This window comes from Argopecten irradians, chromosome 1 (assembly GCF_041381155.1).
Source record: "Argopecten irradians isolate NY chromosome 1, Ai_NY, whole genome shotgun sequence".
Taxonomy (NCBI): domain Eukaryota; kingdom Metazoa; phylum Mollusca; class Bivalvia; order Pectinida; family Pectinidae; genus Argopecten; species Argopecten irradians.
The window spans coordinates 1,206,370-1,278,458 of NC_091134.1; the positions used below are offsets into that span (position 1 = coordinate 1,206,370).

Sequence of the window (72,089 nt, forward strand, 5' to 3'; positions counted from 1 at the left end):
CAGGATCGGACAAAAAACATAATACCAGGTATACTGTGTTCTCCATAATCATCACTCCAGATAATTTTAACATGTGTATTACAACTTTATTATTCTGATAATGGAATGTAAAATCTAAAACAAATAATAATAATCTTATCTATGATTTATCTCCCTTGATTAAAATATTATGACAAGTCGTTTACATTTGCCATGATATGAAGTTTTTTTTCTCCTTTTAATTAAAAATTGAATGTAAATTAAATAAATTGATTAAAGATGCTCCACCGCTGACAAATGGTATTTTTTCACTATCAAAAACATGAGCAAACGATTTAGTATTTTTCTTCAGTTACAAAAGTTACTTACTTTACACCATTACCACCATTGAAAAGTTTGAGCTTCTAATTTTACTTTATGTTGAAAATATAAAGAAATAATTAATTGCATCCCGAAAAAATTCCATGTCACTATACCCTATATGGAATGAAGTGACTGATTGCGCATGCACCAAAGGCAAAATGAATTATTTTATTATAGTTTTTGTGTTAATTAGACATACATATATACAATTGAACACCAATTATTGTTCAAATGATGAATGTCATTTATGCTCTGTCGGCGGTGGAGCATCTTTAAAGATATGGATGTGTTTAATTTCAAAATATGATTGTTTGCTAAATATTTGACATCAATATAAATTCCAAATATTCATGATTGAAATATTTTATCATTGTTATGTTGTTGCTTTTGTATTTGCTGTAAGGTGAGAAAATCGCCTTAAATTTACTCAGCATGACAAGGGTTAAACAGGCACACATATTACTGTACATGAGAATGTTGGGAGCCCTGTTTTATCCTTGTGGCTGTATAAGGTAGACAACTACACACAATGGATACTGGATACAAATCTACAAGTACATAATTGTGTTGTAAATATACCTAATTCTCACAGAATATTGAAAAGTTATTAAATACAGAGTTATTTACTCTTGTTAGCAGTTTTCAATACTGAATTTACACCATTAGGCTTCTACCATTTCTTACGATTGTGTAAGAAAATTCAAAAGATATTTTATGGCTTTGCTTCTATTACAATGATTCCAAAAAATCTAAACTAACTACCCGGTATTCTAACTTTTCGACTGATTAAACATGAATTGTCTTTAAAAGATAGGGAATGAGGATATTCTGGAGTAGTACATTTAATTGTCATTTCAAATATAACCATGATCACTTCTAATTAGCCCAGGAAATTCCTTATATAAAGTCCTATAGCTACCAGATATAATTCATACCACAATGTACATGTACCGCCAAACCAAGGGCATAGAGTTTGGAAATCAATATAATCTAAAAACACTTATACTGCATCACAAATACCTTCTCAACATCTACACTTGTAACAATTCATAAATATCACATATTCAGGCCATTTATAACAAACGATATACAGTAATAAAATTATATGTACATTCTAAAAAACAAGTACGTACTACTTTATAACATAAAATGTCCATGGTGTAGAAACCTTCGCTGTTTTCATGGGTGAGTGAAACCACAAATATAACACAACAAAAGCTGTTTTATAGATTATTGGAATCACTGTTTAACGGCCAAATATTTGTAATGACGAAAGTAAGTACCCACGATTATTTAATGTTATACAGTATATAAAAGTATCATCTATTGGACCCTTCAAAAATTATGACAGAACTTAAAAAAATGCCCAAAATTATTAAAGGCCCACTACCTTTCCGAAACGGCTTTTAATTTTTAAAATGGGAATGTAAAACAAGATCTATAATTTTGTAGAGTCGCAAAAGTTATAAACTTACAGTTAAGACTACATTTATCATCACCTTCTGAACGATTTGATTAAAATAAATAAAATGTTTATTTTCATAATGCGGGTCGTATTATGTTTCCCACTGTCGTCCTAAATACCGCGCAGTAGTTGACCATCACTGCGCCAGACGGCAAAACAGCGAATTGTCTCTCCACTGTTTTCATATATATAATATGCAGAAAATCATGCATATGTTTGGTGTCGAAACCTTATTTTACGTCATCGGTATGCATTTTCTGATGATATTAATGTTTTTTAAGAAACCTTTATATTTTGCTCCGGAAAGGTAATGGGCCTTTAACAAAAAAAAATTATCCTCATACCATTTATCATATTTTTGTATCATTAAAGTTTAAAAGCTATAGGTCTATTTGTGCAACAGATTTTATTTCAATATTTGGAGATTCTGGAAAATGATCGTTTTTTTGTGGACGTGGGTTACGCTACATGGGCTTAAATATTGCATGTTATAGGACAGGGTTTACTTTACAATCTGAAACCTGTCTGTGATCGGGGTTAAAAGGGACTGAATTGTCAATGCGAATTCATATATGTACATGATTTTATTTACTGAAAAGATTTATTTGTAGATATTATGGTGAAATATAAATAAACTCTATTTGTTTTTAATTAAATGAATACAAGGATGCCCTAACTAGGTTTGTAAATTTTATGTTGACCGCATACTGTGGACACAATACACTATTGTTTGTTACATTTCTATAAATACTAATGGAATTCGACTGATAAAGGCATAAATTTGGTATTTAGTGCATAGTTATCACATACAGTCTACATTTCTCCTCGGTACCCGGAAATAAACGGCAAGCCAGTGCCAACTCTCTTCTGGTAGTCCAAATAATGTTCTCCAAAAAAGTTGAGCAAATAAATTTCTTCTTCGTAAATCCTTTCCTTAAAGAATTTCCATGACACAATAGTATATCCTATCAGACAGACTGGATTGAATAGGATCAGCTGTAAAAAAAGAAAATGATATTGGTATTATTGTGTTAATAATTACTGTTGACAGAAAGTCAATTGGAAAGTTAAGCTACAATTACGCTTAGGTGTGACAAATAGCGCTCATCGGCTGCACAAATGATAAGCCGCCATATTGTTTATATTTCTATACCAACAAGAGCACTAGCGCCACCTAGTGACGCCAAGAGCAATAACTCCCTGATGCAGATGTGAACATAATAATGTAAGGAAGTACTGACCTGTACTATATTTGACAAATTAACCTGTGAACCTACAATATATGATATATATAGCCACGTACCTATGACAGTGTACCTATGTACCAATAGTTTACCTACATGTATGACATACCTGTGTGCCGATGCTCCAATAGAACCAGCCTACGTAGGATGGATGACGACAATAAGAGTAGATGCCAGATGTAACTAACGTGTGGCCATCTTGTTTGATGTACTGGACGTAATGGTTAAAGTTTGTCTTGGCTGTAAACATACTGGCCTTACGAATTATCTCCCCTAGTACCACTATCAGCAAGCCCACAAAACTGATCATATGGAACTGCTTCAGACCTAAAATCAGGTAAAGTATATAGTTCAATATTTTGAAATTGATTGGAATGAAAATAATAACGTTCATAAGCAAAATAAAAAACAAAAAATAAAAACCATTTGCATTAGGTATTATCTTTAGTATCTTATTTTTATAAATATATTTAACTTAGTATTTTTCTTATAAAAAAAAAACACCAAAAACTACCAAATCTTATTTAATCATCGTACATGAATGTACATATATTATTGACATCTTTGAAACTATTTCTGCCTTTAGAGTAAATACAAAGTGATACATAAACTTACCTGGTGCTATGTACCATTCAATACTAAACTCTAACCAGCTCGCCATAGCAGCCAGTTTATATTCTCGACTGTGATCAAGTAGGAATGAATCTAAAGTCAGTGATCGTGGATTGGTTACAGCTGTAGTGTAATATTCCGAAAAATGGAAAAAGCTCAGTGCAATTATGTACCAGCCAAAATAGGTCCATGTTGTTCCAGACCAACTTATAAGTAATCCAAGTCCAAATACTGTTCCCAATAATGCTGCTCGTACTGCCACCTAAAGAAAACAAATCCATCTATTTAACATTTTGAAATAATCTTTTTTTTTAACTTAAAGGGACAATTCAGTCTAAGAGAACATTTAAATTTGTACATATATCGGAAAAACCAGTTTTTATAGAAATTAGATCAGTCGGTTTTACTGTGATATGTCTGAAAAGCCTGTGGCTGTGACATGTGTGTAGATGTTCAACCTCGCTCACTGTCAACCATTACACATTGTGGTCGAACTTCTTGTATGCCAAACCCTGTCCCTTGCTCGTAGAGTAATGCAACCTTTTTCTAGAACTGCTCAAATCGCTCAAACAATAGTGTGTTTACCTTATTAGGTGAATTGTCTTGCCTAAAAATCATTTTATCATCTTCTCAGTGGTTATGTAGTTTATTTGTTTAACGTGCGTGACTTTGGCTCGGGTATGGGTACAGCGTCCACATTGTACCTGCTTAATCGTATTGATCAACGATTTGATATTTCAACGATATTAATTAAAATACTAAACAATGACATGGAATTTGTCAATATTTTATGTTATATGTTTCATAAGAAATGTAGAACAATACATTTATGCCATATTTTGCTTCTTGGTTATGTAGAAGAATTAGCCTGAGCGAATTGTCCCTTTGGTACATACTAACTTTACTTTATATACAAAACATGACAATTTCTGAAATATAAAATTTTAAAATTAATTATTTAATAAAATTCAATTTAGATTTTTGGCTTGTTTTGGTTTATCACTGTCCAGTACTATTTAAAAGCAATTATATACTTAGATTCCATATGAAAATCAAACATACGCATCAATGTATATCGTACGACGCTCTATTTTCACGCTGATCAATAATTGCACACTTTGATTTCCAGGTGACGTCATTTGCACATAAAGCCATGACGTCACATACCTGGCTATTTTTTTTATAGTGTGGTTGCTATTTATTCCTTCTCATTGCAAAATTATGATGAGAATTCGAAACGATCTACTAATCTATATTAAGCCCACTTAAAATGTTTATATTTGGAGATAATTTTGTAATGCTATTTCGTAATGGAATGGTTTTCAGTCTTAAACTATTTACAAGACGTTACGGGCATCTTTATAACTGCAGAAATATCATCGGGAATGCTTGGGGTCACATAAGTGTTAAATGGACGATTGTATCGATTATAACAATTTTTATGGACACCACAATGTACGATGTTTCTTAATTTTAATGAAATAATTCTTGTCATTTTATATTTCATTGAAATAACTCAAAATTAATATTTTTCAACATATATCATTAAATTGCCCTATTAAGGTAGTAAAACGATTAAAAACCAATGTTAATACATTTTCCACATCCCCATTTAATTTCCTTTCTTTCTTGTACTAGAATTAATCTATTTATTTTCATGGTTAATAACGACAGAATAAAGCAAAATATCTTTATTAATATTTATACGACATAAATTATTTGTTAATCATCGTAGAATGTTGTTTGGCGAGGTGGGTGAAACATGATGACGTCGGCAACCGGAAGGTATTTATTATACATTGTTTACGTCTTAAGCTAGATATATGAATATAGGACAAGGAGAGAGCTTAAAACCCCTTAAATTTATAATCAGCAGTAGATTAATGTATGTGCATTATGATTAGTTTGACTTTCTTTTATTTCTATTAATACCTACTTTTTAAGTGGGCGAAAAACGATATCTCTATGATAAGCCTAGTCAAACCATGTTTACTTGAAGTTGCCTTACACTCGATAAACCTATAATGTTACCCACAGCTTGCCCTGTGGAGCCCACTAACGTGTTACTGGTATACGTACTTTGGCCAATATTGTATTTTAGACTTAAAAAAAAACATTTGTTTTATAACATCAGTTACAGTACTGTTTTTGTTATTATGTTTGAATGATTTTTACCAATAAAGCAACAACAAGAATCTCTGTTCAAATAAACAGTTCGGCAGTATCTTAACAACGTGTCAGATCTCTGTAACAACCTTGTAAATGTCTTTCTCATTCCTCTGGACATTGTATATGACAAACAGGACTCCATTGTAACAGGCGATGTAAGCCAGGAGTAATACGATCCAAAAGTCGTCCCATATATTCTGGAAGCTTCTGCCAAAAACACCGATACATGGCAGCAGGGAAACACACGCAGCCAAACAAAAAGTCTGGAGACTCACTCTGCCTTTTCTAATCGCCGCCATTGCCAGGCGGATCTAAAATTCGATACGAAATTAAAAAAAAACTCCGCAACAAAACTTAAAATGGTACAGCGATATTTTAGTAATTAACGGATAAATTATTTCATGTATGTTTAATATTATTATAAAACTTTATATATCAATATTATGTATAATTAGATAATCAACAGATAGAAAATAAAATGTCCGGAAATTAATGACGATAATTCGGTTTTTAATTTAGTCACTCACGGAAATGGCCGACCATGGAGGATTGGCAAGAGTGCTCTCAAAGCAGGATTTTAATCCTGAAAATTGTGAGAAATATTTATTTTTATTCTTTGTAATTTTGTATGTGAATACTTTGAAATATTCCCTTTTGTTTATTACTATCCAGTATGGATAAGACTTCTCATTAGCTGCAGGTTGTTAATGTAAACAAGAGTTCAAGGTGGGCGGGGACCATTTTGCAGCTGTTTTGCATGTCATTTGTAAAAGCTGGCAATGCAATAGACATAACGTGTACCATGTCAATTCCAACTGCCATTGGTGATTGAGCTGAGATTTGTAACCATTATCAATAGGTGAATCATCCAAAAAGCAACTTTACATTACCAATACAGGCAAATAAGGCCAGTTATTTTTTATTATATTTTTTGTAAGTAGATATATGTATTATTTGTTTTCTATTTACAGTTGTCAGCAAATTGGCAGAGGGACCTGGAGGGGAAAGTGATTTATTGGTTATGAAACAGAAAGTCCAGATTTTGTCAGACGAAACAGCACATTCCCTGAAGAAAAATGTCTACAAGAACTATTTTCAGTTTATTGAGACGGCTAAAGAAATATCCAGTATCCTTTAACTGAAGCAGATGCACTTATACATATTCTGAGAAGTGCTATTTCCAATGTAATAAATTTCAATACAAAATAACTTAAAGATTATAGTTATTGTTCTTTTCAAATACTGTAAGATATAGTTTTTATACAAAAGTTATATTAGTGTAGCTGGTTTTAGTTGTAATGTGATACAGTTGCCTTCTAGCTTCATAGTAGGGGAATTTACCTGTATTTAGCTCATGATAGATCTGTACAGAGCAGCAGATCAGTAAGTCCGAGGTCACGGATTCGAGCCCAGGTGGCATACTGTATTAAGCATGATTTATTTAAGTAGACGTCCTTAACCCTTCTCTCAGTCTTGGAGGGTGAGATGTATCAACTTAGCCACACTCTCACTGAACAAAAGAGTCTCATGTCGTCCATGATGGAAATGTCACTGGTCAGTGACAAAGGTTAGTCTCGGTAAAATTGATCATACCAGTCACACTTTTTTAAAGAATAAAACAGACATGTTTTTCACAAGACTTATGTTTTCTTCTTCAAGGTTTTTTTACCCACTTTTGATATTAATGCAGTAGGCTCCAATGATCTCCCAGCTACAAGTATTTGTGTCAGCTAGTAGCTACAATATACCTGGTACTAGAAACGCATTTTAAGTTCTGATGAAGGAAAGTATTTTTTACAATACATCAAGGACGTAAACCATCTCCTTGCAATAGTCCCAAGGGTAATGAGTAATTGATAGTGGTATGTACACGTGTTGCCGAGGATGTCTGCCAGTTATTTATTGATTATTTGTTGCATTGTTGGACGTGCATTATATCTCAGAGCAGGAGCCTTATAAATGCACATTGTTCTCGAAATTAAGGTTCTAGGAAGTAGTTAGCAGTACTTAATGTCTAACAGACATATTTCTATTTAATCTTGAAGTAAAATTAAAAGCTCAAAATTTTCAATGGTAGTAATGGTGTATGTAAGTAACTTTTGTAACTAAAAAAAAAACAATTTGTCTGCTCCTGATTTTGATGGAAGAAAATGTACCATTTGTCAGCAGTTAAGCATTTTTAATCATAAGTAAAGGGGAGATAATGCTAGTTCTGATCTGTTGAATTTAGTATAAATTAATGAATGTTTAGATAAAGTGAGTTGATATAATATCCTGTGCAATTAATAAATATATAAAATATCCTGCCGAAACGTTAACACAATACATGTACATTTATATAAATAATGGTACTAACAGCTTCATGAAGAGAGCTATAAAGCTTTGTTAGTCAAGGGGAGATAATGCTCTATAGTAATTATATATTTACAGCAATAGTTGAAGAACCAAGAGAACAACAAGAGCAAGAAAACCCAGAAGAAGAAACAAGGAAAAATCTGGCTTTTCTCCTTGAGAAAGTCGAAGGCTGTTCGGTAAGTTAACAGAAGCATGCTGCTGCATCCTGTCTACTCAATGTATTCAGATAAAGTATATTTGACATAGAAAATTGACTGTGGTGCATGCCTTTCCATGAAACATAACATTGTGTCCTGATAGGCACCATTGTCATTCACACATATGTACATGTATGTAGTTAGGCGGCATTAGACTTGTAAAGTTATTGGATCAGATTCCCTGCCAGACTACATGGTCACACATTTTTCCAATTTATTCGATTATCCTCCCAAACTTCCAACCAAGCCAATAGGTACATATAAAAACAGAAATATTAAAACTTTAAGATCTGATGTCAGAAGAACAAAAACATAATCATCCAGTTTATCTGAGATTTTCTTCGTTATGTCTTCTTACCTCTTTAATTGTACAGAACTGTGTAATCTGGAGTCAACATTTTCCATACAGGTACATTTCAGTATCAAAAAAGTCTGGAATGGATTATAAATTTTAGATCTCCCAAAGTTGTCTGTGTCATGATTTTACAATGGATTCTTTTCAACTTTATATCTTACACTTTATGGTTATTGTATAATTATGTGATAATAGATGTATTGGATATTACACAGGGGCCTGGCACTAAGATTTTAACCAACACTATATATATATATAATACTATAATATATATATATATATATATAATATATATGTGTACTGTTGGTTAAAATTTTTGTGCCAGGTTCCTGTGGGATATTAAATATGTGACTGAATTAAGCTATGTGATATAGGGATATGATGTACTGTTTTCTATATATAACAGAGTGTAACAGAGGTCCCTGTGGGATATTAGATATGTGATATAGGGATATGATGTACTGTTTTCTATATAACAGAGTGTAACAGAGGTCCCTGTGGGATATTAGATATGTGATATGATATGATGTACTGTTTTCTATAACAGAGTGTAACAGAGGTCCCTGTGGATATTAGATATGTGATATTATGATGTACTGTTTTCTATATAACAGAGTGTAACAGAGGTCCCTGTGGGATATTAGATATGTGATATAGGGATATGATGTACTGTTTTCTATATAACAGAGTGTAACAGAGGTCCCTGTGGGATATTAGATATGTGATATAGGTGATATGATGTACTGTTTTCTATATATAACAGAGTGTAACAGAGGTCCCTGTGGGATATTAGATATGTGATATAGGGATATGATGTACTGTTTTCTATATATAACAGAGTGTAACAGAGGTCCCTGTGGGATATTAGATATGTGATATAGGGATATGATGTACTGTTTTCTATATAACAGAGTGTAACAGAGGTCCCTGTGGGATATTAGATATGTGATATAGGGATATGATGTACTGTTTTCTATATAACAGAGTGTAACAGAGGTCCCTGTGGGATATTAGATATGTGATATAGGGATATGATGTACTGTTTTCTATATAACAGAGTGTAACAGAGGTCCCTGTGGGATATTAGATATGTGATATAGTGATATGATGTACTGTTTTCTATATAACAGAGTGTAACAGAGGTCCCTGTGGGATATTAGATATGTGATATAGGGATATGATGTACTGTTTTCTATATAACAGAGTGTAACAGAGGTCCCTGTGGGATATTAGATATGTGATATAGGGATATGATGTACTGTTTTCTATATAACAGAGTGTAACAGAGGTCCCTGTGGGATATTAGATATGTGATATAGGGATATGATGTACTGTTTTCTATATAACAGAGTGTAACAGAGGTCCCTGTGGGATATTAGATATGTGATATAGGGATATGATGTACTGTTTTCTATATAACAGAGTGTAACAGAGGTCCCTGTGGGATATTAGATATGTGATATAGGGATATGATGTACTGTTTTCTATATATAACAGAGTGTAACAGAGGTCCCTGTGGGATATTAGATATGTGATATAGTGATATGATGTACTGTTTTCTATATATAACAGAGTGTAACAGAGGTCCCTGTGGGATATTAGATATGTGATATAGGGATATGATGTACTGTTTTCTATATATAACAGAGTGTAACAGAGGTCCCTGTGGGATATTAGATATGTGATATATGGGATATGATGATGTACTGTTTTCTATATAACAGAGTGTAACAGAGGTCCCTGTGGGATATTAGATATGTGATATAGTGATATGATGTACTGTTTTTCTATATAACAGAGTGTAACAGAGGTCCCTGTGGGATATTAGATATGTGATATATGATGTACTTTCTATATAACAGTCCCTGTGATATGATGTAATAGGGATATGATGTACTGTTTTCTATATAACAGAGTGTAACAGAGGTCCCTGTGGGATATTAGATATGTGATATAGGGATATGATGTACTGTTTTCTATATAACAGAGTGTAACAGAGGTCCCTGTGGGATATTAGATATGTGATATAGGGATATGATGTACTGTTTTCTATATAAACAGAGTGTAACAGAGGTCCCTGTGGGATATTAGATATGTGATATAGGGATATGATGTACTGTTTTCTATATATAACAGAGTGTAACAGAGGTCCCTGTGGGATATTAGATATGTGATATAGGATATGATGTACTGTTTTCTATATATAACAGAGTGTAACAGAGGTCCCTGTGGGATATTAGATATGTGATATAGGGATATGATGTACTGTTTTCTATATATAACAGAGTGTAACAGAGGTCCCTGTGGGATATTAGATATGTGAATATAGGGATATGATGTACTGTTTTCTATATATAACAGAGTGTAACAGAGGTCCCTGTGGGATATTAGGATATGATAGGGATATGATGTACTGTTTTCTATATATACAGATAACAGAGTAGATATATGAGGTCCCTGTGGGATATTAGATATGTGATATAGTGATATGATGTACTGTTTTCTATATAGTGTAACAACAGAGTACTGTAACGAGTGTAACAGAGGTCCCTGTGGGATATTAGATATGTGATATAGTGATATGATGTACTGTTTTCTATATATAACAGAGTGTAACAGAGGTCCCTGTGGGATATTAGATATGTGATATAGGGATATGATGTACTGTTTTCTATATAACAGAGTGTAACAGAGGTCCCTGTGGGATATTAGATATGTGATATAGGGATATGATGTACTGTTTTCTATATATAACAGAGTGTAACAGAGGTCCCTGTGGGATATTAGATATGTGATATAGGTGATATGATGTACTGTTTTCTATATAACAGAGTGTAACAGAGGTCCCTGTGGGATATTAGATATGTGATATATAGTGATATGATGTACTGTTTTCTATATATAACAGAGTGTAACAGAGGTCCCTGTGGGATATTAGATATGTGATATAGGATATGATGTACTTTTTTCTATATAACAGAGTGTAACAGAGGTCCCTGTGGGATATTAGATATGTGATATAGGGATATGATGTACTGTTTTCTATATATAACAGAGTGTAACAGAGGTCCCTGTGGGATATTAGATATGTGATATAGGGATATGATGTACTGTTTTCTATATACAGATAACATGTTATGAGTTTCTATATAACAGAGTGTAACAGAGGTCCCTGTGGGATATTAGATATGTGATATAGGGATATGATGTACTGTTTTCTATATATAACAGAGTGTAACAGAGGTCCCTGTGGGATATTAGATATGTGATATAGGGATATGATGTACTGTTTTCTATATATAACAGAGTGTAACAGAGGTCCCTGTGGGATATTAGATATGTGATATAGTGATATGATGTACTGTTTTCTATATAACAGAGTGTAACAGAGGTCCCTGTGGGATATTAGATATGTGATATAGTGATATGATGTACTGTTTTCTATATAAAGAGTGTAACAGAGGTCCCTGTGGGATATTAGATATGTGATATAGGGATATGATGTACTGTTTTCTATATAACAGAGTGTAACAGAGGTCCCTGTGGGATATTAGATATGTGATATAGGGATATGATGTACTGTTTTCTATATATAACAGAGTGTAACAGAGGTCCCTGTGGGATATTAGATATGTGATATAGGGATATGATGTACTGTTTTCTATATAACAGAGTGTAACAGAGGTCCCTGTGGGATATTAGATATGTGATATAGGGATATGATGTACTGTTTTCTATATATAACAGAGTGTAACAGAGGTCCCTGTGGGATATTAGATATGTGATATAGTGATATGATGTACTGTTTTCTATATAACAGAGTGTAACAGAGGTCCCTGTGGGATATTAGATATGTGATATAGGGATATGATGTACTGTTTTCTATATAACAGAGTGTAACAGAGGTCCCTGTGGGATATTAGATATGTGATATAGTGATATGATGTACTGTTTTCTATATAACAGAGTGTAACAGAGGTCCCTGTGGGATATTAGATATGTGATATAGGGATATGATGTACTGTTTTCTATATATAACAGAGTGTAACAGAGGTCCCTGTGGGATATTAGATATGTGATATAGGGATATGATGTACTGTTTTCTATATAACAGAGTGTAACAGAGGTTCCTGTGGGATATTAGATATGTGTGATATAGTGATATGATGTACTGTTTTCTATATATAACAGAGTGTAACAGAGGTCCCTGTGGGATATTAGATATGTGATATAGGTGATATGATGTACTGTTTTCTATATAACAGAGTGTAACAGAGGTCCCTGTGGGATATTAGATATGTGATATAGTGATATGATGTACTGTTTTCTATATAACAGAGTGTAACAGAGGTTGGGGTCCCTGTGGGATATTAGATAGGTCCTGTGATATTAGATATGTGATATAGGATATGATGTACTGTTTTCTATATAACAGAGTGTAACAGAGGTCCCTGTGGGATATTAGATATGTGATATAGGGATATGATGTACTGTTTTCTATATAACAGAGTGTAACAGAGGTCCCTGTGGGATATTAGATATGTGATATAGGGATATGATGTACTGTTTTCTATATAACAGAGTGTAACAGAGGTCCTGGGTATTAGTGTGATAAGGATATGTACTGTTTTCTTATAACATGTAACGAGGTCCTGTGGATATTAGATATGGATATAGGATGATGTACTGTTTTCTATATAACAGAGTGTAACAGAGGTCCCTGTGGGATATTAGATATGTGATATAGTGATATGATGTACTGTTTTCTATATAACAGAGTGTAACAGAGGTCCCTGTGGGATATTAGATATGTGATATAGTGATATGATGTACTGTTTTCTATATAACAGAGTGTAACAGAGGTCCCTGTGGGATATTAGATATGTGATATAGGATATGATGTACTGTTTTCTATATATAAACAGAGTGTAACAGAGGTCCCTGTGGGATATTAGATATGTGATATAGTGATATGATGTACTGTTTTCTATATAACAGAGTGTAACAGAGGTCCCTGTGGGATATTAGATATGTGATATAGGGATATGATGTACTGTTTTCTATATAACAGAGTGTAACAGAGGTCCCTGTGGGATATTAGATATGTGATATAGGGATATGATGTACTGTTTTTATATATAACAGAGTGTAACAGAGGTCCCTGTGGGATATTAGATATGTGATATAGTGATATGATGTACTGTTTTCTATATGTAACAGAGGTCCCTGTGGGATATTAGATATGTGATATAGGGATATGATGTACTGTTTTCTATATATAACAGAGTGTAACAGAGGTCCCTGTGGGATATTAGATATGTGATATAGGGATATGATGTACTGTTTTCTATATAACAGAGTGTAACAGAGGTCCCTGTGGGATATTAGATATGTGATATAGGGATATGATGTACTGTTTTTCTATATAACAGAGTGTAACAGAGGTCCCTGTGGGATATTAGATATGTGATATAGGGATATGATGTACTGTTTTCTATATATAACAGAGTGTAACAGAGGCCCTGTGGGATATTAGATATGTGATATAGGGATATGATGTACTGTTTTCTATATAACAGAGTGTAACAGAGGCCAGAATTGATGTACTTTACAATGAAGAGGTCCCTGTGGGATATTAGATATGTGATATAGGGATATGATGTACTGTTTTCTATATAACAGAGTGTAACAGAGGTCCCTGTGGGATATTAGATATGTGATATAGGGATATGATGTACTGTTTTCTATATAACAGAGTGTAACAGAGGTCCCTGTGGGATATTAGATATGTGATATAGGGATATGATGTACTGTTTTCTATATAACAGAGTGTAACAGAGGTCCCTGGACGACACCTTGTACACAACAGTGACCTGGCGGAACTCGACGCAGAGTCTTTCATGCAAATCCAGCGAGTCCACTCCTTCCTTCTTAACGACAGCTTAATGATAGCAACATGGCTCCCTAATAGGTAAGAACAGGGACTAATAATCAGAATTTGCAGATTCATACCAGTTGTATCAATACCAAATTGCTGTATCTCAAATGGAACGCGCCGTACCAGCAGATCTGTACCGGTACAAGTAGTTTGTTTGCAGAAACGTACCACTTGGATCCAAGATGGTGGACTCGAGATTTTTCGTTTGTGATCGAAATTGTTTCTTTGTTGAAAACAAGACAGGGGATATTTATATTCGATAAAATTACATGAATTGTTTATTTTAATGTATGCTGAAGCTATTTAGGTATTACTTTTATATCAATTTTATTGTTAACAACGAAAATACTTGGCTTTTATATTTGAATCCCCAAATGGACCATGCAGTAACACTCCTGGACACTCCTGGAACTTTGCTATAAGTTGTTTCAACTTTACCAATTCAGTTATGTGTCAGTACAATTATGAATTAGCACACATGCCTTAAATTCAAGATAATCACTGAGAGTAATGGCTTCTTTACACTAAAATACATTCTTTTAAAAAAAGATGTACTGTATATGATCTTGTACAGGCTCTTTCTCCTCCAACACTATACTTGTTGCTTCAAAAGTAGGTTGCTGTGATCCAACATTTTAATTTTGACCTATATCAATAAAAAACGGATCACAGTGAATTTTTTAGACAAATAATGTTCTGAATGTATTGTAGGCGAGGGCCAGTAAGGTACAGATTCCAGGGCCTCTATGAGCTGGACAGTCTAGCTGTGGTCAATGTTCGGGATGCTGGACCAGTCAAGAATGCTTTCAAAATCCTCATGTTCCCAGACTCCAAGATGTACCAAGCAGACAGTGCTAAAGCTAAGGTAAAAAATATCAGTTTTATTTTCAGGTGCCTCATAACCACAAAGTAAAATATTGTATAAAACTATTTTTCTGCATCCCTTTATATGAAAAATAATGCAAAAAATATTGACAAATTCTGCTGTATTGTGAACAATTTGAATTCATATCATTGAACTATCAGGTACAATGTTTATGCTATACCCATATGATAGTCAAGCCAGATTCTAGTTAAGTACCAAGTACTCACCTGGCCCTAATAGAAAAAAAATATGACTTTGGCTTGATCCAGTCATACAAACCAGTTTGTCTATTTTCAAATATTACTGTGGTTTGATATATTTGTCTATTTTCAAATATTACTGTGGTTTGATATATTTATAACTTCAAATATTTTTCCTTTTACAGAGACAGTGGCTGGACATTTTAGAAGAAACAAAAAAGAGGAAGGCTAGTAGGGACAAACAGAAGAAAGAGGCCGCGATCTTCTTAGCCGAGCAACAGGCCGTTACCTTGGCAACACCAACAGAGGATAGTAATCGTGAGTATAATGGTCAGATAGTCTTTTATAATTCTGTCATAGAATAGGAAAAAAATATTGTCTATATAAGCAGTCTGTGACGTTAATTTTTTTCGCTGCAAGTCATTTGGACTAGTAAACCACAAAAATTTACAAGTCAGACTATTTAATTACTAGTCAAAGTTAAATCTAAATTAATCTATAGCCGTTTTCCTTCAGCACTTTAAAGTCAGCAATCAGTTTACATTTTTATTTACCAAAATTACAGTCGGATGCATCCGGACTAAAATAATTGCATGAAGAATGCACTCAAAATGTGTTCAAAATGCAATTGACCACCGCTCTTGTAAATGTAGTATTTAACGATTTTAATAGGGAGCTACTAGTCCAATCGGATAAGTTCATTACAGTTGGCATTAGACTGGCTGTAAAATTTCTAGTCGTGGGCATCGGACTAGTGCTTAAATTCGCAGACTGTATAAGGGGTGTGAGTACCTAGTGATAAGGTGCATGACATCAATAACCTTTCACCTCTGAATGATGGATTTAGTTACTGTACATAACTAGGTCGATTAATCAAAACACCACTAATAACTAGGTCAACTGTACATAACTAAGTCAGCTGTTTGTGTACTCCTACCTTCCTTTACCACCAATGTATGACCCATAGTCTACATAAAACACAATCTCTCCAGTATTCACAAAATCTTATCTATTTTCACAGCCTTTGGAGAAGAGGATGACAGTGAGGCTCTTGCTGCCATAGAAACAGATTTTCTTAACTCTGATTGGCTACAAGAACTTCCTGAAGATCTAGACATGTGCATTGCACAAAGAGACTTTGAAGGAGCTGTTGATTTAGTTGAAAGAGGTATGTATATTCACAAAAAGTTTGATAATTTATATCATTATAATATTATAATATTTAAAGTTTAATGTGTTTCAAGTTTTAGTGATGTGTATTATGAACAGTATTACAACTGCATATCATTTGTACTGCATATCATTTGTACTTTACAGTTAATGAATATTTAAAAGACTGTCCAAAAGTTCCTGCCGTGAAAGAATTCAGGTTAGTCATTCAAGCTGTATTGGTGTTAAGATGTACATGTATTATGTATTATTAATTGTAACTATTTTGATTGATTGGGATGTTGTCACGGAATTACAGCTATCTTCTCTCAGTTATCATCTTTGTGGGGAAAAAGAGAAAAGATGAAAATGTAAAATTAAGAAAAAAATGCTCAATAATCTGCATGTAAAATTTAGATACAATGTAATATCTTATTATAGAAAGCTAACTGCTTACCTTTGTCTGATATTGGGGCCGCGGTGGCTGAGTGGTTAAGATGTCTCGACATACTATATACCACAAGTACTCAACCTCTGGGTTGCGAGTTCGAATCCCAGGTGGGGCAGTTGCCAGGTACTGACCACTGGTCAATGGTTTTTCTCTGGGTAGTCCAGCTTTCCTTCACCAACAAACCTAGCACTTCCTTACATGACTCTGGCTGTTAATAGGACATTAAACAAATATAACCAATAAACCTGATATTGTAAAATGATAATTATCTCCCCTTCTTATCATACTATAGTAACTAGCTTCTTTGACATAATTTCAGAGCAAGGATAGATCATCGTGTAAAACAGTTGACTGAGGGACTAATGGGAGAGTTACAGGTATCCCCAGAGAGATCTCTACGTGGCGGGCCTCGGGCAGCAAGACGAGCAGTGATGCAGCTTATCAGACTCGGCAAGTCTGCACAGGTATAGCGTAGTACAGATGTACTTGATAGAAGTTCAATAAGGGGTCAATTTTGATCCAGGTTCCACTTGATATAGTGCTCATTTAGTAATGATTAACTATAAAAAAAAATGTCCATTTAAAAATTTATTATGCCTTAGTCAGGAGCTGAGGGATTACCTATTCTATCTTTGCATATTACAGAGTTAGCTCCCTTGCGAGTCGGTATCGATTGTTGTGTCATTATTTTGTGAGCGCAATTCATTTCGTTTTCTCAGAAACGTATGACGTTACGCTCGCAAACACATGATGTCACAATCAATACCTACCCGCAAGTGCAGATAACTCTGTAATATGCAATTTTGGAATATGTCTTATATACACACTTAGCTTATGATGACCCTTATCCTGATGAAATTTGAGGTGGAGGGTAACTATAGTATCACCCATGGCTGTCACATGCTATCTTGTATTGCCATATTCATCCCATCCAGAATTGTGAAAGGCATTAAACATCTCAGCAGATACTCAGAGATAGAGAGAATGCAGGAGGATAAGATGTAAAATACAACGGAAATACAATACACTGCTTAGAGACATTTTATACCATTCCTGTTTGGTTTTTACAGGCCTGTGACTTGTTCCTGAAGAACAGAAGTTCCATCATTAAATATAATATTCGTCAGCTGAAGTTTGAAGGGGCAACAACTCTGTATATCCGTCGACTGTGTGATGTGTTCATTCCTTGTCTGTCAGAGACTGGCAAGGAGTTTATGAAGGCTTTTCAGGAACATTACGGCTGTATGTCAGGTGAGACTCAAAAACCAGAACAGGAACAAGTGCAATACTTCCGTAACAATATTGAGAACAAAATAACTTCATCTTTCTGCTATTATTAATCAGGATATGCAATTTATCTTGTTCTCTTTGATGAGATTTTATAATACAGTGGAACTCGGTTAATACGAAGTCGAAGGGACCGAGATAAAACTTCGAGTTACCCGAGCTTTTGAATTAAGCAAGTTCTCGTGTCTACTGACGATCTCTCTACTTGGTACTATATAGACTAGTTCCATGTCGTAAAACAATGTGAACAAGAGAGATGTTAAAATCGCCGATGGTAGTTGCAAAATTATGACAATAAAACCGTTCTACGGCAGATTTATGAAAAAGAAATCGGCATTTTCGGCAATCTCATTGTCCAAAAAATCTCATTTCAAGTTATAAGAAGCTTTTATGTATGTTTTTTGTCATTCGGACCTAAAATGTACTTCGTATTATCCGAGTTCTTTGAGTTTTCCAAATTTGAATTATCCGAGTTCTTTAAACAAAGGTAAAGAGGGAATTCGGCCGGGACCAGCAAAGAACTTGGTATTAAGCCGGGTTTTCGAATTATCCAAATTTGTATCAACCAAGTTCCACTGTAGTAAATTTATAGAAAAAAAAAATGAAAATAATAAAGTGAAAAAATGGTAAAGAATTGACTATTTCTTTAGGTTTACCATTCAAGATATATTAACAGTAGGTATTATTCACATGCCACTACTTCATGTGTTTCTCCTCCACATCGATGGCCTGATAACAACAAAAAATATCATCCTTAACATGACATATATCAGAATATTCGGTCCGTGTATATTACAGAGTTAGCTCCCTTGCGGGTAGGTATCATTTGTTACGTCATTATTTTATTAGCGCAATTCACGTCATTTTCTCCGAAAAGTATGACGTTACGCTCGAAAACACATGACGTATACCTACCCGCAAGGGCAGATAACTCTGTAATATGCAAATACGGAATAACTGCCTATACACTGTATCTTTTCGGAAAACATTTAGAAAAGTTATGTTTACCTGGACTGATGACACAGTTTTCATTATCTTTGTTACAGCCTTTGTTGTCTGGGCCAAGAAAGAACTTCAGATGTTTGTATCTTTTCAGAACAACAGATCTAAAATGTTAAGTTTACCTGGACTGATGACACAGTTTTCATTATCTTTGTTACAGCCTTTGTTGTCTGGGCCAAGAAAGAACTTCAGATGTTTGTATCTTTTCAGAACAACAGATCTAAAATGTTAAGTGTACCTGGACTGATGACACAGTTTTCATTATCTTTGTTACAGCCTTTGTTGTCTGGGCCAAGAAAGAACTTCAGATGTTTGTATCTTTTCTGAACAACAGATCTAAAATGTTAAGTTTACCTGGACTGATGACACAGTTTTCATTATCTTTGTTACAGCCTTTGTTGTCTGGGCCAAGAAAGAACTTCAGATGTTTGTATCTTTTCAGAACAACAGATCTAAAATATTATGTTTACCTGGACTGATGACAGAGTTTTCATTATCTTTGTTACAGCCTTTGTTGTCTGGGCCAAGAAAGAACATCAGATGTTTGTATCTTTTCTGAACAACAGATCTAAAATGTTAAGTTTACCTGGGCTGATGACACAGTTTTCATTATCTTTGTTACAGCCTTTGTTGTCTGGGCCAAGAAAGAACTTCAGATGTTTGTATCTTTTCAGAACAACAGATTTAAAATGTTAAGTTTACCTGGGCTGATGACAGAGTTTTCATTTTGTTTGTTACAGCCTTTGTTGTCTGGGCCAAGAAAGAACTTCAGATGTTTGTATCTTTTCAGAACAACAGATTTAAAATATTATGTTTACCTGGGCTGATGACAGAGTTTTCATTATCTTTGTTACAGCCTTTGTTGTCTGGGCCAAGAAAGAACTTCAGATGTTTGTATCTTTTCTGAAAAACAGATTTAAAATGTTAAGTTTACCTGGGCTGATGACAGAGTTTTCATTTTGTTTGTTACAGCCTTTGTTGTCTGGGCAAAGAAAGAATTTCAGATGTTTGTATCTTTTCAGAACAACAGATTTGAAATATTATGTTTACCTGGGCTGATGACAGAGTTTTCATTTTGTTTGTTACAGCCTTTGTTGTCTGGGCCAAGAAAGAACTTCAGATGTTTGTGTCAACTGTAAATAGACAGGTGTTTGGTGGAAAGTCATCATTGTCCGTCATCGCAGAATGTCTTCACAACGCACGAATCCAGTGTGAGGAGGTAGGTAACAGTACTTACATAGCCTACTGTATAACTGTAGCATTTCAGCATTTCAGCTGTATCAAGCTAATTTTTGATGTAAATCTTTACTACGTTTGTGGTAATTTGAGCATTAATGTGTGAAATGATAAACTTTCATCACTTTATTTTCAAATTTAATGGTAATTGCAGCACTTTTATTTTTCACTCTAAGATATTGAAAAATAACAAATGGGACAAAAAAGTAAGCACAGGGACCCTCCATTTTTTCTTACTGATTTAGAAAGAACAATCCTATTCCTATTGATATCCAAAATATTGTCAAAAGTTCAATACCAGAACTTTGTCTGTAAAAGGTTAAAATTGACAGAAAATTGTTCATTTTGTACCTCAAAATTAAGGGGTAGAGGAGGCATTTGTTGTTATTCTGAGAAAAATCTGAGTCTAATTAATCATTACTGGTGTATTTTTAAAGAAGACTTCTGGAAAATAAATACTACAAACATCCATACATATCAAACACCCCATTAGGAAATTATGGCTTTAAATCTCTCATGTATATGGTCAAAACTGCAAAATTCCCATAAAATCCAATATTTTGTCAACTAGGTATCCTTGAGTGACAATAGCTCAAAAATGAGCACATGGAAATATGTTTTTTCTTCAATTTTCTTTTATGGCATGAACTCCTATTTCTGAAAACCTATATGAGAAAAAAAGTTTAATACAAAAAAAAAATGATAGTCTTTTGTCCATTGTCGTGCGTCTGTAAACATTTCTTGGTGAACACGATAACTTGAGTAAATATAAACCGAACTTAATGAAACTTTGTATGTAGACTAACATTAGAAAGATCTCTGATGAGTTAAAAATCAGCTTGATTCGGCGGTAATTAACAGAGTTATTGCCCTTTGCACTAATAATTATTATTAGACCTTGTGAACGCGATAACTTGAGTAAATATAAACCAAATCTTTGTATGTAGACTAACATTGGAAAGATCTCAACAAGTTTGAAAATGAACTTGATTTGACGCTAATCTACGGAGTAATCGCCCTTTGCACTAATAATTATTATTTGACCTTGTGAACGCAATAACTTAAATATGAACCGAGCTTGAGCAAAAATGAACAAAAGAATCTGTTGGCTAGTTAATGACATAAAAAATTGTATGGAATATCAGAAAAAAATTGTATCGAATATCAGGTGACCGTTAACGCCCATGGGCCTCTTGTTACATTTAATGGTAACTTGTCAGAGGAATACATCCTTAACAGCAGAGTTATAACTATTTTGGGAAATAGTCTTAGTAGAAAATTGAGGAATGTTTTGTATTCTTATCAGTTCCCTTCAGATTTGATATTATTAATTCTTTGATAAAAAACATACATGTTGAAGGTATAAGCTACACATGAGGGCATCTCTGTGTGTGCCAAGTCAATATGTAATAAAACTGGAAGCGATCGAGTCTTTTTTAACCAGTATCATTGTATTTAACACCTTGTAACAGGCACAACTTAACAGATTCTCTTACTTTAGAAAATTACTTTGGATAATGATTGCAGTATGTCATTGTCAACTGATTGATGTATATTCTGTTTCAGTTAAGCCAGATTGGTTTGGAGGTGAACTTCATATTTGATTTCTTGATTGCTTCAGACCTAGAAAGAGTGATCAGAGAAAATAAGGATCAGATCATTGATGGAGTCAAATACAGGGCTCAGGTATAATAATAAATACAGGGCTCAGGTATAATGATAAATACAGAGCTCAGGTATAGTGACAAATACAGGGCTCAGGTATAATGACAAATACAGGGCTCAGGTATAATGACAAATACAGGACTCAGGTATAATGACAAATACAGGGCTCAGGTATAATGACAAATACAGGGCTCAGGTATAATGACAAATACAGGGCTCAGGTATAATGACAAATACAGGACTCAGGTATAATGACAAATACAGGGCTCAGGTATAATGACAAATACAGGACTCAGGTATAATGACAAATACAGGACTCAGGTATAATGACAAATACAGGGCTCAGGTATACAAATACAGGGCTCAGGTATAATGACAAATACAGGGCTCAGGTATACAAATACAGGGCTCAGGTATAATGACAAATACAGGGCTCAGGTATAATGACAAATACAGGGCTCAGGTATAATGACAATTACAGGGCTCAGGTATAATGACAAATACAGGGCTCAGGTATAATGACAAATACAGGGCTCAGGTATAATGACAATTACAGGGCTCAGGTATAATGACAAATACAGGGCTCAGGTATAATGACAAATACAGGGCTCAGGTATAATGACAAATACAGGACTCAGGTATAATGACAAATACAGGACTCAGGTATAATGACAAATACAGGGCTCAGGTATACAAATACAGGGCTCAGGTATAATGACAAATACAGGGCTCAGGTATAATGACAAATACAGGGCTCAGGTATAATGACAAATACAGGGCTCAGGTATAATGACAAATACAGGGCTCAGGTATGCAAATCCTGGGCTCAGGTATACAAATACAGGGCTCAGGTATAATGACAAATACAGGGCTCAGGTATAATGACAAATACAGGGATCAGGTGCAATGACAAATACAGGGCTCAGGTATAATGACAAATACAGGGCTCAGGTATAATGACAAATACAGGGCTCAGGTATAATGACAAATACAGGGCTCAGGTATAATGACAAATACAGGGCTCAGGTATAATGACAAATACAGGGCTCAGGTATAATGACAAATACAGGGATCAGGTATAATGACAAATACAGGGCTCAGGTATAATAATAAATACAGGGCTCAGGTATAATGATAAATACAGAGCTCAGGTATAGTGACAAATACAGGGCTCAGGTATAATGACAAATACAGGGCTCAGGTATAATGACAAATACAGGGATCAGGTATAATGACAAATACAGGGCTCAGGTATAATGACAAATACAGGACTCAGGTATAATGACAAATACAGGGCTCAGGTATACAAATACAGGGCTCAGGTATAATGACAAATACAGGGCTCAGGTATAATGACAAATACAGGGCTCAGGTATAATGACAAATACAGGGCTCAGGTATAATGACAAATACAGGGCTCAGGTATAATGACAAATACAGGGCTCAGGTATAATGACAAATACAGGGCTCAGGTATGCAAATCCTGGGCTCAGGTATACAAATACAGGGCTCAGGTATAATGACAAATACAGGGATCAGGTATAATGACAAATACAGGGATCAGGTGCAATGACAAATACAGGGCTCAGGTATAATGACAAATACAGGGCTCGGGTATAATGACAAATACAGGGCTCAGGTATAATGATAAATACAGGGCTCAGGTATAATGACAATTACAGGGCTAAGGTATAATGACAAATACAGGACTCAGGTATAATGACAAATACAGGGCTCAGGTATAATGACAAATACAGGGCTCAGGTATAATGACAAATACATTGCTCAGGTATACAAATACAGGGCTCAGGTATAATGACAAATACAGGGCTCAGGTATAATGACAAATACAGGGCTCAGGTATAATGACAAATTCAGGGCTTAGGTGTAATGATAAATACAGGGCTCAGGTTTAATGACAATTACAGGGCTCAGGTATAATGACAAATACAGGGCTCAGGTATAATGACAAATACAGGGCTCAGGTATAGCTACCAATACAGGACTCGGGTGTAACGATAAATACAGGGCTCAGGTGTAATGACAGTAGGCATATCTGCTGATGAAAAGGTTGTTTTTTTTTAAATATAATCTTAGTTTTAAATAAACTAAATCTAACAAATGGTCTGGGTTTGCTGTGGCCAAGCGGTTAAAGTGTTGGTGCATATTACCACTGTCTCTCTTTTCTGCGTTGTAGGTTCAAAACCAGTGACATTCCCTTAATAAAGGATGGGACATGAAATAAATCCATACCCATGAAACTATTGATATGTCTTTTTCATCATTATTTTTGAAAATAGATTTGTTGACAAGACTTCAACATAAAGTACATTGTATGTACTGGTAATAAAATTAAAAGAAAATATGTGTATGTTTAAATTTCAATCAACTTTGTCTGCATTCTTTTTTAATTAAATTTTACCCAAGCCTGAAAAAACAAACTGAATCATGCATTAATTTTGATGATAGATTGGTTGATGGCCCATCAAATGGATCAATATTATTTTATCATTATGTACATATCTTTTTTCTCTAGTACTTAACTATCAGACATCGATCAAAACTTTATATCAGTGATAATGTATGTATTTTTAGGATGACAAATGGCGTCCAATGAATCACCTCAGTCATACTGACTGCCTCAAGTTTGTTGAGGAAATGTCGACTGGTGGCCTTGATCTGAAAAGCTACATCTATGGTAAGGCCACTTTAAGTTTTAATGTCCATTTTACTTTATTATTAATGAAATGAAATATCTATATCTTCAAGAGCCTTCCTTTAAAAACTAACATTTGAAGTTTCAACAAACAATTCCCTGAGAAATCAAAAGTCTATCATAGGAAGAGAGAACACTTCACATAAAAATTTGAAGGTAAATTTATGTTTGTTTGTAAGTATGTACACATGACTTTTGTTAACATTTTAAATCAACTGTGGTCTAATTGGTCCTGATATCAATGTTATGATTTAACTTATATTTTAGATGCCTGTTTCATTAATCTGACAATGAACACTGCCAACTTTTCCAAAAGCTGTCTGTCCTTCGCCAATGCTGTTTTGTTAGTCCACACGCCAGAGATTGATTATCTCATCTCCGAAGCTATTTCTGAAATATTCCGTGCAGAAGTCACACACATCGAGGACTCGATCAAAAATAAAGACTTCTACAGGGAGGTAAGATAACATAGGATAATATAAAAGATAGGGTGAGAAATCATACTGTAAAATTATACTAAAAAACAATGAAATACCGGGTAATATGTCATAAAGATGAATGGTACTAGAGGACACAAGTTTGCAAAAATTTCTGTTTTTGTTTTAGAATAAATTTTAAAAGAAAATTTACAGGTATTATAGTATATGTTTATTATCTTTCAGCACAAATTTATCCTGAAGAACGCTGCATTTGTACTGGAAGTGTTAATGGGAAAGATTGAATCTGCTTATAAGGACAAAGGTGTTGTGTTCCCGAAACAGTTACTGGACATTAACGGAGAGTACAGACGACTTAAGTCCGTGGTCAAATCTTTGGGGGCAAGCTGAAAGACACAAGGGTCATTAGGATCCTACTAGCTAAACAGTGAAGCCTGCCTTAGTAACCACTTTATATATTACCCAGTGATATGTGGCCACTGAATATCTCTCCATGGTAACACGTGGCCACTGAATATCTCTCCATGGTAACACTCCTCTTACCTGGGCAATTCTAACTATAGCTGTAATGACGGAGCTCTGGACGTCCGACAGAAGGTTTTTGACTCATTGTTTTCGTTAGAAGGCAGGGTATGATTATTCATTCTAATATCCATCCTGTTTTAAGAGACCACCTGTCGTATCTGATCTAAGTTTATGGTTCCAGGTTTGTATACGACAAGATTTGACATTACTTTAGATACACATATACTACAGGAGAATGAGCACACATTCTTAGGAAACAACTAAAATAATTGTTCTTGCCAGTGGATATAGAAAAGAAAAGAAAAAGAATCATGTATCATAACTGATGAAATTACAGTGTCCAAGTCATTATGCTAAATAATAATGTATTATTGTCCTGAATATTTTTCTGTATTTTCAATAACATTCCACAGAAACATGATTTAATTCAGCTTTATAGGTGATATTTAATCAAGATCATGTGCTTTCATTTTAATTTTTAAAGTGTTTAAAGCGTTAAATTTGTACTAGCTGACCGGCTGGGGTCTATGCACATATAATATGTTGAGTATTTTCTCTGGAAACTTTTTCTGTGGGCAGGTTGAAGTTTTTGACGAACACCTGCCCACAGCAGCTTGTATACCTTAGATTGAAATTATACTTCTGTTGATGTGAATCATGATCTGTTTGCTGTGAAGCCATTTTTGAAAACCCTCATCTATATACATGTCAAATTTGTTCTATGAGAAAAATCAGTGATGTTGGCTATTTATTGACATAAAAATATGTTTAAAATTTTTTTGTATTTCTATATCCAATCATTTCCATTGTAATTATTCTGTTTTTGTCGGATAGATGTGCAACCAAGACTGACAAATAAGAAATGTCCATTTACTATTAAATTGTTTAAAATTTCAGTTAATTTCTGGAAAGGTATATTTGCTTTTCGCACTGAATGAAGCATGAATTCAACCTGTACAACCTGTGGATAATATTGTTTCTGTTGGTTTTTCACTGTTCTCCATATATAAATCCTTAATAATAAAGCACCTCGAGTTTTTGCGTTAGATTAGATCATCTGAAATACAGTTGCTAGTGATCTGTTGACTTTGTTAATCAGTTCTATTTTTTTATGTCTTCATAAATTATTATTATTATTACTATTATACAAGCTTACAATAATTAAGTCTATCAGTGTTTGGTGTCAGTTTGTTCGTATGCTGGCCCTGACATAGCCTCAGTGGGCAGGTGGCTTATCAACAGGTTACCATGGTAACTGAAAAACTTCAAATATTTGCTGAAGGCCTATATGCTACAAAGTTTTAGTTAGATATATACGAAAAATATTTTGATATTTCAGAATTATGATGAAGTGTTTGTAAGAAGTGATCCTAGCAATGTAAGAGGGACCCAAACTTTCACTTCTGTGTTTATTAACCAAGGGTAAAGGATTTAAATCAAATCAAGATCTGTTTTTATCTGAATGTGTTGCTTGTCAAGCTTTGAATGATTTTATGGTGTGGATGAGAGGCCTAGTTTGGATTGTGCAATAATATTTTCTTGTTCCAAGTTTGTTGTACAGTCCATTACTGTACATTATAACCATTTTCCTACAACACACATCTGTATCATTTCAGACATACAACGTCAATTGTTTTGAAACTGATAATTTCTGGTATTTCATTTATTTCCTTGAAAGTATTCATCAGAAAGCATGGTTTTATTTCTGGTGATTTCCAAAAGGTATTAGGTTAAATTACACCGTGTTGTCCTGATGTGTGTTGTAGGATTGAAATGTCAAATGTTTTTAATGTACATACCATCTCAGATTTCATCAATCAAGAGATACAATGTATTTCTGTATGAAATGATACAATGTGTTTATGTGTCGATGGATACAATGTAGAGATGCATTGTATTTCTGTACTAGCTAGAGTACAATGTATTTCTATATCAATTGATACAATGTATTTCTGTACCAGCTAGAGTACAATGTATTTCTATATCAATTGATACAATGTATTTCTGTACTAGCTAGAGTACAATGTATTTCTATATCAATTGATACAATGTATTTCTGTACTAGCTAGAGTACAATGTATTTCTATATCAATTGATACAATGTATTTCTGTACCAGCTAGAGTACAATGTATTTCTATATCAATTGATACAATGTATTTCTGTACCAGCTAGAGTACAATGTATTTCTATATCAATTGATACAATGTATTTCTGTATCTAAAGATACATTGTATTTCTGTATCGAGATACAATGCATTTCTTTTTAAAGAGGTACAATGTATTTATGTATCGAGTGATACAATGTATGTCTGTATCAGTATTGTACCAAATGATACAATGTATGTCTGTATCAGTATTGTACCAAATGATACAATGTATGTCTGTATCAGTATTGTACCAAATGATACAATGTATGTCTGTATCAGTATTGTATATATACCAAATGATACAATGTATGTCTGTATCAGTATTGTACCAAATGATACAATGTATGTCTGTATCAGTATTGTACCAAATGATACAATGTATGTCTGTACTTGTTATTTGCTTTGTGCTATACATCACAATAAATTATGTAAAATCAAATTTGTTGATTTCTTTATCTAAGCAGTGCTTAACAATATGAAAATATGAATAAAACCATCCTCAATACTCCAGGGGTTCCGTTCACATTGGATCTCTACACCCCTGGACTATCTCAAGTAAAACTGAGGGCAACAGAACAGAACAGGTAATTAAGTCCTTTGATGTACATCAAAAGAGCCGTATAACGGTAAACTGTGGTTGACTTTGTGGCTTTGATGTTAGGCTTCGCTCTCTCTGTAGTCTTCAAAGGAAATCTTTGCTGGCCTGTGATTGGTCAAATTCTTTTCACTGAGCTGCCTAATTTTGCAATTAGATAGTCCAGGGGTTTAGATATCGTAAGTGATTGGAACCCCTGGAGTATCAAGGATGGGATAAAACATGTAGGCTTGACTTTATATAAAATAACTATATTTTGATGTGAATGTATGAGGGTTTATTTGAAAATTTCATTTTTCATAGTTCAGGAATAATACATTCCCCCCATTTGAATTTGTCCGAAATGTTCAGCTAATAGTATATTATATAAAAGTATTCTACAGAAACACAATATATCCTTAATATTTTGTCTGGTGTTTTATTATAAGATATAAAAAGCACAGAATAGTTATGACTAAAAACAAACAACAACAAAAAAAGAAATTTACATAGGAAGTATAAAAATTACATGATGTTTGTCTGAACCTTTGATTTATTTATAACTTACACATTGAAAGTGTTTTCAATAGATCTATAATGTAAGGATTTCAGGCAAGACATTTTGAGATTCACATTTACATCTTCACTTTGTGACTGATTTGTATAGTGTTCTCTCAAGGTATATGGTTATTTAAAGGATTTCATTATCAAACCAGAGATTCCTGAATGATCTTGAGGATCTGATGCCCACCAATAGTGGATCTTGATCGGGAAAAATGAAAGATGGTCTTTTTACAGGCAAAACATGAGTTGTATAGGACAGTTAAAACATGTGTAGACATAAATGTAATATATAAAATCAATTAACTCCAATCTTTTACATCAGTGTACTGTTATCCCTAGATTTAATTACATGAAACAAACGATACAGCAACAAAAAGACAATATTTTAAGACAACAATCAAGGAATTGACATGTATAAACAGTTTCACTTACTATAGATACAATAACAGCATCAGAGGTTACAGTGATGTAAAATGTTTGGTTTTATTTGTATTGCTTTACATATCCTCACTAAACAAGTCATCAGGGCATTTATGATATCTTCTCTGTGTACATTGTTTTGTGTGTGGCGAGTGTTCATGTTTTGGGAGACTGCAGTATGGTTGTGTTGCGTTATGTTGTGTTCATGTTTTGGGAGACTGTGGTATGGTAGTGTTGCATCATGTTATGATAACAGGATTCCTGGCTACTAAGCTGAAAATAAGCAGTAATAAGTCAGGCAAAATTCAAAATTATGCCTGACTGGATTGTGTTGACATAGAATCTGTGAATTTAAAATATATACGAATTTAAAAATAACATGTAGTAGTAAACAAAGTAAATTCACTAAAATAAAATCATTAAAAAAACTTGAAGTGCTGTCAATGATAGATACATGTACACTGCTTATTGCTACAGTGTACAACTAATTACTAGTAAGTACGTGGGTGACCACTAATGCTGCCAATCAAAATATCCTTATATATAAACTTCTTACGGATAAACATATAACTGTTCAACAGCTTACAAGGAATGTGACTGTACTATACACACATATACACACATAGAAATTGCACTTTAAGTGAAGAAGGCACCACAGAGTTCTAGTTTGTTAAGACAGATCAAGTGTTGGCTGATTTTTGTCGTTTGGCTGAGGAGTCCTCGCCGATGATGAGATTACTATTCTGACGAGAAGTGTGGTATAAACGTAGTAAATCCATCGCCTCTGATGTCTGCATTCTCTCGTCTAGGTGGCGCTGACAGGCTTCTTGTACTGCCTCCGCAAAACTTTCTGTGTCATGGAGCAGACTGGCTAAAGCTGGGACGCTCAGGTCGACTACTCCCTGGTAAAAACAATACATTTAAAGACTAATGGAAAACTCAACTCCAGCCCTATATTTAGCTGATTGAAAAATTTGACTCCTATCAGAATTATTTCATTTTCCATACAGCAAAAAATACTTCTTTGCCTCATATTTTGAAAAGATTGATATATTACTTTAGAGTGCTTTTTGAGTCTGCTGGGAAAAACATCAAGTAAATCAAATAGTTTGCATGGTTTGATATTATAAGGAAAATCTATCCTCACTTGTAAATCGTCATTGGAGAAGGCGATCAGGCGAGTTATGTCCCTTTGAAGACCAGTGATCATCTCTCTTGTCCGTTCTGATATTTGTTGTCCGTCGCCAGTAGACATGAAATCTGGTTCATCCTGTCCAGAAGGACTCTCTGTAATCAAAATCATAAACACCTATAGCTGACAAAACCGAAACTGGACCTTACCTTAAATAATTCACAGCAAAATATACTTTCTATTTGTATTGGGTTTAGTTTATAATTCCCTTAGCATAGATGGATTATAAATTCTACAAATAATATTGTTATGCAAAGTTTTGATTTTAATGAGAAAGAAACATCAATGTTGTGCAAAGATTTGATTTTTATGAGAAAGAAAAATCTATTTACTTTTGCTTAATACACCATGTTGCAGATCTTCAAATTGAGTAATGATTTTTATACTCATCAATGCATCATCAAAATCATAACTGACAAAAGAACTAGGATCTGTATGTACATATGTAACTGCTAACAGAGTTAAGTACCCAGTTCTTGTATTAAAATCCTCATCAATAATTTGGTATTCATTTTGGTACAATTATACTTTGACTTTTTTTCATTTTTTTTTTATTACTAATCACCTTTGCCTTCCACTGCCCAGCGTTGGTCCCTCGTTAGGAGCATTAGAGTGGTGTTGTGTGGTAGAAACAGGAAATAGTCATCGTCATCTATCTCTGTACCGTCTTCCTCCAGTACCACGCGAACAGTTTCACCAGGTGAGATCCCCACCTTCTCCCTACCTGTACAGGGAAATATAATAAAGCTCTAAATCTGTGTAAAATTTATATCTATCTGTGTGCATTTAAACAAACGTTTACATTTAAATGTAGAAGTATAACTAACAATAAGCTGGAAATATCTACAAGAAATAAATACCCTCACCTCTATAGTAAATGTAAGTAACACTACATGTATATAATATACCTACAGCCCCTTCCTTGAAAATGGAGGGATCAATATAAACATAAATTATAAAATTGAATGAAAATTACAAAGCATAACAACTTAACCATCAAAATCCAACCATGGCAGCCTGGTAGCCAATGCTTGTTGACTGATCCGAAAAACCAAGCTAGGGTCCAAGGGGAACCTACATATTAAATTTGAGAAAGATCCCTTCAGCACTTTCTGAGAAATAGGGATAGCCAAGAATTGTTAACAAACCGGACGGATGGAAGGACGGACCACGGACAAAATAAACCGATTTGTTAGAGCTAGAGCCGCACCATCTGATGATGGTGGGCTAAAAAATCTATTTACTTTTGCTTAATACACCATGTTGCAGATCTTCAAAATTGAGTAATGATTTTTATACTCATCAATGCATAATCAAAATCATAACTGACAAATGAACTAGGATCTGCAAACTTCAGAGTTAAGTACCTAGTTCTTGTATTAAAATCGTCATCAATAATTTGTATTCATTTTGGTACAGTTATACTTTGACTTTTTTTTCATTTTTTTTTTTATTACTAATCACCTTTGCCTTCCACTGCCCAGCGTTGGTCCCTCGTTAGGAGCATTAAAGTGGTGTTGTGTGGTAGAAAACAGGAAATAGTCATCGTCATATCTATCTCTGTACCGTCTTCCTCCAGTACCACACGAACAGTTTCACCAGGTGAGATCCCCACCTTCTCCTACCTGAACAGGGAAATATAATAAAGCTCTAAATCTGTGTAAAATTTATATCTATCTGTGTGCATTTAAACAAACGTTTACATTTAAATGTAGAAGTATAATTTAACAATAAGCTGGAAAATATCTACAAGAAATAAATACCCTCACCTCTATAGTAAATGTAAGTAACACTATATGATATACCCACACCCCCTTCCTTGAAAATGGAGGGATCAATATAAAAATAAATTTATAAAATCGAAAAACCAAGCAAAAACTCTGGGAACAGGGAATCAAAATGATTTCATTATGGGTGTTGTGGGTCAATCATTGTTGACTAACTAACTCAATATAAGTTGAGCATGAGCACCTGTTCCTGGTCAAGGATTTGAAACCTGGTCTGGTCACTACATTTTCTCCTCTCCTTTTAACTAGGTATAGCTTGATATACATACACACATTACAAACAACTATTGAACTTTTGGTAACCTTGATGTGGAAAAAAACCCACAAAAAAAACCAACCTTGATGTGGATTTTTATATATTGCATAACCATGACATTGTTGTATATACTTGTATATTACTTGTCCCCAAAAAACATGTCCCGAGTTTGACGCTATATAAAAAAGGTTTTTGATAGACTGAGGAATTTGATCTATTTACCTATGAGAAAGGTAGTGATCTGCTCTGTACAACGATATATAAACAACTGGGAGAATATCGTCTTTGTTAATACTTTACATTGAAAGTCGAGGAGGAAAGTCATATTTCGCTAATTTTGCGATTTGTTCAGAAAATCAATAACTATTCAGTTAAAGAAAGGGCGCGAGGTGCGAGTACTTTTTGTATGTTCGTTATAGTCATGTTTTACTGTAACTCTGTACATATCGCTGAATGACAATAAACCTGTAGAGATCTTAGCTTATTTACCCTTCTGAACAAGCTCGTTAAGTGAAGAGGCAATGACTCCCTTCTTTACACTTCTGTCTGAACTCCAAATTCTAAATGGTCTGGCGGCACTCATGATTCTGTAGATCAATAAAATAATGTAGATCAATAAAAATGACATTCGTCTAATTAAAAAATGACAAAATCGTATACATACTATGTCATATCCTTAAATTTTGTGTATGTACATATGTACAGTATAACTTGTCAAACTAGGCCTTGTCTTAGCCAGATTCCTGTCTTTTCAGTTAGTGCATTTTCCATCATATATATCCATAGTATTTAAAACCTGGATTATAAAGAAACCTGGTTATACGCGCAAAATACTGGAATGCTGGTCCCTTATCCTCCATATTCCAGGGGTTCCGATCACTTGCAATCTCTACACCCCTGGACTATATCATAGTAAAATTGAAGGCAGCTCAGCGGAAAACATTTGACCAATCAAGACTACAGAGAGAGCGACGTCTAACATCAAAGCCACACAGTCCACCACAGTGTACCGTTATACGGCTCTTTTGATGTACTTCAAATGACTTATTTACCTGTATTGTTCTGTTGCCTCCAGTTTTACTATGAGATAGTCCAGGGGTGAAGAGATCGCAAGTGTTCGGAACCCCTGAAGTATTGAGGATGGTTGATCCCCATGACAACCGGTTTAGACAAGTTCCACTGTACATGTACAATGTATATTCATTATAAATATGAAGTTTGTCCAGCTTATACGTTACAGTAGCTATTATGTATACATAAGTACAGTCTATGCTGGACTAGTACAATATACATCCAATAATGTGCTGTATACATCGTATACAGCACTGCATTGTAAAAAAAAATATTTTCATGTCATATACATCTGTACGCGGGATTGGACTGGGTCATCATCGGTGACCAGGGTAGCTCAGTCGGTAGAAGCAACTCGGCTAGTATTCTGAGGGTCCCGGGTTCGAATCCCGGTCTGGCCGCTACATTTTCTCCTCTCTGTTTACAGAATTGGCCGGCCCAACTAAATAACAACCACGGTGGTGGTGTTTGTGGAAGGGTCTTGTGTGTAAATCGAGGGCGAAGACTTCGAAAAGGAGGGAGGAGTGAGCGGGAATGGAACCTGGGTTCGATCATCGGTGACCAGGTAGCTCAGTCGTAGAGCATCTCGGCTAGTATTCTGAGGGTCTGTCCCCAGGGTTCATGAATCCCGGTCTGGCCGACTACATTTTCTCTCTCTACTGTTACACATCTGTATGTTTAATACATGATATCAATGTATGGCAACGTAACAATCAATCTATCCTACATGTAGTAGCATTTATATAACCAAACACTGTAAACGAGAAACAAACTACATGTACAAACACTGACAAAGAGAAAGTAGAACCAGAGACATGTAGTGATGATCATATATGACCATACTGCATGTGTATCGAAAGTCTATCGAAATACGTTACGATACAGAACAAACAAGTAAACATGTCATTACATAAAGCGCTGCATATACTGTATGTCGTGCTGACAATGCCATGGAACGTAATAACAACTTACCTTGCTCAACTCAAATGGTGTCGCTTATAGCATTGACAATCGATGACTTCCGTTTAGGGCACCTGACCGATTTTCTCAAAATTAAGCGAGAAAAAAATGTGATAGAATCTACTTAGGAAACATAAAACATGACCAATAAAACAGGTCTAACTTTATAATAAGACAATACAAGTGACAATCGACTGACTGAAGGTAAAGTGGTAAAATTACGCAGAACAAAAACGCGGTGGAAATCGGCCAGGCAGCAGAAAATCAGTCGGTCTGGAATACAAAGGGCACGAGCGACATGGCCGTTTTCGTTTATTCGGAACAACCGGTTCGACCATTGGTCAAAGTTATTATTTCAAGTATAAAACCTTACGAACCTGGAATTTTCTTATACTGGCCTGTGAGGGCTTCGTCAAGGCTCGTCTGAAAACAACATAAAATCACCAGGTCCGTCTTTAATTAATAAACGAACAACTAGGTCCAACCAGTCAAACCGCATAATCGAAAACGGCCCTGTATCGATTTTTATAAAGTCACGGGGCCCGTTTTCGTATATGCGGTTTGACTGGTTTGAGCTACGTACATGTAGTTGTTCGTTTATGAATTGAAGACGGATCTGGTGATTTTTTTTGATTTTTTTTTTCATATGAGCTTTGACAAAGCCCTTACATGCCCGTATCAAAGCCTGCAGGATTTATACTCGAAATAATGACATTAAGAAACGGTCGAACCGGTTAATTGTTCCGAAAAAACGAAAACGGCCAAGTGTTAACCCTGACGACAGGAGTTTGACGTTATGTCAATATATATAGTATATTATACATATATAAAAAGTACCCCTATATACATGTACTAGTGAAACTACTTTGCCCTGATGGACCTGCGGTTTTTGATACAGCTAGGCCTGTGAGGGCTTTGTCAAGGCCCGTCTGAAGACAATATAAAATCACCGTCTTTAATTCATAAACGAACAACAAGGTCCAACCAGTCAAATCGCATAATCGAAAACGGCCCAAGGGAATCTTTGGACGACATTTTTTCCTTACAGTGGGTCGAACGAGAACATGTTCTGGCGGAATTCTCGCCCAAACAGCGAGAACAAAATTAAATCTAAGAACAAATATGACGATGGCCGAAGTAGGGAACATGGAAACATTTGCAATTTTTCAATTTATACATTGTAGATGATTTTTTAAGATGAAACCGTATTAGAGATAACTTTTATCAAGGGTTTATAAGTGAGACTCATATACGCCCTTGCTTTTATATAACAATCATGAAAAACCCACAACTTTTTATATTGAACGTTAATTGTTTAAAAATTATTCAGGTTGAATAAAATAAAATTCAATTATTAAAATCAGAGATAAAAAAAGGAAATTAAGTTATCTATGTTTCTGTTAAAATGCAATATGACCAGTCAATATTCCCTAATACATAAGTGACACTCGTACCAGCATTTCTCGCGTGTTTAGTGTGTACGGTAACGTTACATCGATATATTTAAAATTGCCACTGTTTATGTATCAATAAACTAAGTTGGGACAGATCTGTTTATTTCCCAATAACTTGAGTACAGAACGGGACCCGATTCACTGGTTATGAATACAATTTGTACATGTGTATGTAAACATTGGCGGACTTCTTTTGACATTACACAAAATTATGTGTCAATGTTTACAAATAATACATGCAAGAAACAATCGGAGACATACAATTAAAGAGCATTATTTTTAAATGTGTTTTTGGTATCTGACCTGAATAAAATAACTGAAATTTATATGAACTATTTTTGTGATGTCATGGAGAAAAGGGCGTGATTAAACTGAAGTCAACGGCGCGCTTTTTCTGAATGGCTTTTGTGCATGGATAAACATGACGATAGTATAATTTTGACGGCAAATAACAAACGGTGAATGATTGTATCTGTCGTTTTGATTTCATTGTTCAAAGAAAATATTGTAAATATAAGGATTAACCTATTACTTTGCTTAGTTTATGAAATGATAAACCCAATGGAGCAGTAGGTAAATTGCGTAAACGCGAAATGAAGAGATCATTGGAAATTCGTCAAATATCGATTTCCGCAATATTTTACGACCTGTTTTTACTTAAAATAATATAAATTCACAATTACGTCAGTATTTTTAATCTTATAATCACATTTTACGGCCACAAATAAGAAAGTCAAATTGAAGCGAAATGATAACATATACTTTGCCGCAATGTTTGTTCTTCTTGCTCCTGCTTTGGAGTTGGTGTGAGATTTTGTTCCGAGAAAAATGTTCCCGTTTTATGTGTTTTGCATTTGGGCGAAAATATCACCAGAGAACATTGTTCTTTTATTAAGAAAATGTCGCCCAGGGACGCCCCAGGGGTTCAGATCACTTACGACCTCTTCACCCCTGGGTCGTCCTTTGGCGACATGTTTTTGATACAAGAACACTATTCTCCGGGGATAATTTCGCCCAAACGCAATGAACATGAAACGAGACGATTTTTCTCGGAACAAAATCTCACACCACCTCCGAAGCAGGAACATGAAGAACAAACAAGAACAAAAATGGCGCCAACTTAAATAATGGTTAGCCTTTCGCTTCGATTTGACTTTCTTTTCTGTGGCTGTGAAGTGCGATTATAAGATTAAAAATACTGAGATAAATGTAAATTTATATATTCTTTAAGTACTAACAGGTCGTAAAATGCTGTGAAGTTTGTTAATTGACGAATATCCAATGACTTCTTTATATTGACGTAACATTACCGAACACGTACGTCACTTGTTTCGAAATTCGAGAAACTTTGGTTGGCAAGGGTGTCACTTGTGTATTAGCAGAGACATAGATAATTTATGTATTGACTGATCAGATTACATTTAGTAAGTGAAATATATTTTATTGAATCTGAAATATTATTTAAACAATTAACGTTCAATATTAAAAGGCGTGGGTTTTTTCGGGATTGTTATACATATGTATACACAAATGCTGTCTCCGATTCGGTTTCGTCTTCAATGTTAAGAAGATCATCTATAAATTGATAAATTGCTAATGTTTCCAAGTTCCATACTCCAGCCACCGCCATATTTGTTCTTGAGATATGTTCACGTTGTTTGGGCGAGAATTCATGAGAACATGTTCTCGCTCTACCTTCGGATCGGAAAAAAAAGTTGTCGCCTAAAGATATCCCAGACTATATCATAGTAAAACTGGAGACAACAGAACAGAACAGGTTATTCAGTCCTTTTTAATTGAAGCACACAAACAGAGCTGTATAACGATAGAACAGTGGTTGACTGTGCAGCTTTTAAGTTAGTCGTCACTCTCTCTGTAGTCTTCAAAGGGAATTTGTGTTGGCCTGTGTTTGGTTCAGATTTTATTCCTCTGGGCTGTATTCAGTTTTAATACGAGACAGTCCAGGGGTGAAGAGATCGTAAGTGATCAGAACCCCTAGAGTATCGAGGATGCAGTTGACTGGGAGAAGGAATTGTGTAAGTCAATTTGAATACAGAAAACCAAGGATTTATTTCATCTACAGTTTCTGTACGTCCTTGATCAAACAAATGTGAAATTAATATTTACAAAAAATGTATTCTTGAAAAGACTTCTAACGGTTGTTTGGTGTTTTTTTTATATTATTAAATTAACGTCCTGTTTACAGTCAGAGTTATCTATTAGGGCGGCCTCCCGTTTGTGCAGTGTGTAAAAGTTTGTGGTGTGTGTGTTGGGAGACTGCGGTATATTCGCGCGTGTTGCGTCTTCTTGTAGAGGAGGTCTTGCCCTGTATATTGTGTTATTCTGCTAGAGCATGCCGTCAAGACACCAAACAAGCACACCCTATCCGGTCATATTATACTGAATACGGACAAACCAGTCTTCCCGCTTCCTTTATGCTACATGTAAATGCAGAAGCAGATGCAGAAACTCTAGAACATGTCTCGACTAGAAAACAGAACCCATAACTTTCCTCACAGAGGCGGTGTCAAAAGAGACGTTAGGAAGAAGAGAAAGATAAAATCCGGAATTTAGTCGCCTTTTACGATCGTGCAATAGCAACGCCCTGCCTGTGGACCAACTTCAGGCGACTTTTATCGGTTTAGTGTATCACTAAAGCTAGCCCGAGATACTCTGGCCCTGACACCAGACTTAGACATTATGACAGATAGATGTCTGGTTTAGGGCCAGAGCGCAGTAGTACTCGAAAACCTGGAATAAGCCGACACCGTTTGGTATCGGGCCAGGTACTCTCCGATTCAGACTACTTACAAAATATTACCACCGAGAATCGCCACTTACCTTGGTCTTTTCAACAAATGAATAATTTATCTACTCATAGCCATCCATTTCATCACGCATGCACGTTCTATTGTGTCAACACAGTAGTTTCTTTTCCGCAACTTTAAATTTCCCTTGTCGTCGTCGCCATTTTCTCGTAGTATGCAAATCATCTTTAATCTCGTCTGAATCTGAGAGTACCTGGCCCGATACCAAACGGTGTCGGCTTATTCCACGTTTTCGAGTACTACTGCGCTCTGGCCCTAAACAAGACATCTATCTGTCATAATGTCTAAGTCTGGTGTCAGGGCCAGAGTATTTCGGGCTACACTAAAGCATGTCACCGAAGTCGAAGACGCTATGCCCAACCGGCCACATTATAATGACAACGGGCAAACCAGTTGCCCCAATCCCTTAATTTAAGCTATACGCTATGCATGAGCAGAAACAACAGTTTTATTTATAAACTTAATTACTATGACGTGTCTCGTCCAGGGAACAGAACCCAGAGCCTACTTCATAGCCTGTCTGAGCGAGCACTCTCACATTTGACATTAATTTGAGCGTTCGCCCCTGTGAGGTAGACCCTGGTTTCTTGTCAACTGGCTGAGACACACCAAAGTCTATAAAAGTGGTAGTTTCTACTCCTGTTTAGTGCTCAGCATATGAGTGGGAGGACTGCTTCGGGAAATTACTCCGGAAGAAATTAATAAACTCTTAGGCGATTTGAATACTACCAAATTCTCCGAGCTGGAGCAAATTCACCCGATGATACTTTTTGCATTTTTAAAAAGTCACTGGGTGGGATGTGGTGCTTTCAGTTTGGAGACATGCTTAAGTGATATAGCACTTCAAAAAAGGTCAAGAGTTCCACTTTAAAAGAAAACACAACACCAATATACCGCAGTTTCCAAGAACGCACACCTCGAACTTCACTCACGCAACCCATCAACAGAACGACAATAGTGAAGCGGTGTCAAGGGAGACGCTAGAAAGAGGAGAAAAGATTAAATCCTAAATTTAGTCGCCTTTTACGATCAAGTAAAAGCGTAAGAAAGTACAATTCTAATGCCCTACCTGCTGCAGGACAAATAAAAAAAGTTACTTCAGACAGGAACAGTATCAAGTCAATGGGAAATTACTATGATCACAGCCTTTTATTTCAAAAATGGACAGAAGACTAGCTTCAAATTATAGGTCCGTGAGTTTAGCCAATATACTACATGTATGTAAAGTAATTGGGGTGACCACCCGCACAAGATTTAGAGACAATATGAATGAATTGGTGATAAAGAATTCGACTTCTACTATTTTGTTTGTTTGATTGATTAACGTCCTATTAACAGCCAAGGGGTTTTGTCCCCTGGCTAAGAGACACCTCAAAGTCTATAAACTTTGTAGTTTCTGCTCCTGCTTAGCGCTCAGCATACCGGGAGTGGGACGACTTGTTCGCCCGTTGTCAGTATAATGTGACCGGGTTGGGTTGTGTTGCTTGGTGTCTTCGGCGGCATGCTTCAGTGATATAGCACTATATTTACAGTTTGCACGGAAATGGACTCAATAACCATGCTTTCTAGTACAATCATTATCAGTGTATAATGTTAGCACAACACGCGCGGCGGTTCTATTGTTACGGGAATAGTCGATGGCGTGGCAACGTGGGGTCATGACCCCACTTTTGGCGGGAACATACGAATGACTCGATTCCAATCAGCTGTTCAATCGAATTCGTTGACAATGACGGGAGAGAAAAAGATGTGGGTAATTTAATAAAAAAAATATGCAACTATCGCTGAAATAAATAATATTAATTTACTTGGAAAAACTGTAGATATAAGGAATAGCTGTTAAAATAAACATCTATTCCTTAAATAAAAATGACAAGAGCTCCAACATACACGAAGACACAACGCGAATATGCTGCAGTCTGCCAATAAACACATCCGCACTTAATACACGCATCACAGCGCATCCTGGCTGTTAATTGGACGTTAATTTAATCATATTCTGTGTTTGATTTAACGTCCTGTTAACAACCAAAGTCATGTAAGGACGGCCTCCCTTGTGTGCAGAGTGTAGCGGTAAATTCGTGGATAGCAACATATTCATCCTAGTACATGTAATTCAAAAATATAATTTGTTGTTATTTATTTCGCCTTCCCCCTAATCAGCTTCGTCCAAACAATCGACAAACAATTTCCGTTCACTCTGTATTAACATTGGAACAAAATTGATTAGTAATAGCAAATGGTACGAGTTTTGTCACAAAATATTGGTCATTTCATTTCGTAATGTGTCTGTGATCTCTAATTACTTATCGTATTGATCTTAAGACATCTCGGAGGAAATAGGTTAGCGCAGACGTCAGACATGGAGCTAAACATGAAATAACCTTTTGTAATGTGTGTTTAACGACTGCTCACCTTTTAACAGCTATGCTGTCCCGACATATTCAACCCTTAATATGTTTTCATCAAAAGCAATCAATAATAAATTTCACATCGATCTTCTTAAATACTACATATATTGCGTTAATGGTTTGTTTCCAGTGTGACCGTATATATTTATGGATTCTTATTCCCGGATACATCTTGAATGATGCCCCGGATGCTGCTATCAGTGTTATTAAGAAAAACCTGGTATGAATATCAGGCCCACAAGACGGTAGGTTCCACAGCATATAGATTGAGCGGCGGTAATATATAACCTAGTTAAGCTGTGGTACCTTTGGAAGATTTAATGCCAATTCAGAATACCTTTGCTGTCCAACAGCGTTCTACTTAATTAAGGTAAAACTCATAAAGTTACCAGATGAAAGATAACAATGAATCGCTACTGCCGTATCGCGAAAAAAATCAGTGTTACACAACTGTAAGTGTAACAGTACTTAAATCATTCAAATAGTTTCCACAGAAAAAACAAGGCGAACTTGTTGTCATGGGTACCCGGACATTTTATGATCTATCTGGCTTGAGAGAAGTGCTAAACACGTGAGGTTACCACGGAATTCCAACCAATGATCCATTATTGTGATTTTCTATTTATAGATCAAGGGTTGGTTGTTATTACTAGAGGACGTGTTGGTTAGATGTTTATTAGCCAAGATGTGGCTGCGAGCTATTAATTAAACTGGTGCTTTGTCGCGAACTCTATTTATGGCTTTTTTAAAAAATAAAACTATGACATTTAAAACCCATAGCCTATTGTAATCATTTTTCAGGACTTTGATTATCACCATCTGGTGTTTTGCCTCATGTTTTCATATAGATGAGACATTGAACAAAAGTATCTCAATGTGCTGATTTAATCTGGACTTCATTTCGAGCATCTGTCAAGTTGTCAGGAGTATCTTTTTTACTTCGAGCCTGCCACTTTGACACTAACAGAACCTATCCAAGGAATATCTGATTTTTTACCAAAATATTTAGTAATACTTTCAACAATATGAATTGATATTTTTTAAAAATATGCAAATGCAAAACTTTAAGTGCCAAGATTAACCAATAGGTACTTTTAAAGTTTTCGAGCACCGATCGTCCACATAATTATTTTATTTATTGGTTTATTGGGCTTCAGGTCCTATTAACATCTAAGGCCATTAAGAATGTACTCCCCGGTATCTTATATAATTAGTGTGCGGTGAGAACGCGGTTGTGTCTCATGTTAGCTGTGGTAACCTCCTCCCATTTATAGTGCTATCTCACTGCAGCATACTGTCAAAGACACTAAACAACACACCCCAGCCGGTCACATTATTCCCTTTTTCTTTCATACCTACGGGTGTGATACTGGCTGGTCTAGGGCAATACACTCATGCCGCCTGAGGCTGTATTGCATGGCTACCCATGCAATTAAGCCTCATGACGTCACGGCGTCAACAAAATTTCTATTTCCTTGGTAAAATTTTAACTTTTTTTTTTCACAAACTTGACTGGTTTTACTATTAAAGGATGCAAACAACGGAATTTTTATTGAAAATATCACGTAATTTTTCATGTATGAAAAATTGACTTTCAGCTGTGGATTTCTTCGAATTTATTTCAAAATGGCGGAATATTATAGTTGTAAAATTGCAATAAAACGTCGAGGTATGAAAGAAAAATACTCTTTCATAAGTGGATATGAAGGATAGGGATATTCTACCCTCGGGGTCACAAAATGTTGCAAAATTCTCGGCAAGCCTCGGGTTTTACTACATTTTGTGACCCTCGGGTAGAATATCCCTATCCTTCATATCCACATATGAAAGAGTCTTATAATATTAGACATTGAGGAGGAGTAGAGAGTACGATTTTGTCTCAGCCTGATGACAAACCTAAGGCCTTCTTCACTGTCTCATAATGTGATCTCAGAGCTGTTGTTGGTGAGACCTATTAAGTATTACTATTATATTTTTAGATAATCCCGTAAAGTATGATGTATTCTCTGTCATAACGTAGTCATATGTGTGTCATTTGTACGTCATTATGTTCAGTTATAAATGTTTATTCAAACGGGATGTTATTAGGGGTCAAAATGAGGATGCTTTGAGGGGTCAAGCAGGGGATTTTATGAGGGGTCAAACATGGTATGTTATGACTGGTCAAAGAGGGAATGTTATTAGGGGTCCAACAGGGGAATGTTATAAGGGGATGTTCTGAAAATAAGTATGAATTCCTCACATAATTAGTCCTTGTACAATTTGTAGTCCATTACATAAGTAAACATATAACAAAAACGAACTATTTTGTGTCCACGAAAGAGTACATATCCTGTGTCTATGAATGGAAGGTAAAGCGTTTCTGAATCCATCTCTAATCACCCGAGAGGCGACAGAACCAATCTAATACCGCCACTAGTCTTTCCGTACCAAACGTTAAGTGCCAAGATTAACCAATATCGAAGGTATGACTAGATGTCATTAATGAATGTTATCGACTGTAGAAAACAGACCATGACCCTCTAATTTGTAATTAGGGAAAGTCACGTTTGATAATGAGGCCGATTATCGGTGATCGTGTTAACGTGCTGATTTCCTTTAGAAGTCGCTGGAGCATACAAAGTAAACACCATCTCTAGAAACTGAATTCACATTAGATATCAGATAATCAACTTGATAGATTTTGGTTTATTTGTGTCATTAATTAACGTCCTATTAACAGCCAGGTCAAGTCTCAGGCCTCCGAAGTGTACAATGTGTAGAGGAAACTAACCCAGAGCCTACCTCACTGGGGCGAGCGCGCAACAGAAGGCCAAAATTGAGGCGGTGTCAAGGGAGGCGTTAGGAAGAACAGAGTTATTTAGGAAGGAGAGAAAAGATAAGATCCTAAATTTAGTCGCCTTTTACGATCATGCAATAATGGCAGCATGTAAACTTTTTACGCCTTACTTTCAGGGCCTGCGTTGGCTAATCGGTGACCTATCGCTTTCTTTTGGTGACCTGGTCTGGTGCTAAGGTTACAATTGCTGCGAGTTCCACGTATAAATTTGTCCAGTTCAATCCAGGGGTCCGTATCAGATACTCCCTGCACCTCTCTCTCGTCGGTGGCATGCTTCTGTGTCTGTAAATTAGTAAGGGTAAAAGTTCCCATTATTACAAAGAGACAGAATTTCAATATAACACTGTTTCTCAATACATTGACAATCGCAAACACGAGATCTTAATGAATGGTCGGAAAGAACATCCAACTACTGTCCTGTAGGTAGAGCGTTAGAATATTCTAATTGCTCCCCCTCCCAAAATTACGCAGAAAACGTGACTAAATTTGGGATCTTATGTTTTTCTTTCTAACGTCTCCCTTGACACCACCTCATTTTAGTTAGTCCCCTGTCGGTGTAAGCCCGCCTCCCATATATGCAGTGTGTAGCGTGTGTGAATTGCGAGTTGCGTGTTATGAGAGACCGTGGTATGTTCGTATTGTGTCTTCTTGTATAGTGGAATTGTTGCCTTTTTATAGTGCTATATCACTGAAGCATGCCGCTGAAGACAACAAGCAACACGCCCCACTCGGTCAAATTATACTGACAACGGGCGAACCAGTCGTCCCACTCCCTGTTTGCTGAGCGCTAAGCAGGAGCAGAAACTACCACTATTATAGACTTTGGTGTGTCTCGGCCTGGGGACAGAACCCAGAGCCTTCCTCACAGGGGCGAACTCTAAACTCAAAGGCCAAAAAGTGAGGCGGTGCCAAGGGAGGCATTAGGAAACATAAAGTCAGTTAGGAAGAAGAGAAAAGAAAATATCCTAAATTTAGCTAAATTTAGTCGCCTTTTACGATCATGCAATAGGGGCAGCAGGTACAATTCTAACGCCCTACCTCAGGGCTCGGTGAAACCGGAGAGGACTATAGGGCCAGTCTGTCTGTTCGGATTTGGTTTCCAGATGATATTTTGAGAACGAATTGATGGATTTTGATCAAACTTCATACAACGGTAGCATATGGAGAAATAGAGCTTAAAATTAATTTGGGGTCAAAAGACCAACTACAAAGGCCAGTGTTACTAAAATTTTATAGTTTTTTTTTTTGTTTCCAAACAATAACTAGAGAAAAAATCAACGGAGTTTGATCAAACTTCATACAGGCCCTGCAGGTAGAGCGTTAGAATTGTACCTGCTGCCCCTATTGCATGATCGTAAAAGGCGACTAAATTTAGGATCTTATCTTTTCTCTTCTTCCTAACTGACTTTTTCTTTCCTAATGTCTCCCTTGGCACCGCCTCACTTTTGGCCTTGAGTTGAGCGTTCGCCCCTGTGAGGAAGGCTCTGGGTTCTGTCCCCTGGCCGAGACACACCAAAGTCTATAAAAGTGGTAGTTTCTGCTCCTGCTTAGCGTTCAGCATACAGGGAGTGGGACGACTGGTTCGCCCGTTGTCAGTATAATGTGACCGGGTGAGGTGTGTTGCTTGGTGTCTTCGGCGGCATGCTCCAGTGATATAGCACTATAAAAAGGGCAACAGTTCCACTATACAAGATGACACAACACGAACATACCGCAGTCTCCCAGTACACTCACCTCGCACAACATACACGCAACACACCGCATACATGGGAGGCCGTCCTTACATGACCATAGCTGTTAATAGGACGTTAATAAATCAAACAAACAAATCAAACTTCATACAACGGTAGCAAATGGGAAAATAGAGCTTGAAACTGAATTTGGGCTCAAATGATCAACTACAAAGGTCACTGTTTCTAAAAACAGATTGTTTAAAAAAAATGTTTCCAGACGATGGGAAAATAGAGCTTAAGATTGAATTTGGGGTCAAAAGATTAACTACAAAGGCCACTATTACTTAAAATATATTGTTTAAAAAAATTGTTTCCGGACAAAAACTTGAGAAAACATCAACGGGGTTTAACAAAATCACACAATAGTAGCATATTAGAAAATAGAGCTTAGATTGAATTTGAAATAAAAATGTCACTGTTACTAAAAATAGATAGTTTCACAAATTTCAGTTCCCGGAAGATAACTAAAGAACATCTAAACGGAATTTGGTCAAACTTCATACTATGGTAACATAGCTTGGGATTGGATTTGGGGTCAAAAGTTCAACTTCAATGGTCTCTGCTACTAAAAATAGAATATCTAACAAGTTTTCGAACTATAACTTGAGAACATACCAACGGAATTTGTTCAAACTTCATACAATGATAGCATAACCAAGTAATAATAACTTGCCATAGATTAGAAAATGTAATTAACGACAGGGGACGTGTGTTGCTTGTAATACTTACTGTAAGCTTGTTGGTCAAGAGTTAAGTGCACACTCCAGTTAAGAAAGCCATGGATACTGTCCTCTATTCGCGACACACCATGAAATTACTTGGTACTCAGCATAAAGGAAGTGAGGCGCATGGTTTTTCCATTCCCGTTGTCAGTACGATATATATCTAAAAGAGGAACAAAGCTGGATTCAGTTCATAAAATGACCACAGGTTGCTATCTTTTTCAGTTCATCAAAATAATTCAGAATGCTATTTTCTGATATGGTTTTCGGTCGCCTTACTCTGGCCGCCTAACTTTTGACCTTCAGTTGAGCGCTCGCCTCGTGAGGTAAACTCTGGGTTCTGTCCCCTGGCCCAGACACACAAAAGTCTGTAAAAGTGGTAGTTTCTGCTCCTGCTTTGCGCTCAGCATACAGGGAGTGGGACGACTTGTTCGCCCGTTGTCAATATAATGTGCCCGGATGGGTTGTATTGCTTGGTGTCTTCGGCAGCATGCTTCAGTTATATAGCACTATGAATAGGGCAAGAGGTCCACTATACAAGAAGACATAAATATACCGCAGTCTCCCAAAACACGCACCAGGCACTTCATACACGCAATACATCGCATACATTGGAAGCCCCTTAGTGATATCAAGTAGGACGTTAATTTCGTCAAAAAGGAGGTTACAGGTTGATAGTTTTCAAATGCGATTTATTTTCCTTATTAAAGAACATTTAATCTATGAAGATAAACAAAACGCTTGCAATTATTTGTGTGTAGAATTATTGCGACAATAATTTCGTATTTTGCAAAACATTGAAACATATCTTTTTAATGGCATAATTCATTATTCATGCTTTTATTTCCCATGTTGTTCACCTTGTGATCGCTGTGATAAAAATCAATTTTATCCTCAAAAGATTAGTCTTTGTAATGTTATTTATAAACTAAGTATTAATTTCATCCGTGATCGTGGGAACATTTTAAAAGTTAGTCGTGGTAAAATGTAGATCCCTTTTCTCATATTCTACATAGGAATAAAGATATTACTTCAAAACAAAATGAATAAATAAATTCAGGTGAGGTTTAATTGACATTGCATTAATGCTGTCCTAACGAAGCGATACTTTCCATTTAGGCTACCCGTTAGCTATTATCCGATAATAAAGTCATGTATCTTCGTACCTTGACAAACAACCGTGGATAAATAGAGTCGATCGCCTTTGTAGGACGCCTCGATATCCGTCAGATATCTTTGATTCCGCAGCCGATGGCATGATACTGGTCCATGTATATATATATATAATCAACGAAAGTAGTTTGTCATACTAAATTGGTTTTTGCGGCGGATTTGAGTTAGGGATTAACCTATGGCTCTGTACGCCAGTCATATCTGTGTCGTACATCGACTTGACGACATGTGGTTCACGTCAGCTACATCGCTTATGATTTTTCCAAATATTAGTTAAAAGGATAACAGTGTTAGAAAAATATAATCGCCGAGAAATACCTAGTGAACTGGTTCTGGGTTTCTGTAAGTCCTCTTGGTTTCAACGATCAATCGGATGTAAACAAGACAAAAAACGTATCTTATTATACAAATGAAATCCCCAAGGAGATTTCATGAACATGAATATGTGTTTACACCAAGAGGTTTCTGTAATAACAAGCTAGTATAAAGTGGGACACCGAAAGCGACAGTTATCTGGGAAAATTAACATCTAAACATATATGGATTATCCAAACCGCGTTTCAGTTTATATATATGGAGTTTCATTGGTCATAATTTACTTCTAAGTGAAACGATTTCATCATGACTACTATGAAAAGCAACAAAGTGCATCCTTCAAAGTCTATCCAGAGTTTCTCCGCCTATTTTGATCCGGAGAAAGGCAATCCGTCAATAGAAGGTAACATCAACTCCTCGCGGATAAGGATACCGAAAATATACCTTGTGTCTATGGTGGCTTTCTTATTTATAGCAGCAGTGTTGATAGCTGATATCTACATAGATTCGGCCGAAATTTATTTATTTGAAGAAATGAGAGTAGAATTTGATATATCATATTCACAGATTTTTACTATACTAGATATATTTAAATTTGAGATTGCCAATTCACTAGTGAGACGTTTTACTTCCGTCCTACAGAATGATTCGTGTGGTCTGAGTGACAAATATATCTCACCATTTCTTATCAGCAAAAACAAATGTAGTTACAGTTCCTCGCTAGAGAGTGTCCAAAGTCTATGTGACTTGTTCCAGGGCTGTGGGCCAACCGTCAATACAACTTGTGATATATGTGATGTTATGGTTTCTCTTCAAAACACCAGGAAAACCATCATCAGTACAACGAAAACGGCCATCAATGGTTTGACCATATCCAAGTATGGCTTACTACATCAGATTGGTGCTCTGTTCGAGAGTGAGACAGTCTTATTGCTCGATACATTATATTGCTTAGAACAGCAATGTAACACTCTATTGGACACATTAAACTTTTATCATACCTCAAAATTAGATGTTCTAGAAGACCTATCGTTAATGCGTCCATCTTTTCCTAACTGGAGTTCATCTCTGACTGGTAATGTCTCTATCTCATCTCGGTGTACTGACTTAGAAAACACAGAGTGGCCATTTTCATGTTATGTCTACAGCATATTATATTTATGTGATCAAATAGACCTTGAAATCGCTACTTTGAAATCTGTATTTATAGGTGAAATAGACAGCGATGAAACTTCAGACATTGTCCGTGTGGTGATACGATCTCTTTTGTGTATTGTTATATCAGCTACGATATTCTTCATTCTTCGACAATCACGTGCTGTGAATAGAAAGTTCTTCCAGTTTGCCATTCAACTACGAGAGAAAACAAGAGAACTCGAAGATAAGAAGAAAGTAACAGAAGAACTGTTGTATCAAATGATCCCCAAGTCAATTGCTCACCAACTTCAAAATAAAGAAAAGATATCGGCGGAGTTCTTTGAAGCTGTGACGATATTTTTTAGCGACATAGTCGGATTTACCTCGATATCAGCACGGTGTACTCCTATGCAGGTTTGCAGATTTATTTCATTCAATTTTGTATTAAATGACCCAGTGACTAATAAAAGTGAGTTAGACCAAATACATATTAAGGCAATATTAAGGGTAAAATTACAGAAATACAGCATACTATTAGAACATAAATATCTGGACTGGTTTGATCTAATGACACTTTCTATCGACTATTCAAGTAATCTAATAATTTCATCCTTAAAACAAGTTGGTTATTGGATATTTTCTCTCATACCTACGGTTGTAATAGCTGGGGTTTCCAATGCAATATACTCGTGTCGTCTGAGGCTGTATACCATGGCTACACATGCTATGCAGCTTCGTGACGTCACTGCTATTACGATTTTCTCAGTAATTTCTGGCGTTTTTATTCAAAAGCAGCTGGCTGGTTTTACTATTAAGGATGCAAACAACGACATTTGCTTTGAAATATTACGCAATTGTTATTTATCTACTTGATATGCAGTAACGGTTTTAGGGACCACAAAGCCTCGGGTTTTACTACATTTTGTGCCCTTGGGTAGAATACCTCTATCCTTCATATTGCGCTCAATTCTGCTCTTAAATATTTGTTTTCTTTCATTGTCCCGTTTTACTGGTTGAGTCATATTATGTAATTGTATTCGTTTTGTGTGTCTTGATGAAGGGGAAGATCGCCTTGAAAATTTGACAATTTTTTGTCCACACGGTTGGAGTTCTTTGTCCCATATCTATCCTTCATATCTACATATATGAAAGAGTCACATAACATATACCATGTAAGATTTCTATCTATTAGTCTAAATCTTGTCTATCCTTAAGTGTCGACCATTGTAACACTCCTCTTTGTTGAAACTTAATCTAAGCTTATGCAGTGTTTTTTCTTCTCTGGTATATTTCGGACAAGAGCTCAACTCCTAGCCAAAAGTTGAGGTATGTCAAGATAAATTAAGAAAATCACAAATGAGGGTGATATCAACCGTTAGGTCGCCTCTAACGGTTCAATCATTGGGAACAGTAGGAACAATTCTGATGTTTCATCTGCAATGCAGGCCGTCATATTCGCAAGGAAAATTGTCTGTTAAGAATATGAAATTATCCAATCCTAAATATATAAAAGTGTTTCTGCTCCTGTTTTACGCTCAGCATACCGGGAGTGGGACGACTGGCTCACCTGCTGTCAGTATAATGTGACCGGGTGCAGTGCGTTGCTTCGTGTTTCCGTTGGCATGCTTCAGTGATATAGCACAAATAGGGAAAGAGTTCCACTATACAAGAATATACAACATGAATATGCCAAAACACGCACCTCGCATAAAAGGACGTTAGTATGATAAACCAAACCAGTTAAAATAGTGTCTGAAGAAAATGCCAAATATGTCGGTGATTAATATCCTTGATAGACATTTGTGCTTTATCTTAAGATGTCCGTTCTATTATGTATAATATATTTGAAATTTCAAGTTGGTTAAGGTGAGTTTTCATGTACATCGAAACAACTGGATCAGTTCACTCTTGAATAATACATTCAATTTCATTACTATGTCAATGTTAGTTGTCAATCCGGAACCATAAAATAATTTTCAATGAGGTATCCTCAAATCGCGATATAGTGATACCATAGCAACAATTCACAAGATGAACTAAATAACATTATCAAAAGTAAACATCCGCGGCGGGATTCGAACCCGCGACCTCTGGATTAGCGCGCTATCCGCTGCGCTACGGGGACGTTATGATAACAATGAAAATGACCAATCGATGATATTTGTTAACGGAATTATTTGTTCTTAGAACTTGTTACAAATACTATGATCAAAAGACACTTTATGATATTACAGTGTATATAAGATATCCCTTTCTTGTACCTTTAGGATATAATATATAGCGTATTACATAAAATATATTGTACTAATTAGTGAGATATTTAATGTAATTTTGTTACCTGGCTATATGTAGTATACGTTTTCAAAATTAGTTCATGCTACCACAATAAAGAGTACGGCATAGTTTATCATAATCGGTGTGTTGAAGGTTATTCACCCATCAATATCGATCATTGTACTGCATGTAGGGCGTAGAAACTACTGCTCCCATTACTTAAGGATTAACTTGAATAAATTGTTAATGTTATGGAGATATAACACAAAAGCCTGAGTGTACTCAAATAAACCGCTAAGATTTTTGTGTTATATCTCCATAACATAAAAATATATTCAAATTAAACCTTATAGTTCAATTTACTAAAGTTTCTATTCAAAATTCATAATTCATTTTGGAACTCTTTTTCTATGAAACCATTATCTCCGCCAATCAGAATTGACGTTACAAACGACCACGCAATTTTCTCCTTTATGGGCTAATAAAGTAAATTTTAAGCCAATGAAAATGCTCCTTTCAAGCAAAATTGATTTATATTATCTTTAAAGGAAACGAATTTTGGGAATTCATCTTTGTCTCTTCCTTAAGCTTGTCAGTATAATATGAATTGGTTGGGTGTAATGTTCATTATCTTCGATAATATAATGTAGAGATGTATAACTGTAAGTTTTTTTATGTTGTCGCTATAACCAAGAGACTAGCATCTCCTTAAGGACACTAAAACATCAAGGTGGATACCTACATTCTATACATTAACTATGTAGCTTCCTTTCACAAAATAAATAAGATTAAAATTTCTTTAAATAATAAAGGCAACTTTTGGGGTCTTATATCTCCTCTTTTTCATCAGTTGATTTCTTCCCAACGTCTTGACATAGCCTCACGTTAGGCCTGTAGTTGAGCGCTTGTCCGTTTACAAAAGACTCGGGGTTCCATCCCCTGATGGAAACGCGCCATATTCTATAAAAGTCACAGTTTTCACAGAGTGGAACGATTGGTTTGTCAGCATAATGTGGTAAATCGGGTGTGATTGTTTTGTATTTCTGTCAGCATGTTTCAGAAAGTTAGCGCTTTAATTAGGTCAAGACTTCCGCTATAACACAAGAGTCACCACGAACATATTGCAGTCTCCCAAAACCACGTACACACCTCATACACGCAACACACCTAATACACGTCAGGGCGTTAATAGGGAGTTAATGTAATGGACCAACCAACAAATGGTAAACACGCAAAGAGAAAAAGGGACATACTGGATATTGTTCATTAAAGTACGATTGTATAAAATGTTATTTGTGTATCGTACTTGCAACAATTATTTTAACATTCTCAAAGAACGAACATCCACGATAATATTTCATGTGGTCAATCGATTTTGCCTATCTGTCATTGTTTTAAGTGTTATTTGTTATATGCTTTGTTTGAAGGTTGTGGAGCTGCTGAACAGTTTGTACTCTACGTTTGATATTCGGATCGACACCTACGATGTATACAAGGTCGAAACAATAGGTGATGCTTATATGGTCGCAAGTGGGGTACCAGAAAGGAACGGGGAAAGGGTAAGATGTATTCATGAATCATGTTAAATGTGTCTATGTTTCGCAATTACGTTGCTTGGGGTCTTCAGTACCATGCTTCAGTGATATAGAACTATAAAAAGGCCAAGAGTTCCACTATACAAGACACAACACGAACATACCACAGTCTCCCAAAACACGCTCCTCGTACTTCACAAACATATACGGTAGGTCGTCCTTATAGTCCTTATATAACCATGGCTATTTAACATATATAAATCAAACCAACTCCAAGCGTTCTCAAATATATAGGATAAACAAGTAAATGGGATAATCAAATATATAGGATAAACAATTAAATGGGATGAACAAAATATTGGATAAGCAATCTTTGTTCTTGTAAATTACTTTATTTTCGCGATCAAGGTCATATAAATAAACATTGTATTTGTATTTTACAATTATGTTCACTTGTTCGTTTATATGTACAATGCCTGTGGTCATTAGATGTTTGTTCCGGTTTTTCTAGCCTTATATATCGTTCTTTTTCAGAAGTCGCACTGCATTATTTGTTATGGTGTTATATATTAATGGTTGCGTTGATATAGCCTTGTTGCAATGTCGATATTTTCTGTCTACAAGTGTTTGTCCTCAAATGCACGTAGCATCTGCCTGTGTAGTTAATGAAAGGAAAAGCATTGTGTAGGAGCAATGGAAAAAGCTTGTTACTCAAAATAGTATCAGACTAGAGAAACATCATCCATTCCATTTTTCTTTCATCTCGAACTCTGAAAGAAATTCTAATAGCACACCACGTGATTGCGCGAGAGCATGTCTAGAAAAAATATATCTAAAACCAATGTACGATTATTTGAATTATGTTTAAAAAATCAATCGTAATGTTCGTGTTATGGCGTTCCGTTAGTGTATTGTACTGAAGTATAAAACAATATGAGAGCATTGCATTCTGAATACATACATATAAATTGTATTAGTTACGCATACCAATTTCACAAAGAATGGAAACTGTGTGGGGAATATTTACTTTCTACGGAGATGTGATCGATTCCTTCAAGTATTAGATTGTTTCTTTACCTACCACTCTCCTGGTATGTTATAGTTCACATTTTATTAGATAATAACATAAACGTACATGCACAAGGGCACACTAAAGTTTGTCTTTAAACATAGTTACATAAACCGGATTTAAACCGGATGGGATATTCTTTTTTATGTAACAGTTATATAAACTACAGGTTTTACTGCTGCGATTCAAAATTCATAAAAAACCACGCAAGACATCACAGGAATCATGGCATGGAAGTTCGTCCTTTAACAGGGTAGGGAAGAATTACGTGACTGGAAATGATGCGGCAGGATTATTGGCCAACCTAGTGAGACCAAGATCGCTGTCAGATATATCAAACAAAATATACGTTTTTAATCTATAAATCGGCATCAATCATAGCATTTTTCACATGAGTATATGATAATCGATAGATAACGCAAAAATGCACTGATTCAAAGGAAGTCCCAACAGAAAGTGCAGTCTGTGTGTATGTGGTGTTATTTATACAGCATAAGCTTCATGAGAGATCGTTATTAGAGCATCAAAGTATCTTCCTATGGCATCTATGGTCTATATAGATGCCAGAGCTTTGCAGACAATCTGCATAATGCCCGCTAGAAGATAGTTTAATACTTATATTTACATTATCAACTCATTTTAGGCTTTCTGCATTAACATTGTTTAAGCTAGACCAGGAAAACCGTTTATCAACGACGATTAAATCATCAAGATAGAACAACACGTCAACATCCACGTCAGCATTAGTGACGTCATTGTGGTCACGTTTTTGGTGTCAGTTATATTGCCATATATTTCACTATGCCTCGGTTAGTTTATATAGTAGAAGTAACAAGGAAATGTAAATATAAAACGGATAAACGTTTCACTTCGATCACGAGACACAGCATACCGCAGTCTCCCAAAACACAGAGGAAGTTGTCATTAAACGTAAACAGGACGTTCAAGCAATTTAACAAACCAAACATAGACAGTACGTATGCACGTTCACATAGAGAATGTCCTTAACTGACCTTGGCTGTTTACAGCATGTAGATAGATCCATCCGATACCAACCGTGATTATCGGAGTATTGCAACCTCGCATTTGATTTAAATCTACTTAGACGTGTTTCGAAAACCAATTGAATTGACAATCGAACCGACAAGCTACCGAATCAAAACAGAAATTTGAAGCGTAATTGCTGATCGATGTCCCATTTGAAGATTTACGAATACATTAAAGAAGGGATCGTCTACAGCGGTGTTATCACGACTTGATTGAATGTTATAGCGAAAGGCAATAACCAAATGTGAGGATTCTTTCATCTGTTACGTACACAGACGATGTACTTAGATTTGTGGACAATAAAATAGATTAAAGAGGGCGATGTTCTGGATCATTTATTGCCCACATTATATTACTTATTGTGGCCGGTTTCCATGGTAACGGAACCGTCATGTTTTTGTTCGTGACTCTAGACTGAACATGAGGCTGATAGCTCTTTGGTACGTTTATAATTGAACCTTACGATATTTCATTTACATGCGAAACATAAACACAATACTCTAATCTTTTTGTACCTATTTCGGAAAGCTTGGTTACAAAAACCCTGAAAAGGATTCTTGGTCACTAATTAGAACCTATTATGGTAGTTTTACATCCTCTTCCGAGTAATGTTACATGAACAAACATGGTCAAAAGAAAACAAAACATGAAAAGATTATTTAATGGGAGTAGAAAGATTTACTCTGAGATCTATCTGGTGTACGGCAGTGATCAGATTATATTCATTCACTACACGTCTATAGACGACGTGAATGCTACCGTTGATAGTCTTTGTGCTTTTGAAAAATTCTCTTGATAAGCTGTTTTCTCAGCTGAATTAAAAACTATTAAACAATGTAAAAACCATTACTTATGGCATTAAGTATAATAAAACTAGACCAATCTTGATCATATCAAGTTACTTTATACAAGGATATTGTTACACCGTACTTTACAATATGACGGTAATATTTAGACGCACATCCTTAAGAGGTAGATGTTGTATGCCCTAACTTAACAACTACATGTATAAAGATACTTTCAGCAACAGAATAGTCCCTTGTGGATTTGGTAGATTTATTTTTGTTTTATTGTGATACAAATGTGTGGGTTTTTTTTTATTCCGTTGCTTCCTTTTCTAGTTCATTCCAATACTTAGGCTGTTGCAAGGCAATGGTTTCTGTTTCGTGTTTTACGCAAGGAACGAGGATGTGTTTCATTACTGTATTTTTTATCTCCTTCATATTCGTCTAAACATGATCCAAACGGATTTATTCATTTTATTTATTTATTTTATTTATTTATGTATTTATTTATGTATTTATTTATTGTTTTTTTTTCATTATATTCGTTCTTACATAGTGATTTTTGTTTCATTGTTATTTGCCCTAATATGACGTTTTAATTATTTACTTATGTATTATATTCTTTCTTACATAGTGATTTTTGTTTCATTGTTATTTGCCTATTATATTCTTTCTTACATAGTGATTTTTGTTTCATTGTTATTTGCCCTAATATGACGTTTTAATTATTTACTTATGTATTATATTCTTTCTTACATAGAGATTTTTGTTTCATTGTTATTTGCCCTAATATGACGTTTTAATTATTACATAGAAATTTTTGTTTCATTGTTATTTTGCCCTAATATGACGTTTTAATTATTTATTTATTTATTATATTCTTTCTTACGTAGAGATTTTTGTTTCATTGGTACTTGCCCTTTTATGACGTTGACTGAACGTTTAACTCATTAAAACCAAAACACACTTAAGATTCGATATGTTGAATGTAAGTATCACTATTATAACAGTAAATCCTCAGTATCATTAATTGAAATCGACTTTCCAAACAACTGTGTTGCGTTTGTTTGTTTGTTTGTTTGATTAATTAACGTCCTATTAACAGCTATGGTCATGTAAGGACGGCCTCCCATGTATGCGGTGTGTTGCATGTATGTTGTGCGGGGTGCCTAGCTATTGAATCTGCACTAATTTATCTTGATAATTAGGGTTATTATCTGTTTAGGTGAGCACGGTACTTTGTAACGAATGATAAAGCGTTATCTTTATATGTTTGTACCTCTTGGGAGGTCAGCTGAGTCTGCGTTATGACGTCCGCCGATGATCCGGCAGGCGTCACTTTTACTATATAGTGATATACGTCTGGTTGTTTAAGGCCAATTATTTGTCTCTGGCACGCTCGGTGAAAGTGTGACATTCTACAAAGGAAATACCACATGATCGGTTATTGTTGTAGGGACAGTAATAAAATTTCAGATCGACAAAATTGACCTCTAATTTCAAATTCGTTCATTAGTCTTCCGTCATACTGGGCTGTTCAAATCGCCTTTCGTCCGTTCCTCCGTCCATCCGTTAACAATTTTAGTTACCCCTATTTCTCAGAAAGTACTGAAGGCGTCTTTCTCAAATTTCATATATAAGTTCCCTTAGGACCCTTGTAATTTATATTGAATTTTGGGACCACTTTATTTTAATAGGCAAGCTATTCTTGCAACAAATTACACTTTAATCATTCACCAAAAGACTATAAATGTGTCTGTTTTCATATTTTAACGCAAAGTTGGTTTTATTTGAAGAATATTTAGCAGGATAATGAATTCGTGTCTTCAAAATAATGACTTGTCTGCATTTAACGCAACCATATTCCCGCGCAATATATCTGGAGCTAAACGTATTGGTACCGCTTACATATTCACGATTGAAATGAAAATCTTACCACGTGTAATCACAAGATTAGGAGTGGTTATTACCACCTATGTTTGTCATTTCCTTATTATCAATAAAATTGTTACTTAAACGAAAAAAATCACTACTCACCGGGAAATTATCACCAATTGATTTCGTATTCCGTCCTAGACCGTTCTTGTTGCTACGCAACCCATCAAATGTAGTTAGCTCTAGGTTCAATAACGGTAAGTTCAATGTTATTGTTGCTGAACAATTAAGTTAACATATTACCTGCATGCTAGTTTCCCCATGCCTATGTCGAGGTTTAGTGTGACCTCATGAAACATCAATGTCTTAAAGTTACGTTTCGACGATGGAGCAATAAAGTTGATCTCTTCTTTTGATTTCTATACAATATTTTGATTGAATATGTGTCAAAATGTAGACATTGGTGTCAATATTGTCTCTAAACATTAATGCAATCATCCTTGCAGGCTGTTGATGAGTGGTGACATTAAATCTTAAATTTTAGACGGCTTAACTGAAAGCCCACCAAACTTCAAGATGGAGAAGCAAAGAGTTTGAATATTTTTGCTTTCGATTCAGATAAAAGAAAGAAAAAAACCGATACCATTCTCATTGTGATGATATTACAAACATAACTAAGTCCGTAACCGACTGGGTAAACAACATTGAATTACAATGTAGCACGATTGGACAACTGTTATTGTTTATTTCTGAAATATATGGAGTTATCGATGATAAAGTAAAAGACTCGACTATTATCTAATTATTCTCTACGTTCTCAGTATAATGTGACCGAATGTGATGTGCTTGTTCGCTGTATTATTCAGTGCGATATAAAAAGAAGACGCAATACGAATATACCAAAGCCTTCCAAAACTATACCAACATTCGCACACCCCACCACATTGCACACATGGCTGGTCGTCCTTAAATGCCAAAGGCCGTTAAATCTAATAAATTAAACAAAAGTTTTATATTCTCTTTTTATATCGGATTTCCTTTGTAATGTCGAAGTTTTTTTTCATTAGATATAATGTAACCAGATGATATTGATGATGACATATGACTTGGTAAAGATGCCGATATATTAATTGGTAATGATGACGACATATTGGTAATCTAGAGTGAAATTAATGTTACAGCACGTGGAGGAAATCGCTACAATGGCAATAGATTTACTAGCAGCTATCAAACAGGTGAAAGTGCCCCATACTAACTCTGACCACGTCCAGATCAGGATAGGCTGTCATACAGGTAAGGTCCCCACATAAAACAGGATAGGCTGTCATACAGGTAAGGTTCCCACCACCTAAAACAAAATTGGCTGTCATACAGGTAAGGTTCCCACTCCCACCTAAAACAGTATAGGCTGTCATACAGGTAAAGTCCACACCACCTAAAACAGGATAGGCTGTCATACAGGTAAGGTCCCCACCTAAAACAGTATAGGCTGTCATACAGGTAAGGTCCCCACCACATAAAACAGGATAGGCTGTCATACAGGTAAGGTCCACACCTAAAACAGGATAGACTGTCATACAGGTAAGGTCCCCGCCATCTAAAACAGGATAGGCTGTCATACAGGTAAGGTCCCCACCTAAAACAGTATAGGCTGTCATACAGGTAAGGTCCCCCCCACATAAAACAGGATAGGCTGTCATACAGGTAAGGTCCCCACCACATAAAACAGTATAGGCTGTCATACAGGTAAGGTCCCCACATAAAACAGTATAGGCTGTCATACAGGTAAAGTCCACACCACCTAAAACAGGATAGGCTGTCATACAGGTAAAGTCCCCACCTAAAACAGTATAGGCTGTCATACAGGTAAAGTCCACACCACCTAAAACAGTATAGGCTGTCATACAGGTAAAGTCCACACCACCTAAAACAGGATAGGCTGTCATACAGGTAAGGTCCCCACCACCTAAAACAGGATAGACTGTCATACAGGTAAGGTCCCCACCTAAAACAGTATAGGCTGTCATACAGGTAAAGTCCACACCACCTAAAACAGGATAGGCTGTCATACAGGTAAGGTCCCCACCTAAAACAGTATAGGCTGTCATTCAGGTAAAGTCCACACCACCTAAAACAGGATAGGCTGTCATACAGGTAAAGTCCACACCACCTAAAACAGGATAGGCTGTCATACAGGTAAGGTCCCCACCTAAAACAGTATAGGCTGTCATACAGGTAAGGTCCACACCACATAAAACAGGATAGACTGTCATACAGGTAAGGTCCCCACCACCTAAAACAGGATAGACTGTCATACAGGTAAGGTCCCCACCACCTAAAACAGGATAGACTGTCATACAGGTAAGGTCCCCACCACCTAAAACAGGATAGACTGTCATACAGGTAAGGTCCCCACCACCTAAAACAGGATAGACTGTCATACAGGTAAGGTCCCCACCTCCTAAAACGGGAAAGGCTGTCATACAGCTAAAGTCCCCACATAAAAACCTCTTTTATACGAATATTGCAGAATGCATGTTAGCCAAATTACATATCTATAATTTCAAAACTTAACTCATTAAAGTATTCTTTGAAAACTCAATTCACTGCAAATTCTACTATATAGTTTTCCAGCTTGAAATATTTTCATAAGGTCAAATCTATCTCATCATTCCTTTTTTGCTCCTTTTCACTTTTGTTGCCTCATATTACCTTCTGCATGTTTAATTTAAAGGCGCATGCGTGGCGGGAGTTGTAGGACTGAAGATGCCTCGCTACTGTCTCTTTGGGGATACAGTCAATACCGCTTCAAGGATGGAGGCCAACAGTCAACGTAAGGCGAAACCATAATAGTTTACCTCATAACCATCCTATTACCAAATTATAAATCAATAGTTTTTTGTCATATCAATCAAATCTAGATTACTCTCATTTTAAATAAATGTTCAAAACATAAAACAGCTGATACAAATCATTTGTCCATTAAAGGTATATGTGCATGACCAATACCGCTTAAATATTTTCTTTGGTGAAGTTTCATTATTGTCGAGGTATCGTTTTCAACCTTCGTCAAAGAGTTTGCGATTTTCAAAAAAAAGTTTCTTTTTGTAGCAAGTTTCCATTTGAAAATGTGTCAAACAAACTTATGTTGTTTGAAGAATGTTTTATAAAAGAATTTTTAGTAGTGACCAATTTGTTATAAAGAATGAAAATTCCATCCCATTCAGTCAAGAAAATATAAAAGAAACTATTAAGTGTAAATGAGCCCAGCATGAAAACATTTTTTAAATATCTGCGAAGGGATGTTGCCTTGACATGACATTGTATCACATTGAACTACATAACGCCACTGAAATTGTGTATTACCAGCATTGAAGATCCATGTCAGTAAAGATACAAGAGACAGACTCATAGTTACCGATCGGTATACGTTGGAACACAGAGGACTCATAGAAATCAAGGTAAGAAAACAGTTCAATTGGCACTATCGATTCCACTTCTAATTACATGTTATGAAATCTAAAATCATGAGATCAATTTTTAAGTCGATGTCTTAAGAATTGTGTATTAAGAATGTAATAATAATCGAAAAGTCTTTAAAATATCACCAGTGTTTCTGATTTATTTTGAATCGACACGGAATTTACCCTTGAAGGATCCTTCCTCTGGACTACTTGGTTCTGTGACGAGTTCCATGAGTCTCTGTACAAATTCTGCCCTACAGGTAGGGCGTTAGAATTGTATCTGCTGCCCCTATGGCAATGATCTTAAAAGGCGACTAAATTTAGGATATTATCTTTTCTCTTTTTCATAACTGATTTTATTCTTCCAAACGTCTGCCTTGACACCGCCTCACTTTTGGCCTTCTGTTGAGTGCTCTCCCATGTGAGGCAGGCCCCGGGTTCCTTGTCTATCAAACTGCAAACATAATATGCGATGTACATATAATTGCCAGCTTAATTCTATTATTTTTCTCTCTGTCTTATGTATATTGCACCTATCTTCCTATTTTAACTTTAAATTTAAAATGTCATCTTTGTTTCTCGCAAAATATGACATCTCAACTATAATAATAAGAAATTTGAGCTTATATGGTTTCTATGTGATTTTATGTTAAATTGAAATATATTGTAATAAGAACACATCTCTATGTCATGCTATTTGTAAACGGTATTGTTAAATCTGTACATTATTGAAATAAAACTTGCATGTGAAATCATTTATATGTAATGTTGGAATAAATCTGAACTCATGTTGCAATAATGATTTCAGTATTGAATGTTGCACGCTTGGAATCCATTAGATACTGCAAAGCGACTTTATTCATTGTCCTAAGTTGTGATTCATTTTAGATGCTCTAATGCTGAAATGATATTCAAGGTTGTGCATCATTTGTATTGAAATGGAATTCTTCTTCAACGACGTTATTTTACTATGTCGTTGGGCTGGAAACCACAAATTGTGACGTTTTAGTCGTAAATCAAGAGATATCCATTTTGTACATTTTGCAGGGGAAAGGGCCGATGGACACTTACTGGCTGACAGGTCGTAAAGATATGGGGGTGGCAAACGATAGCATGGTGTGTAAGTGGCAACCACGCAAGAAAAAGAAGAAAAAGCCAGAAAACAGCGTAAGCGCTGAACACTCAACCGTATCATCAGCATCGACTCTATTTGAAAGTCGGTCAGAACACACCATTACAAACGGAAGTGGGGTACTGGTGAAAGACAATCCGATCGAAACAAAAACTGATTCCAATACCGAGCAACCGGCCAGTGTGGGCAACGAGGCGACGGCCATGACAAAAGATGGACAACTAAATGAAAGTCATCAGATTGAGGATAGTAAAATAGAAACAAATTATAAACTGCCTCCAATGAGTGAGGTTCAGATACAGGTGACAGAGGCGTCGTCTGATGGTAGTCCGGATTTAACTAGTGACCATGGCGACGCGGAATTTCGTCACTCCTCGTCACCTTATGACACAAACACCGAGGATTCATCAAAAACACAAAATGGAAACCAGATCAAAGAAACATCGTCAGATGGTACGCATCCCGCAGCAGACGACAAGTTGTCTGTCAGTGTTAAACAGCTATCGCCATCAAAAACGAACTGTCAATCAACGGAGAATCCCCCTTTAAAGACTATTTACGAGGACCAGGCTAGTGTCGAACCTTACAATTATACAAATAAAACCATGACCGAGGTCCAGGAATCAAACGTTCAAAATGAAGGCATGACTGATCATCAACATAGTAGTGTCAAAAATGATGATATGGCAGACAAATTTGAGCAAAGTAGCAAAAAAGACGATTTGGTGAACAATCAGATATCAAACTTGACCGATGATGATGAGCAAAATCAGTGATGGAAATACCATTAAAAACAATAATCGAGAGGGTAAAGGACTGAAACAAAAAAATATGATGTTGAACAAAATCAGAGAAAAAATGCAATTATAGATTCTGGTGAATAATGTTATAGTTTTTCTTTTTTTATTGCTTAGCGCACCTCATTCAGCATGCTGCCTTTCTCGATATCCATATTCTGCAGGTAGGGCGTTAGATGCTCGACTCAATTTAGGATATTATCTTCTCTCTTCTTCCAAACACATCTTCTTCCTTTCTTGACACCGCCTCACTTATCGCCCTGCTCCTGGACGACTGGTTCGCCCGTTGTCAGAATGTGACCGGGTGGGGTGTGTTGCTTGGTGTCTTCGGCTGCAAGCTTCAGTGATATAATACTATAAACAGGACATGAGTTCCGCTATACAAAAAGACACAACACGAACATACCGCTTTCTCCCAGAACACGCACTTTGCACTTCACACACGGAAGATACCACATAAACGGGAGGCCGTCCTTACATGACCATGGCTGTTAAAAGGACGTTAATTTTATTAAACAAACAGTTAGGAAGCTCTGGCTTCTGTCCTGGGCCGAGACATAAAAAAGTACCATAATCTAGAAATTAGTAAGTTCTGGTATTGTTAATAGGACGTTAATTTAATTAAACAAACAGTGAGGAAGGCTCTGGCTTCTGTCCTGGGCCGAGACATAAAAAAGTACCATAATCTAGGAAGAAGTAAGTTCTGCCCTTGTTAATAGGACGTTGATTTAATCAAATAAATAAATCCTGCTTTACTACTTACCATAGATGAAGTAAGGCGATTGGTGTGCCCATTGTTAGTATAATGTGACAGGGTGCGTGTGCTTATTTGGTGTATTCAAGGGAAAACTTTCAGTGAGATAGCACTATACAAAATGGCAAACTTTCCCAATCCTATTATGCTGAGCGCTAAGCAGGAGGACAAACTAGCGTTTTTATAGACTATGACATGTCTCGATCAGGAGACCCAAAGCCTTTTTCACAGGGACAGCACGCATATTCTGGTCGTGTACATATTAGGCCATACTCAGAAGTTCTGCATAAAAAACCAAACCAAACCCGCCATGAGTTATGTGTAAAAGTGGATAAAGCTAGACGTTATGTGACCTGGCTATGGATAGGACATTCGTTAGGAATCCTATATATCTAACGGAAAACTTCCTTAATGCTATTATTTTAGCTTGTTGCTTCAAGCATAGTTTGAATATGATACAAATGTTAACGTTAATTTTTGACAAAACCTTGACGTTTATAACAAGACTTGCAATGGCTTTAGAAAGACATTTGTATAATGTTCGTGCTGAAAGGCATTATTGGTGAAAAATCCATTTCTTGTTATATCTTGTCAGCCTAATAGACATATATATACAATTAGTGTAGTGAATTCAATGACATTAAACGCTCTTTGGGATGAGAATTTAGTTAAGTGCTAAAGAAGGAAATATAAAGGCCAGTATGACGTATGACAAACTAGTAGAGCTAACAAATATGGCTTTAATCTGACAAGTAAATCACCTTTACGGAACCAACTCCACTAATTAGCACGCAATTTGGATTCGTTAGGGGAGAGTATATAGTATAATTAACTCAACCGGTGAATAGAATCACAGGAAAAGTAAATCAGAACCATTAAGCTTAATTAGGACTGTACTGGACGCGTGAGGCATGGCTTCACATGAATTAATTCTGGTAATTATCACCTGAAGTTCAAAATCTAGATCAACGTTATTAAAGTTATCTCACTCAACATTATCCCATGATCAAATGTCTGTTGGCCTTGAATATTGATATAGGACAAGCATAATCAAGCACTGAACCAAACGCCCCATAAACCCCGTCACCAATGAAGCAAAATATTTAGATATCAAATCTGGTAATGTATTTATGTACAAATGAATATTATTCATACATTAGTAGCTATGTTGCAGTTTTTCAATAAGTCGTTTCCTGTTCAGCATATATTAGAAAGTATCTCATTATCAAAACATGACAAGTGGATGAAATCACGGGACAAGTAAATCAGACCCATTTAGTTTGATTAGGACTGTACTGAACTCGTCAGTCATGGCTTCACAAAGACTGATATCTGATAATTAACAGATCAAATATATTCACTAAAACGTTAACCCCTTTATATTATTCCTTGTCTTCCATTACGAACAGATAGGTAGATGTTTAACCGTTGACCTTGACCCTTATAGTATTTTAAGCATCATCAACCAATCATTGAATCAATGACTTCAAATAACGCCAATTCCAAAGTTTTGGAATGTACCGTTACCAATGAAGCATTACATTAGTGAGAAGATCTGTACAGGTTATGTCTGCTGTCTGATTCCATTGACTTCTCTATGTGAATAAAATGTTTGAAATGAAAATGAAACGAAGATTTCAAATCTGGTACTAGATTTTGAACAAATTAGTGACAACAATAAATGAGTAGCATTGTTGCAGCTATTGTTTCCACCTCAGTATATATTGGAAAGAACACCATTGCCAAATCATGACAATGTAATCTTCGAGTATTTTATGCAAATTGAATATATATTTAAGATTTATGTTGAGTTCTTTCAGTTCTTTATATGCAAAAACAAACAGATGATTTAAGTACCGACGGAAGATATCACATTCCTTCCCCCATTTCACCTTACATCTTGTTGATATTAAGAGTTACCTAGTGATTGTAAACGTGCATTATTGAATAAATGTTTCGCTTTTTATATAAGGCCTAGTTCTTAGTAGTTTGTGTTGAAAACTAAAAGCTAAATTACACAATGGGGACAGCTAAAATCTAGGCAATTCGTGTTGCAAGTGCGATGATGGTGGAAGGAAATTTGCGTACTGGCATAAAGTAGTCTCTCCGTCCATAAGTACTTACCATGCATACCGCAGGCAGGAAAATGCCGTCCATGAATACGTTTACGGGATATGAGATGTTCAGTATGTTATTTCATTACTTTATTTAGTTTTACCAACGAACATGGCGGCCATCTTGGAATTACCAGAAGTAGATAAGTTTTTCAATGGCTCCCACTTTTCATAACAATTGGTAGTCTTGGCTAATAACATGCCAAGTTTCATGCTTTTATTAAGATGTACAGCATATTATTTCATTACTTTTTAAAATCTTTAAAAATAGCGGCCATTAAAAAAAACGGAAGTGGGTACACGGAATTTTGCTCCCGGGTTAAATGTTGTTTTGGTAGTATGGGCTACTCGCATGCCAAATTGCATTAAGTTTCATGCCTGTACAAAACAATCCAGGGACCTTCACTACTAAAACTAAGTCTAAGGGAGGGTGACTGGATGATGTAATACTCTACCACAGACATGAGGGTGGGTACCCAGGGACCTTCACTACTAAAACTAAGTCTGAGGGAGGGTGACTGGATGATGTAATACTCTACCACAGACATGAGGGTGAGTATCCAGGGACCTGCACTACTAAAACTAAGTCTGAGGGAGGGTGACTGGATGATGTAATACTCTCCTTCAGACATGAGGGTGGATATCCAGGGACCTTCACTACTAAAACTAAGTCTTAGGGAGGGTGACTGGATGATGAAGAGGTGGATTAAAAGCCTCCACACTAACGCTCACTACCAAGATGTTTACCACTAGTGATTCAATATCCATCATTTGAATACTATCCCAGCATCCATCTCATTGTAATAACAATGTCAGCTATTCCAGCATCCATCTCATTGCAATAACAATGTCAGCTATCCCAGCATCCATCTCATTGCAATAACAATGTCAGCTATCCCAGCATCCATCTCATTGCAATAACAATGTCAGCTATCCCAGCATCCATCTCATTGCAATAACAATGTCAGCAGCTATCCCAGCATCCATATCATTGTTATAACAATGTCAGCTATCCCAGCATCCATCTCATTGCAATAACAATGTCAGCTATCCCAGCATCCATCTCATTGCAATAACAAGTCAGCTATCCCAGCATCCATCTCATTGCAATAACAATGTCAGCTATCCCAGCATCTCATTGCAATAACATTCACTACATCCATTCATGCAATAACAATGTCAGCTATCCCAGCATCCATCTCATTGCAATAACAATGTCAGCTATCCCAGCATCCATCTCATTGCAATAACAATGTCAGCTATCCCAGCATCCATCTCATTGCAATAACAATGTCAGCTATCCAGCATCCATCTCATTGCAATAACATCAGCTATCCCAGCATCCATCTCATTGCAATAACAATGTCAGCTATCCCAGCATCCATCTCATTGCAATAACAATGTCAGCTATCCCAGCATCCATCTCATTGCAATAACAATGTCACAGCTATCCCAGCATCCATCTCATTGCAATAACAATGTCAGCAGCTATCCCAGCATCCATCTCATTGCAATAACAATGTCAGCAGCTATCCCAGCATCCATCTCATTGCAATAACAATGTCAGCAGCTATCCCAGCATCCATCTCATTGCAATAACAATGTCAGCAGATATCCCAACATCCATCTCATTGCAATAATAATGTCAGCTATCCCAACATCCATCTCATTGCAATAACAATATCAGCTATCCCAGCATCCATCTCATTGCAATAACAATGTCAGCAGCTATCCCAGCATCCATCTCATTGCAATAACAATGTCAGCTATCCCAGCATCCATCTCATTGCAATAACAATGTCAGCTATCCCAGCATCCATCTCATTGCAATAACAATGTCAGCTATCCCAGCATCCATCTCATTGCAATAACAATGTCAGCTATCCCAGCATCCATCTCATTGCAATAACAATGTCAGCTATCCCAGCATCCATCTCATTGCAATAACAATGTCAGCTATCCCAGCATCCATCTCATTGCAATAACAATGTCAGCTATCCCAGCATCCATCTCATTGCAATAACAATGTCAGCTATCCCAGCATCCATCTCATTGCAATAACAATGTCAGCTATCCCAGCATCCATCTCATTGCAATAACAATGTCAGCTATCCCAGCATCCATCTCATTGCAATAACAATGTCAGCTATCCCAGCATCCATCTCATTGCAATAACAATGTCAGCTATCCCAGCATCCATCTCATTGCAATAACAATGTCAGCTATCCCAGCATCCATCTCATTGCAATAACAATGTCAGCTATCCCAGCATCCATCTCATTGCAATAACAATGTCAGCTATCCCAGCATCCATCTCATTGCAATAACAATGTCAGCTATCCCAGCATCCATCTCATTGCAATAACAATGTCAGCTATCCCAGCATCCATCTCATTGCAATAACAATGTCAGCTATCCCAGCATCCATCTCATTGCAATAACAATGTCAGCTATCCCAGCATCCATCTCATTGCAATAACAATGTCAGCTATCCCAGCATCCATCTCATTGCAATAACAATGTCAGCTATCCCAGCATCCATCTCATTGCAATAACAATGTCAGCTATCCCAGCATCCATCTCATTGCAATAACAATGTCAGCTATCCCAGCATCCATCTCATTGCAATAACAATGTCAGCTATCCCAGCATCCATCTCATTGCAATAACAATGTCAGCTATCCCAGCATCCATCTCATTGCAATAACAATGTCAGCTATCCCAGCATCCATCTCATTGCAATAACAATGTCAGCTATCCCAGCATTCATCTCATTGCAATAACAATGTCAGCTATCCCAGCATCCATCTCATTGCAATAACAATGTCAGCTATCCCAGCATCCATCTCATTGCAATAACAATGTCAGCAGCTATCCCAGCATCCATCTCATTGCAATAACAATGTCAGCTATCCCAGCATCCATCTCATTGCAATAACAATGTCAGCTATCCCAGCATCCATCTCATTGCAATAACAATGTCAGCTATCCCAGCATCCATCTCATTGCAATAACAATATCAGCTATCCCAGCATCCATCTCATTGCAATAACAATGTCAGCTATCCCAGCATCCATCTCATTGCAATAACAATGTCAGCTATCCCAGCATCCATCTCATTGCAATAACAATGTCAGCTATCCCAGCATCCATCTCATTGCAATAACAATGTCAGCTATCCCAGCATCCATCTCATTGCAATAACAATGTCAGCTATCCCAGCATCCATCTCATTGCAATAACAATGTCAGCTATCCCAGCATCCATCTCATTGCAATAACAATGTCAGCTATCCCAGCATCCATCTCATTGCAATAACAATGTCAGCTATCCCAGCATCCATCTCATTGCAATAACAATGTCAGCTATCCCAGCATCCATCTCATTGCAATAACAATGTCAGCTATCCCAGCATCCATCTCATTGCAATAACAATGTCAGCTATCCCAGCATCCATCTCATTGCAATAACAATGTCAGCTATCCCAGCATCCATCTCATTGCAATAACAATGTCACCTATCCCAGCATCCATCTCATTGCAATAACAATGTCAGCTATCCCATCCATCTCATTGCAATAACAATGTCAGCAGCTATCCCAGCATCCATCTCATTGCAATAACAATGTCAGCTATCCCAGCATCCATCTCATTGCAATAACAATGTCAGCTATCCCAGCATCCATCTCATTGCAATAACAATGTCAGCTATCCCAGCATCCATCTCATTGCAATAACAATGTCAGCTATCCCAGCATCCATCTCATTGCAATAACAATGTCAGCTATCCCAGCATCCATCTCATTGCAATAACAATGTCAGCTATCCCAGCATCCATCTCATTGCAATAACAATGTCAGCTATCCCAGCATCCATCTCATTGCAATAACAATGTCAGCTATCCCAGCATCCATCTCATTGCAATAACAATGTCAGCTATCCCAGCATCCATCTCATTGCAATAACAATGTCAGCTATCCCAGCATCCATCTCATTGCAATAACAATGTCAGCTATCCCAGCATCCATCTCATTGCAATAACAATGTCAGCTATCCCAGCATCCATCTCATTGCAATAACAATGTCAGCTATCCCAGCATCCATCTCATTGCAATAACAATGTCAGCTATCCCAGCATCCATCTCATTGCAATAACAATGTCAGCTATCCCAGCATCCATCTCATTGCAATAACAATGTCAGCTATCCCAGCATCCATCTCATTGCAATAACAATGTCAGCTATCCCAGCATCCATCTCATTGCAATAACAATGTCAGCTATCCCAGCATCCATCTCATTGCAATAACAATGTCAGCTATCCCAGCATCCATCTCATTGCAATAACAATGTCAGCTATCCCAGCATCCATCTCATTGCAATAACAATGTCAGCTATCCCAGCATCCATCTCATTGCAATAACAATGTCAGCTATCCCAGCATCCATCTCATTGCAATAACAATGTCAGCTATCCCAGCATCCATCTCATTGCAATAACAATGTCAGCTATCCCAGCATCCATCTCATTGCTAATAACAATGTCAGCTATCCCAGCATCCATCTCATTGCAATAACAATGTCAGCTATCCCAGCATCCATCTCATTGCAATAACAATGTCAGCAGCTATCCCAGCATCCATCTCATTGCAATAACAATGTCAGCTATCCCAGCATCCATCTCATTGCAATAACAATGTCAGCTATCCCAGCATCCATCTCATTGCAATAACAATGTCAGCTATCCCAGCATCCATCTCATTGCAATAACAATGTCAGCAGCTATCCCAGCATCCATCTCATTGCAATAACAATGTCAGCTATCCCAGCATCCATCTCATTGCAATAACAATGTCAGCTATCCCAGCATCAATCTCATTGCAATAACAATGTCAGCTATCCCAGCATCCATCTCATTGCAATAACAATGTCAGCTATCCCAGCATCCATCTCATTGCAATAACAATATCAGCTATCCCAGCATCCATCTCATTGCAATAACAATGTCACATATCCCAACATCCATCTCATTGCAATAACAATGTCAGCTATCCCAGCATCCATCTCATTGCAATAACAATGTCAGCTATCCCAGCATCCATCTCATTGCAATAACAATGTCAGCTATCCCAGCATCCATCTCATTGCAATAACAATGTCAGCTATCCCAGCATCCATCTCATTGCAATAACAATGTCAGCTATCCCAGCATCCATCTCATTGCAATAACAATGTCAGCTATCCCAGCATCCATCTCATTGCAATAACAATGTCAGCTATCCCAGCATCCATCTCATTGCAATAACAATGTCAGCTATCCCAGCATCCATCTCATTGCAATAAAACAATGTCAGCTATCCCAGCATCCATCTCATTGCAATAACAATGTCAGCTATCCCAGCATCCATCTCATTGCAATAACAATGTCAGCTATCCCAGCATCCATCTCATTG

General features: G+C 36.2%; 4 protein-coding genes across 5 annotated transcripts; 2 read left to right on the plus strand and 2 right to left on the minus strand.

Moving 5' to 3' along the window:
• Positions 1-248: 248 nt before the first annotated feature.
• On the minus strand, positions 249-6,132 carry LOC138314615 (protein-S-isoprenylcysteine O-methyltransferase-like). Its single transcript, XM_069255032.1, has 4 exons — positions 5,919-6,132; positions 3,667-3,925; positions 3,161-3,378; positions 249-2,803 (listed from the first exon to the last, which is right to left on the minus strand). Exons 1-4 carry the CDS (start codon positions 6,129-6,131, stop codon positions 2,621-2,623), a joined length of 873 nt encoding a protein of 290 aa, XP_069111133.1. The 5' UTR covers position 6,132; the 3' UTR covers positions 249-2,620.
• Positions 6,133-6,360: 228 nt separating this feature from the next.
• LOC138314621 (exocyst complex component 8-like) lies at positions 6,361-28,797 on the plus strand. The gene is made up of 16 exons (XM_069255046.1): positions 6,361-6,424; positions 6,804-6,959; positions 7,304-7,399; positions 8,263-8,363; positions 14,568-14,710; positions 15,389-15,542; positions 15,928-16,060; positions 16,764-16,910; positions 17,060-17,111; positions 17,662-17,806; positions 18,413-18,593; positions 20,720-20,850; positions 22,434-22,553; positions 25,128-25,230; positions 25,516-25,706; positions 25,911-28,797. Exons 1-16 carry the CDS (start codon positions 6,364-6,366, stop codon positions 26,073-26,075), a joined length of 2,079 nt encoding a protein of 692 aa, XP_069111147.1. The 5' UTR covers positions 6,361-6,363; the 3' UTR covers positions 26,076-28,797.
• Positions 28,798-29,351: 554 nt separating this feature from the next.
• On the minus strand, positions 29,352-35,490 carry LOC138314626 (DNA fragmentation factor subunit alpha-like). 2 transcript variants are annotated; one of them, XM_069255067.1, is made up of 5 exons: positions 35,195-35,490; positions 33,641-33,738; positions 31,674-31,832; positions 31,064-31,203; positions 29,352-30,818 (listed from the first exon to the last, which is right to left on the minus strand). In XM_069255067.1, the coding sequence occupies exons 2-5, from the start codon at positions 33,732-33,734 to the stop codon at positions 30,597-30,599; spliced, it is 615 nt and encodes a 204-aa protein (XP_069111168.1). In that variant the 5' UTR covers positions 33,735-33,738; positions 35,195-35,490; the 3' UTR covers positions 29,352-30,596. The 2 variants fall into 2 exon arrangements, with proteins under 2 accessions (XP_069111168.1, XP_069111161.1); XM_069255060.1 differs by lacking the exon at positions 35,195-35,490 and adding an exon at positions 35,133-35,173.
• A 13,473-nt stretch (positions 35,491-48,963) lies between these two features.
• LOC138308576 (uncharacterized) lies at positions 48,964-63,812 on the plus strand. The gene is made up of 7 exons (XM_069249626.1): positions 48,964-49,573; positions 49,868-50,208; positions 53,496-53,627; positions 59,561-59,672; positions 61,114-61,212; positions 61,749-61,840; positions 62,891-63,812. The coding sequence occupies exons 1-7, from the start codon at positions 48,964-48,966 to the stop codon at positions 63,749-63,751; spliced, it is 2,247 nt and encodes a 748-aa protein (XP_069105727.1). The 3' UTR covers positions 63,752-63,812.
• The last annotated feature ends 8,277 nt before the right edge of the window (positions 63,813-72,089 follow it).

Coding starts and splice junctions, on each gene's coding strand:
- LOC138314615 (XM_069255032.1), bottom strand. CDS start 6,131: ATGGCGGCGATTAGAAAAGGCAGAGTGAGTCTCCAGACTTTTTGTTTG. Junction 3,926..5,918: donor ATGAGAAAGACATTTACAAG/GTTGTTACAGAG, acceptor TGTTTTCTTTAG/GTGGCAGTACGAGCAGCATT. Junction 2,804..3,160: donor ATTGGAGCATCGGCACACAG/GTATGTCATACA, acceptor CTTTTTTTACAG/CTGATCCTATTCAATCCAGT.
- LOC138314621 (XM_069255046.1), top strand. CDS start 6,364: ATGGCCGACCATGGAGGATTGGCAAGAGTGCTCTCAAAGCAGGATTTT. Junction 8,364..14,567: donor AGAAAGTCGAAGGCTGTTCG/GTAAGTTAACAG, acceptor TCTATATAACAG/AGTGTAACAGAGGTCCCTGG. Junction 16,061..16,763: donor ACCAACAGAGGATAGTAATC/GTGAGTATAATG, acceptor CTATTTTCACAG/CCTTTGGAGAAGAGGATGAC.
- LOC138314626 (XM_069255060.1), bottom strand. Junction 31,833..33,640: donor TAACGAGCTTGTTCAGAAGG/GTAAATAAGCTA, acceptor TTCCCTGTACAG/GTAGGGAGAAGGTGGGGATC. Junction 30,819..31,063: donor TCTCCAATGACGATTTACAA/GTGAGGATAGAT, acceptor TGTTTTTACCAG/GGAGTAGTCGACCTGAGCGT.
- LOC138308576 (XM_069249626.1), top strand. CDS start 48,964: ATGACTACTATGAAAAGCAACAAAGTGCATCCTTCAAAGTCTATCCAG. Junction 53,628..59,560: donor CAGAAAGGAACGGGGAAAGG/GTAAGATGTATT, acceptor TTAATGTTACAG/CACGTGGAGGAAATCGCTAC. Junction 59,673..61,113: donor CAGGATAGGCTGTCATACAG/GTAAGGTCCCCA, acceptor TTTAATTTAAAG/GCGCATGCGTGGCGGGAGTT.